This window comes from Pelophylax lessonae (assembly GCF_965119305.1).
Source record: "Pelophylax lessonae genome assembly, chromosome: 8".
In the NCBI taxonomy this organism is placed as follows: Eukaryota; Metazoa; Chordata; class Amphibia; order Anura; family Ranidae; genus Pelophylax; species Pelophylax lessonae.
This window is the reverse complement of record NC_138775.1, coordinates 174,176,934-174,249,022: the sequence shown is the minus strand read 5'-3', so window position 1 is coordinate 174,249,022 and position 72,089 is coordinate 174,176,934. Positions and strand designations below refer to the sequence as shown.

General features: G+C 42.8%; 2 protein-coding genes across 2 annotated transcripts; both read left to right on the top strand.

Annotated features, from left to right (window-relative positions):
* Positions 1–22,584: 22,584 nt before the first annotated feature.
* On the top strand, positions 22,585–39,152 carry LOC309561487 (pancreatic alpha-amylase-like; the record flags this gene model as incomplete). The annotated part of the gene is made up of 10 exons (XM_082265434.1): positions 22,585–22,767; positions 25,152–25,298; positions 27,728–27,925; positions 29,395–29,625; positions 34,405–34,538; positions 34,759–34,881; positions 34,969–35,068; positions 35,235–35,356; positions 37,692–37,817; positions 38,963–39,152. The coding sequence occupies exons 1-10, from the start codon at positions 22,600–22,602 to the stop codon at positions 39,150–39,152; spliced, it is 1,539 nt and encodes a 512-aa protein (XP_082121560.1). The 5' UTR covers positions 22,585–22,599.
* An 18,561-nt stretch (positions 39,153–57,713) lies between these two features.
* LOC309561490 (pancreatic alpha-amylase-like) lies at positions 57,714–70,400 on the top strand (the record flags this gene model as incomplete). Its single annotated transcript, XM_082265437.1, has 10 exons — positions 57,714–57,881; positions 60,175–60,321; positions 61,998–62,195; positions 63,478–63,708; positions 66,329–66,462; positions 66,764–66,886; positions 66,973–67,072; positions 67,219–67,340; positions 68,908–69,033; positions 70,173–70,400. The coding sequence occupies 6 exons, from the start codon at positions 57,714–57,716 to the stop codon at positions 66,879–66,881; spliced, it is 996 nt and encodes a 331-aa protein (XP_082121563.1). The 3' UTR covers positions 66,882–66,886; positions 66,973–67,072; positions 67,219–67,340; positions 68,908–69,033; positions 70,173–70,400.
* Positions 70,401–72,089: the final 1,689 nt, after the last annotated feature.

Genomic DNA, 72,089 nt, shown 5'->3' with positions numbered 1-72,089 from the left:
TCGTGATACCTAAAAACACTAGGCAATTGCAAGGAAGAAAAGTTTTTTCAGGGGCCAGGGGAACCCCAAAATGATTGCAAACCTGTAAAAATGTGTTCAACAAAACACTACATGTGTCAGAGGAAGGAGAACCTATAAAAAGAAAGTCATCAAGATAGTGTACTATGAGGTGCGACCCTGATACCTGACTAACTACCCATTCCAGAAAAGTGGAAAAACTCTCAAAATAAAAACACGATAACGAACAACCCATTGGGAGGCACTTATCAAAATAAAATTGGTCCTGAAAGTGGAATCCCAATGAGTTGAAACTGTTAGGGTGAATGGGTAGTAGGCGGAAGGCCGATTTGATATCAGCCTTAGCCAACAGAGCCCCCTTACCTGCGAACCGGAGTCTCTCCAGGGCATCTTCAAATGTCGCGTATTGCACCGAAACCAACTCCTCACTAATATCATCATTTAGTGAGTCATTTTTTGGATATGACAGATGGTGAATTAACCTATATGAATTCGGTTCTTTTTTTGGAACTATCCCTAACGGAGAGACCCTAAAGTCCAGGAAAGGGGGCTCAGTGAAAGGACCCTCAAACCTGCCTTCCTTCAATTCCATAGCAATTTTATCGGCCACAATGTTTTGCAGGCCGGTCACCGACTTTAGGTTTTTGTGAATTAAACAACCCTTGCCCTTAAATGAAGGTAAAACAAAACCAAATGTGAAACCCTCAATTAACAGATCCGCTTTCTCCCGATCTGGGTAGCTGAGGAGCCAGGGTAGCATTTCTGGCAACCTCACTGGGGAGTTGGCCTTTTTGAACTCCTGGTTGCTGTGCGTTTGCCATCCGTTTAAAACATTTAAAAACTGGATGCGGCCCGGCGCAAAACGCACACTCGTGCTTGAACTTGCAGGAGCCAGGCCACCTGCACTGTGCTTCATTAAAATTGAAGCAGAGGCCTTTTTTAAATGACTGCAGACCTGTCTGTTGGGGGTTGACGGTTGCTTTTTGGGGAAAGGACCGCTGAGGAACAAAAAGGTCCAACCACAGACCCACGTCCTTAACGCCCCATTTCAAGGACGGCTGCACTGACAATTTTTGCCTGAACGCTACATCATAGCTAAACCAGGCAAAACCTCCAAAATTCTTGTAAGCCTCTAAAATTATTTCTATGTGTTGAAATAAGCCTAAACTTCTGTTAGGAAACCTTTCACATAGTACACTTGAAAAAATCAGGAAGGCTTGCAGCCAATTGTTAAAAGACTTTGTAACAGGTCTTTTTCTTTCTTCTTCTTCTTTTTTGCTAGCAAAGAAATCCTTAGCAGATGGCAACAAGGATAACAGGTCAATATAAGCACCTTGCCAAATCTTTTCTTTTACAGATTCGGAAAGGTGAAAACCAAGAGGCGAAATTTCGCAAGTTAGAGGCTCCCTTAAACAAATTTCGGGTAAGTTTTGAATCTGAGCCAACTCAAAAGAAGAAGAAGGCTGACTTGCAGTATTTTCTCCACTAGATGGCGCTAGCCAGACGGCACTAGCATTATTGGGAACCTCCTGACTGCTTTTAAACCTGTCGGTAAAACATTTAAATTCTGACAACAGCTGGGACATCAGAGATGTCATTGATTCAGGGGCAGAGGACTCACCCGAAGCAGGCGGAGCCGACACTCTAGCCTGGGATGAAGGTAGGTCTCCGCTGATGGCCGAAGGGGGGGCTCCCCCTGATGTACCGGTCGCCGCTCCGTCCTCCGACACCCTGCGTCCTGGGGGGTACTGCCTCCGTGATGCGTCGTCCGATGCTGTGCGGGCCTGGCGCTGACCTCTCCTTCCATGCGGGGAGCTTCTCCGAGACGGACCGGGTTCTTCCCTTCCGGTCGGCGGCGAATAGCTCTTCCGGGGCATCCTCCTTCTCTTTGATGGACCGGCTTCCGTCCCGGAATTGACCGCCGAAATACTACTGCGCATGCGCGCAACCCCGGATGCCGTTCTCCCGACCTCCGCTGGACGAGATGTTTCTTCAGTTGCCGCCTCTCCTACCGGAGCTCCGCTACCGCTGGCGATGGGGACCTGGCTGACGGCTGACCCAGAAGGAGCTGACGCTGGCTGCCCTGAAGACAAAGGTAACTCCAAGCAGCGACGAAGCCAGTCCTCACTGCCCGCTTCTCCAGCCTTCTCGATAAGTTGCCGAAGTAAACTCATGCTGTCAGTCAGTCAGATAACCCGATAGCAAGAGCGCAGGAACGCCTTTGTTAATCCTGACAGGGTGAAGTGACCCGGAGCCCCGCGGCCGCCTCTTAAATAGCCCCCTTTGGGAACCAGTTTGAGCTGGAACAGCTGTGTGAGCCTGGGATACCTGAGCGGGAAAACAGCTCCCCACTCAAATCTGCCCAGAGACAGCCACTAAACGGGCGGGAAAGCTGAACTCCAGCTGAAATTCCCCTGGATACTGTCCAGATAGCGGGAAAGACAAAAGACCCTGACCTGACCTGGGTCAAAAGTTCAACCTTCTGTACCACATCTATAGCTGACATGTTACTATTCCCCTGCCACCATCCCACAAAGAAAGGGGGGCTATAAAAGCACCCCTTTCTTTTTATTCTTGCACAATTATAGCATAACGTTCTGCTAGATTTATATTGCCACACTGAAGAGCCTTTCCAAACCGCTTGCTTGAAAGACACCGGATTCCACACTTCAAATCACCAGGTGGTATCATAAAAGCCTTGGGGTCCCCGTTACCGGCAGTCCTCTTGTATTGCACAGTTCAGCTGCCACTGTTCCAGATTTTATCTATAGCAGGACTTAAAATATTATTGTATATCAATTCAAATATAAAATTATTCTCAACATTTGGGTGGACAGACTTGTGTAAACGCCAAGTGGCTGCTTCTTACTTGGGGCACCATGAAAAAAAAAAAAACTATATATTGGTTGGTTTTCATTTCTGAGCACCCCCCACCCTAGCATATTCATGATACAATTCTTGTATATTTTAGAGGGGATTTAAAATAGAAATACTTATTCCATGGTCATGCAACCTCATTTTATTCTTTACTCCACGTTCCAGGGTGGATGAGGATGAGGCCTTAATATCACATACAATTTAGGACCAGGACTCTACAGGCCCTGCTTTGCATGTGACAATATATCACCATTTTTTATTAGAGCCCCCTAGACTAAACAGGCATTGAATCCTCAATTTTCTGGAGGCAACCAGATGTAATATTTTGGGCCAGCCTGGAGTTGGGTTTTAAACGGTAGGTGTACTTTTATCCTGTAATCTGTATCCCACCCATATTCGCCCTTCTGATCAAATTTGGAAATTTAACATCCAGCAAGGCGATGCTTAGAAGTAAAGCAGTTTTGATGCTGTTTGAAATGGTGCATCAGATGCAGCTATACAGGGTTGGACTAGTTCTGTGCTAATCTCTGCAAATAAACCCTGGACATGCTTTTTCTTAGACCAACTTGGTATATACATGTTATTATTTCAGAATGCACATGCAGAGAGTAGCCTTGGACAACATAAGCACTATGGAGGTCTAGGCAGCAGATGGAGTTTTGTAAGTTGGTAACAACTTCTGTTTTCAAATGTGATCAGTTAGGTGCAGGGGTGGTGAAATACAATAAAAGTGTGCTTATTCTATTAAGTTAAATCCCTTGGAGTTAAATTATGTGTTGTGTGTCTCAACTCCTAAACTACAGCACTTGCTATAAATACAGTTAGCTGGTTTTTGTAACTGAATAAATAGGAATGTTGTAATTGTGTTTAAAATGTAAACAAGTTTAATAAAAAATGAATGTAAGAAACTCCTCTTGGGTAAGATGATTGTGGTGTTTTGGCAATGTAAGTATATGGGACTAAGAACCCGTACCATCCATTTCCAGATGCACTTTATTTCTCTACAGCAGCATTTGATCAATTTAGAACACATAGATTTTTGGATAGGAGTACAGTAAATTTCCATCAGCTTCACATTGCTTACCTTTACATAATGCAGACTTGTTTGTTTGATACTTCCCAGCAAACACAGCTAAACTGCATGTCAAAGGCGTAACTATAGGGGCTTGCGATTGCAACCTGGCCCCAAGCTTTAGAGGGCTCATGTGTCTTCCCTGTCATATTTGGTTCTTCTGTTGGATAGGAGGGCTGGAATATATTGGACCCGATGCCCTCTATTCTCTTCCAGCAGCTATAAGCCAGCTTCTCCTCTCCCTTCAGCCTGCATTCAACAACTGCAGGATGAAAATAGTGGTCATGAGTTCCTCTATATGCTGCCCCTTCCGTCCAGGTTTGTTTCCTGCTGCCCCCAAGCCCCCCCAAGTACTCCGGCTGCCGGCTTCCCGTCTCCCCGTCTCCCCCTAGCTTCTGTGGAGGATGCTTTCAGAAACAAGATATGCAAATTTACCAGCCCCTTCCTTTTCTAAATGAACACGGTGAGTGATCTGTACCAGCCACTCCAGTGTCCATTCATACTAGAGTTTGTGAATGAATGGGAAGCTCTGTACAGAGCTATTCCTGTCCATTCATTCTGTGCTGCTGAGGCTGCAGAGATGGAGATTGAGGGCTGTGTCCTCAATCTCCTCTCTCTGAAAGGTGATACATCAGAGATCTGTTTAGACACCTGATATTTCAGCACCCAACAGGGCTCCTAAAAATAAATAATAAATAAATTAAATAAAATAACATGGTGAAAAATAATAAATTACCCCGTCCACTTCTCTGACTGAATTAAGTCCTACTGATACCAGTGGCGGAATTACCACTGTTGCAAAGGTCATATGAGGTGTTCTGCCACCGTGGGGGGGGGGGGGGGGCAAGATAGCAGGAAGGGGGCCTGCTACAGAATATGTGAAAGGTCCCACTGCAAGACCATAATGTAAGGACCCCGGCTGGGGGTCAGGGGGAGCCCTTCGTGGTTTCTTAACACCAGGGCGCTGAAGGTTCTAATTACACCTCTGCTGCATGTGATGTGTGTGGTTGTGTTTTTTTTTTTTTTTTTTTTTTGCAGATACTCAAAAACATTGGCAAAAATAAAAATTTTCACCTTCATTACTGCCTAGAATGTACAGGGACTGGGAATGAAAGCTATTGTAATGGGTATTAGTGAATAATTACATTTAACTAATGGTGAAGGTGTCCATTGAATAAAAACTACAGTACATACCTTGGCAAAATGAAAGTCCTAACATTAGGTTAACCTGAGTTGCATAGAAAAAAAATATAAAGTTTAAATGTGGATCTCTCTCATATCCTGTCTTCATTCACAGAGCCATTCATTTCTAACCGATGAAAGTTTTTATTTGTTACATTGTATTTACATGAGAATAGAAATGCTTTTGACTGGGTCTAATCCATACAAAGTAATATAGGAGAAAGACACTTTCTTTAATCCCTTAGTATATGAGGGACTTGGATATGAAAGAAAAATGGTTTCCAGAGATAGGGCCGTGTCATTTGTTTATGCGGGTTTCACATTAGCATACAACTTTATGAAAATACAAACCCTGTTTTAAGGAGGTCAGGAGGATGGCAAACGCTCCAGTCAGTAAATGCTGAAGGATCTCTAACGCTTCCTAAACTGACATCAGAAGCCCAAAGCCCTTCAACACAGACCCTTAGCTCAATCATCCAGCTGCCACCCCAGGATTTATTAGGAGGTGGTGCAAAAAAAAATCTAAAATTACTGACTGAAGAGACTTTATTAGGCTTTGCGAGGAGAAATTTGTAACCTTAATTTACAGAATTTTTTGGCATCCTGTGTCAATGCTATTCATTGCTGCCAAAAGATCAATCATTCTACATTAGTTGCATTATTTGTACAATTAAATAGCATTGATTTTACAGGCCAAAGATTACTGAAGCCTTCGGATTAAACTGTCATTTGTATTTCAGGTGATATAACATGGAAGGCAGAGAGCCGCTTCAGTACTGGCAGACCCAGAAGCAACTTGTTTGTAGGTCACACTGTACTTGTGGAATGTACATATTGTAATCATTTTTAAGTGAATAAATTGTTTATTTTTCAAAATTGCTACAGTACTTTTTGTAATCTAAAACAATGTCCATTACTCAGCAAGCTAACACTCATGAAATATATTTCAGCGCAAAGCGTGTTTTTGAATACACGTTCTAGGTTTCTCTCACATAAAATATTTATGTAGGTATTCTCTGCGTATGTGTGTCTGCAGTCCCAGTATGCATACAAAACTATAAGGCCCCTTTGACCTGAAGGTTCCCATCCGGTCTGCCTGTCAGTTTTTCAGGCAGACTTGATCGGACCCTCCATTCACTCCTAAGGACCAGTGGGTATAAACAAACTTGTGTCTATTTACACCCTCCTACCTCCAATCCAGTCCATTAAAAAAAAAAAAATGGGGATCCATTTAGGCAGATTGAATCGGAGGGCACTCCGCTGTCAGTTTACACCCACCTGTTCATGTCCGCTCTGCATAAATTGACCTGTCATCTGCCCACTCTGCTCAGATCATCGGGATCTTGCTGATCTAATATGACAGAGCTCGATCTGTGTGAATGGAAACTTAGCCACCAAACATTGCTGAAGTTGATATTTAAACATCTGAAAATGGACTGAAAGTGGACTTGATACTGTGCCAATAACATTGCCACTGGAGGGTATCACCCCTAAATTAAACCAAGAAAAAGGTATGACCAAGCCAAAGTGGGAATTCAAATACCCCTCCAGTGGACAAACGCACACAACCAAGCCCCCTGAAAGAATATACAAAACTTTATAACATCCAATTAAAATCACATACATGGACATCAATACTACCACTTATTTTCCATTTAAGGAAATAGTGTGTGTGTGTAATATGGTAATGTGTTTTGAAGGTCTACATGTTTTGCAGAGAAATCCACTTCCTCAGGACCTAATTATTGATATGTAAACTGTAACTGGACATTGCTGTAATTCTAAAAATAAAACCAACATATAAATCACATACAGTGCCTTTTAAATTTTCCACATTTTGCCATGTTACAACCAAAAACATAAATGTATTTTGTTTCTTCATCATCCAAAAATGGAAAAAGTATGGCACAACTGCATACCTACCAAGACAAGGCCATCCACCTAAACTGACAGGCCGGGCCAGGGGAGCAATAATCAGAGAAGCAGCCAAGAGGCCCATTGTAACTACAGTGGGGATTGAAAGTTTGGGCACCCTAGGTAAAAATTTGTATTAATGTGCATAAAGAAGCCAAGGAAAGATGGAAAAATCTCCAAAAGGCATCACATTACAGTTTAGACATTCTTATAATATGTCAACAAAAGTTAGATTTTATTTCCATCACTGACACTTTCAAAATTACAGAAAACAAAAAAATGGCGTCTGCAAAAGTTTGGGCACCCTGCAGAATTTATAGCATGCAATGCCCCCTTTGCAAGGCTGAGACCTGCCAGTGTCATAGATTGTTCTAAATCATCGTCTGGGAAGACCAGGTGATGTCAATCTCAAAGCTTTTAAATGCCCAGACTCATCTGACCTTGCCCCAACAATCAGCACCATGGGATCTTCTAAGCAGTTGTCTAGAAAATTGAAACTGAAAATAATTGACGCTCACAAAGCTGGAGAAGGCTATAAGAAGATAGCAAAGCATTTTCAGATGTCAATATCCTCTGTTCGGAATGTAATTAAGAAATGGCAGTCATCAGGAACAGTGGAAGTTAAAGCAATATCTGGAAGACCAAGAAAAATATCAGACCGAACAGCTCGCAGGATTGTGAGAAAAACAATTCAAAACCCACATATTCCACTATAAAGAGATACTTGTACAAATATGGTCTTCATGGAAGAGTCCTCAGAAGAAAACCTCTTCTACGTCCTCACCACAAAAATCAGCGTTTGAACTTTGCAAATGAACATATAGACAAGCCTTATGCATTTTGGAAACAAGTTCTGTGGACCGATGAGGTTAAAATTAAACTTTTTGGCCGGAATGAGCAAAGGTACGTTTGGAGAAGAAGGGGCACAGAATTTAATGAAAACAACCTCTGTCCAACTGTTAAGCATATGGGTGGATCAATCATGCTTTGGGGTTGTATTGCAGCCAGTGGCACAGGGAACATCTCACGAGTAGAAGGAAAAAATTGATTCAATAAAATTTCAGCAAATTTTGGATGGTAACTTGATGCCATCTGTGAAAAAGCTGAAGTTAAAAAGAGGGTGGCTTCTACAAATGGATAATGATCCTAAACACACCTCGAAATCCACGGGGGATTACATCTAGAGGCGTAAACTGAAGGTTTTGCCATGGCCTTCACAATCTCCTGACCTCAACATAATTGAAAATCTATGGATAGACCTTAAAAGAGCAGTGCGTGACAGACAGCCCAGAAATCTCAAAGAACTGGAAGACTTTTGTAAGGAAGAATGGGCAAAGATACCTCAAACAAGAATTGAAAGACTCTTGGCTGGCTACAAAAAGCATTTACAAGTTGTGATACTTGCCAAAGGGGGCAGTACAAGATATTAACTCTGCAGGGTGCCAAACGTTTGCAGACGCCATTTTTTTGTTTTCTGTTATTTTGAAAGTGTAAATGATGGAAATAAAATCTAACTTTTGTTGACATAATTTGTTGTAATTTGATGCCTTTTGGAGATTTTTCCATCTTTCCTTGGCTTCTTTATGCACATTAATACAAATTTATACCTGGGGTGCCCAAACTTTCGATCCCCACTGTATGGAAGAGCTGCAGAGATCCACAGCTCAGGTGGGAGAATCTGTCCACAGGACAACTATTAGGTCTACAAATCTGACCTTTATGGAAGAGTGGCATTGTTGCCATTGTTGGAAAAAAAGCCCCATTTGCAGTTTGTGAGAAGCCATGCGAGAGACACAGCAAACGTGAAGGAGGTGCTCTGGTCAGATGAGATCAAAATTGAACTTTCTTTCGTTCATCGACTGACACAGCGCTCCATAAATCATAACTACAGGGTTATATCACCTTCTGCAGAAGTAATACTAGGCAGAACAAAAAAAAAAAAATTGGCTGCGCCCAAGGGCCGTCCTCAGCTGGTATATAACCCCCTCTCTGCTATAGGTATTCAGTTTTTGCCTGTCTAGTCAGGAATAAAGACCTAGGCTTGTCGCTGGGATCTTTTTGGTCCTAGCAAGGTTTGCTTTTTTCTCCTTCCATGCATCTCTTTGATTTTTCTTCTGGGAGATCTAAACTCAATGGCTGGGCGACTGGCTGGATAATTTAGATCCAGTGGTCCCCCTAGTCCATCCAGCGAGCTCATGCAGACCGCAGCTTTGCGCTAGGTCGGCCACGACATAACCTCATATACAGAGGCTGGCCCGCAAGTTAACTGTCTCAAAGGGTCACATACGACCGGACGCTGGTCCAAGTCGTAGCACCCTCTAGGCGGACACCCCCCCCCCCACCTGCTGTGGTGGCGAGGAGTTCCCTCCTCCCCATACAAAAATTTCCTCAGTTGTGCTGGGTTCCCCCCACTACTCTGTAAATGTTCCCTGGACCTAGAGTCTGGTGGGGGTCCTAATGCAGAGTGTGCAGTGTAGACCCCTGGCTGTCTCTTCTTCATCCACCCTCTGTAGAGCTCCGGAGGTATGTCCTGCCTTAAGCAGTATGGCGTTCAGTACCTTGAGTCTGATTGGGGTCCCTGTGCAGAGGGTGCAGCAGAGACACCTGGGTATATGTCCTGCCAAGTGCATTGCAGAGGGCGCAGCGGAGTTCCCTAAATGTATCTATTGCCACGTGCAGCGTAGAGTACAGTACCTTGGGGGGTTCCCAATGCAGAGGGTACAGAGGGCACAGGGAGGATCCTCACAGCCTGTACTGAGCATTCAGTGCAGTCAGCGGCTATGTTTAGGAAGTCCGTGACATCACGGTGGCCATTTTCCCTTGGTTTAACTTGGTCTCCGGCCGGTGGCCATGTTTGTGTAGTCTGGGATGTCACATCGGCCATTTTCCCTTAGTCCGGCGTGATGCTGGAGATGGCCAGAGCTGTGTGGTGATGCCAGGGCCCCTCCTCTTCCTTTTATTATATGGATGGACCCTGATGGCAGTTGCTAGCTCTGAATATTCAGCGCTCTTTGGGGGTCCCTATTCGCTCTCTGCTAATAGGTGCCCTGAGTGTGGGGGTCCATAGTGGTGCCAAAAAACTTTTTAGTGCTGCAAGGTCTCCTTTATTCTGATGGAGCCTCAGGGTCACATCTCTCCCACTGACCCCCTCATGGAGGTGGAAGGTCCCTCCTTCTCCCTCCAATATTGCGCTGACGGCGGTCCTACAGTCCTTGGTATACCGGGTGGAAGTGGCATGTGAGAAAAGGCCCAGGAGGAAGTGTGAGAAAAGGCTCAGTCCTGGGACCAACCTTGTTCAATTTATTCATAAACAGCATTGAGGACGGGATCAGTAGTTCGATATCAGTTTTTGCAGATGACACAAAATTGGGCAGGGCAATAACTGCACAGCACGAAGCAGATATCCTACAGAATGACCTGGGCAAAATAACAGATTGGGCAACGACATGGAAAATGAGGTTTAATGTGGAGAAGTGTAAGGTTTTGCACTTGGGGACTAAAAACATAAAAGCACAATACACGTTAGGGGGGGGGGAACCCTTGGGGGAATCAAAAATGGAGAAAGATCTGGGAGTCTTGGTAGATGATAGACTAGGCAATAGCATGCAATGTCAAGCGGCAGCTGCCAAAGCCAGCAGAATATTAGCATGCATAAAGAAAGGGATGTAATCCAGAGGTAAGACTATAATCCTTCCACTTATTAAAACTCTGGTCCGACCACATCTGGAGTATTCTGTCCAGTTCTGGTTGCCAGTCCTCAGGAGGGATGTGTTTGGAGTTGGAGAGAGTCCAGAGAAGGACAACTAAACTAATTTGGGGATTGGAGGACGTTAGTTATGAAGAGCGTCTGCAATCGCTTGATTTATTCTCCCTGGAGAAGAGAAGCCTGAGAGGGGACATGATAGCAATTTATAAATATCTCAATGGTGATCTCAGCATAGAAAAACAGCTATTCAGTCAAAGAGATTGCATGAGGACTCGAGGGCATACAATGCGATTAGAGGAGAAGCGTTTTAAGCTCAGGCAACGTGGGGGGTTCTTTACTGTTAGGGCTACAAGATTGTGGAATTCCCTACCACAAGAGCTGGTTTCTGCGGGAAGTATGGTGGCTTTCAAAAGACTCTTAGACGTACATCTCAAGGATCAGAACATTCAGGGGTATGTGAGATGATTACGGCCATACACACCTACACAGGTTGAACTGGATGGACTATTGTCTTTATGCAACCTCACCTACTATGTAAGTGCCCCCGTATCCCCCCCCCCCGCCTTCTCTTGCTTAGTCTGTCTCATCATTCTGTGCCTGGTGCCGCCATGGACATTGCCCGTCCAAAGGGACTTGATATCACGCCCCCCTCCCCCGATCCATCTGATAGTGAGGATGACTTCTCCGCGGTCGCAGCAGTAAATGAAAAATCAATGGTGGACACACTTATTACTGCAGTGCGCAAGACTTTAAACATGGAGGATATGGCTGTCCCTTTTTGGTACACACAAGTCCCCCTCATACAGTTAAGGTGTTTACTCATCTTCCTTATTTTGACAGATTTATCTAGAAACAGTGGGGGCAACCAATGCAACCCTTTGTGGTCCCCAAACATTTTTCAGTACCCCTTTGAGGAATCACTTTTAAAAAAGTGGACTAGTCCACCAGTGTTGGACCCCTCCTGTTTCCAGGTTGAACAAAAGCAACCATGATCCCAGTAGCGGAATCCCTATCCTTTAAAGACCCGGCTGACGGGAAAGCGGAGACTGTGGCACGCAGCATGTTTACTATGGCTGGTTTGACATTGCAACCAGTCTTGGTCTCGGCCCTTGTGTCTCAGACCCTAACTGAATGGGCCAATCTTTTGCGTTAGGGTCTGGGTATTGACCAGGTGCTCCAGGGGCTGCAGTTTCTTATGTGATGCATTTTTGGATGCGTCTCCAATACAGTCCAAGCTTTCCATTTTAGTGGTGGTAAATAGGCACATGCTGTGACTTAAGAACTGATCTGTAGACTGAGATAAAAAAAAACGAAGAGATTTCCAGTCACAACTTACCAACCAGCCAGCGACCAACCGAATTGACCTGTCTAACAGTATGCGTTAAAAACGGGTTTGGTTGCACACATTTGCAAATACATGCGTAAGCTGCAGGCCCCCTGTGATCTGCAGTCCTTAACTCTACAATTTAAAGAGTCTCTACAATGAGAGCACATGCATTTAATGGGATAGATGGAGGACAGGTGACTAGAGGGAGCCCACCCCTCCTTAAAGGCACAGGGTCACACTGAACACCCAGCACATCGCAAAATGGCGGCAAAGGTGTCAGTGCGTTGCCTGGCTCAATATAGATATCAATAATGCACAAAGTGGTCACCGCCTCCACCTATAACTGGTCTTAGTGGTAAGGAGTACTGGAAGGGCAGACGCAGATCAAAAAAAGGAAGAGATTTCCAGTCACAACTTACCCATCGAATTGACCTGTCTAACAGTATGCGTTAAAAACAGGGGTTTGGTTGCACACATTTGCAAATACATGCGTAAGCTTCAGGCCCCGACAAGATCTGTAGACTAAGCCTCTACGAAAGGAAAAGAGAAGGAGCCTTGTCAAAAACGTGGGCCGCCCTCCGCTCATAAAAAATTATTTTGTGCTCCTGGGCCTGCAGACAATAGATCTTTAAAGTCTTCCCCGGTAGGTTCCAAGCAACCTTGGTCTGGTAAGCTTAGATCTGGTGTCTCCAGACCTGCAGACAAGACCCCTTCAGCATGAAGATCAAGATCTGACCTCATCCATGACTGGGGGGGGGGGGGGGTGGACATCTTAGTGGGTTTCCAGCCTCGTGGACCTCCTTCTTGAGCGTCAAGGGGGTCCAAGAAATTATCTTCTTTAGGGTACCAAAATAGGGGGCAGAGTTCCTCCATTTCTGGGGTTTTAGGTCCTGAGTCTCCTTGTGCGGATAGAATTCCTGCAAAGGTTTGGGTGAAGTCTGAACTACCTAAGGTTTCTCACTATCCTGTCCAGGAAATTGAATTACCTAGGTCTAGTTATATTTCTTACCAGGGTGGCCCTTCCTTTGGACAAATTTTGTGAACCACAGGCTGTGATTCGCTTGCTGCTGTCACACAGACTTTTTTCTCTCCCGACTTGCATGCAGATTCTGGGTCTGTTTGTATAGTCCTGTATGCAGCGCCTTCAGCAGGTTTGGCTCCACAGGGGGATACCAAGGTTCGTGACGAAATCACGGGTTCCTGGCAGATGTCCTAGGGGCAATGTAAGGCCAGCAGCATCCTTGTCTCAAACCATGGTTCCTGCAAAGAATCAAGACGGAGGGTCTTCCAATCATTCTGGGGGCCATAAATGTCCCTTGGGGGCTACCTTTCAGAGAGGACCAGTTCTCCCAAGGGCTGATTTACCATCCTGTTTTACAGTCGCTGGTTGGACTTCGTCTTCTAGCAAGATATACCATTGTACTTGGAAAGCGTACATTTCTTGGTGTCCAACAGTATGCATTCAAAACAGGGGTCTTTAAGGTCTAAAGGGTGTCTTTAAGAAGGGGTGGACTCCCTTCAGGTATATCTGCCCTACACCTGTCCATATAAATGCATGTGCTTCTATTGCTGGAGACTCACAGAATTTAGAGTAAGGACCACAGATAATGTGGTGCCTTGTCGGGGCTCTGTGGCTTACGCATGTATTTGCAAATGTGTGCAACTAAACACCTGTTTTTAACGCATACAGTTGGACAGGTCAGTTCGGTTGTTTGCAGACTGGTCGGTAAGGAGAGCTTGGAATCCTGTTTGAGGGGCTGTTCCCTCTTGAGGGGTGTTTTTCTTTACATTTGTATTTCAGATAGGGCTCCTGTGACCTGGTTAGGGCTCTTGTGCTTAGCTTGGGTTGTTTTCCCCACTCCTCATTTTACTTTTGGCACTGCTTTTGGATGTCCCTGTAGTTAATATTTATGGAGCGCTGTGTCCATCGATGAGTGAAAGAGAAAATTGAATTTTTTACTCACCTTGAAATCCATTTCTCTGAGTTCATCTGCTGACACAGCACCCACCTCTTTTAGGAGCTTTTGATACTTCTAATACTGCTTGCTACTAAACTGAAAACCTATAGCAGAGAGAGGGTTATATACCAGCTGAGGACGGCCAAACGGCGTAGCTAGTTTTTTTTGCTCTGCCTAGTACTACTCCTGCAGTAGGTGATATAACCCTGTAGTTATGATTTATGGAGCGCTGTGTCTGTCGAACTCAGAGAAATGGATTTCTCTATCGTTCATTGACAGACGCAGCTCCATATTCTTCTTGACCATTGGGTTTTGCTGCCCCCTACAGAAGTAGGACACTAGGCAGGAAAAATGTTTACCATGCCTATGGGGCAGTCCCTGCAGGCATACACCCACTCTGCTATAGGATTCAGTTTGTTTCTGCCTAGTTTAGGAGTAGGACCTAGTTCCCGGCTGGGACTTCGGTTTTAGCTTGTCTTTTATATTTTAACGGAGGGAACTTTTGGTAAAAAAAAATATTTTTTTTAGCTAGTTATGTTCCTGAGAGAACAGCAATCAACAGCCGTACTGGGTTTCGGACTGGATATCCTAGATCCTTAAGGTCTCCTATCCCGGTCAGCGAGCATGTGCAGGTTATAACCCAGCGCTAGGCCTCTCCATGACAGAGCCCCAATGGACGGGGGTGGTCTGTGAATGAAACACCTCGCTGGGACACACACGAGTCGCAGTGTACCCCTTGGCTGCCAGCACCCCCACCCCGAGTGGAGAGGTAGTCTGTCTGGTGTGGCGCCCACCCAATGTCGTTGGTATGGTGAATAGTGCCCCCCCCCATAGCTCTGGTGGTCTCAAGGCAGATGGGGGCCCCTACCTGGGAAGGTCGGACCCTCGGGTACCCCTTATACCCTCTGGCCTCTCGGTATGTACCAGGCTCCCTCAAGGCCTCCCTCCCCACCATTATAGAGGTCCCTACCTCAGTCAGCGACAGGGGTCCGGGGGGGGGGACGCGCCAATGCAGCTATAGGGGATCCTCTGGGGGGGGGCGGTTAATCCTGGTGGGGGTGCCTGCTGGGGACCCCCGATGCCACTAATCGTTTGGACTTCTTAGGGGGTCCTGGAGACCGCATGGCGCCCCGAGGGGGCTGCCATTTTACTGTAGAATCGTTCAGCCTTATTTTGCAGAAGTTCCCATTGAAATGCGTGGGCGGCCATGTTTTTGTGGTTTCCCCATAGGAATGCATTGGGCGGCCATTTTCTCAGAGTCCGGGAACGCTGGACAGCAGGGAGCAGCTAAGCCACGGGTGGCAAACACAAGGCCCGCGGGCTGAATCCGGCCCGACAGGCCTTTTCATGCGGCCCACGTAGCGGCCGCTGCCTGCCACCTCTTTGTCACTGTCTCGCAAGCAAATACATCCTCCGGCGCCGCCTTTGTTTGATCGCATGCGCGGCCGGCCGGTCTCCAAGGAGACATCTAATGCTCCCTCTGTCCTTCTAGCCATGCCAGGTGATTGAGCTGAGCGCATGCCCGGCCAGCCAGTCTCCTGCTCTCTCTCCTCAGTCCCTCTAGCTATTAGTGTCAGTCCCTTTTTTTTTTTTCTGTCAGCGAGCTGCACCCTGAGAGCGGGCTTTTTGCCCAATACACATGCAGGGGTTGTACCAGAGCTGGGACAGATAGGAAGTTAGCGCAAATGTGAGAGAGTTTTTTTTGGGGGGGACTGGGGTGGAGGGGGGGTGGCTGAGGGCTGTGGCGGCAGGTGGGAGGATGGGAACAGAGCGCACTCCGTACCCAGTGCACGCCAAAATTTCGCACGCAACCCCGCACTCCACACGCAACCCCGCACTCCATTCCGTAAGCACTCCTCAACTCCGCACTCTGTACCCAGCGCACTCCTGAACTCCCCACTCTGTACCCAGCGCATTCCTGAACTCTGCACTCTGTACCCAGCGCACTCCTGAACTCCGCACTCCGTACCCAGCGCACTCCTGAACTCCACACTCCGTACCCAGCGCACACCTGAACTCCGCACTCCATACCCAGCGCACTCCTGAACTCCGTGCCCAGCGCACTCCTGAACTCCGCACTCCGTACCCAGCGCACTCCTGAACTCCGCACTCCGTACCCAGCGCACTCCTGAACTCCGCACTCTGTACGAAGCACACTCATGAACCCCGCACTCCGTACAACCGGCCCTTTGAAGGCAACTATATTGCTGATGCGGCCCCTAAAGAATTTGAGTTTGACACCCCTGAGCTAGGCCTTTACTCTAGTGATGACCCAGGTACTTCCTTTTCCTGTGAAGATCGCTTTCTCTGCACAGCAGACCGACCCTGTTCTCCTCCATATCAAATGGTGGTATGTCTATTGGGGTCCCTGTAGGTCTCTCTTTCTTTTACCCTATCTGCAGAGTTAGTGGCTGGGACTTGTAGTACCGCTAGTGCAGCGGTGTGGGTCAGTTTTTCGCTGTTTTCTTAAAGGGACACTGCGCTATTCCAGGGTTCATATGGAGTCCCAGGAACAAATTTAACCTACAGATCCCCCTCCTTGCGGTTGCGGGGACCTCGGGTCGCAACCCCTGTCTGCCTAACGGTGGTTTTGGAAAACCTGGTGTCAAAAATGGATTTGGTTTTAGAAAAATACCACTAGTAAAAAGCTCCCAATGCCCTCCCCTGCCTCTCCTGTATCCTCAGATTCTGAGGTAGATATGGCCACCGCGGATACATGTCAGCCTGAGGGTTCTGCATCATCGCACCCGGATGGTGAGGACAACATATCCTCGTCTGCAGCCGTGTGGGAAAGCGCGCTGGTGGAGGCACTTATAGTGTCAGTGCGGGAAACTCTAAAAGTGGCGGATGATTCTGCAGCATCAGGGACGCAGGTGTCATTTGGCACTCGCAAATTCCTTAAGTCGGGCAAGGTTTCCGCTTGTCCTGAACTTTTTGACAAAATCGTCTGACCAATGGGGACGCCTCAAACAGGTGTTAGTGGTGCCGAAGCGTTTTAAGAGGCACTATCCATTCGCAGACGCGGATATCATGCCAGACTATGAAGCAATTGAGTTAGATAAGAAGAATCTTAAACAGGGGCTTACCTAGTAAAAGTGAGTGTTGATGTAATGTGTAGGTGCTCCAATTTTCATATTCACCAACTAGCATGTCAGGCATGTCAGAGGAATGATACTAGGATTAAACGTATGCATTTTGTAAAGACCTATTGATGTCTATATACACTATATTAAATGCTCCCAAGGTTAAAGCTCATAAATAGGTTCACATATTAGCATAGATATATAAAATGGGTACACTCAAGCCATGGATCAAAAGCGTGTAAAGCTACTATCAGACCAAAGTTCAGTATGTCCCGTCATATCGATCCAACACATTGGCATCCAAACAATGTGTGATACAAACAGCCTCTTGTATATATATATATACCGCTCTCCTATGGGTGGTGGCCTCCAGAGGCCACCCTCTTCTCCTGGACGTGGACCAATAAAAGTCCAGGTGAGGTGGGCTGGTCTGCTTCTTTAACCATTTAGATGCCCTTGGATAGATGGGGCTCCCTGGGTTGTAACCTATCCCAGGGTCTGCTGATGAAACCCGCTCAGCACGTCAATGCTGATCCTCTCTTTGCGCTCCGCACTGGACCGCAAGCTGGAATAAAGGGGCGGGGTTTAAGACATCATATGTAGGCATCATGTCTGCCTCCTATCATTCTCAGTCCATGTGTATTTCACACTGGATTGCAGCTAGGAGGGAAGAGGCTGGAGTTGTTGTGCTCCTCATTACCTCTGCTTCCTGTTAAAGTGCGTTCCAACAGGGAGCACACACGAGGATACATGGGATGACGTATTACGGATTTCTCTGAAACGCGTTGACCTTCACAACACATTTTTAAAGGACTACCATATTATACACCCACTGTTTCCCACTATGGACAATAAGTTGTAGTAATGATGCCCATGTATGTGATTTTAACCTGATTTTAATTGGATGTAATAAAGTTTTGTATATTTATTTGGGAGGATTTGTTGTATGCAGTTGTGTACTGGAGGGTTTAGATCTGGTTGCTTCTTTAAGAATAAGTCTAAAAGCTAAAAATGCCTGTAAAGGAACACTATAATGGTTTGGGGTTGGTTGAGAGGAGCTCCAGCTGTAAATAACCCGGAGTGTCAGAGAGGAGAAGAGCCCTAGCTGCTAGGAGTGTGGGGGATAAGTGAAGTAAAATAGCTTTTCCTGATCGTACAGGACACATGCTCCTTTAAATCCTGAAAACTGGGTTATATGCAGCTACCTTTAGGTGATTCGAGATTGACAAAAAAGAGAGGCTGCAAGGACATATATAACATCTCTGCTCCCATCTAATCTCTGTTTTTTTAGCAAGCAATAGGGAGATCATAAGAATAGAGGGAAATGTCATGTACTGTATATTTTTATTTTATTTTTGCTAGTGTCCATAGGTGATGGACCTCTTATCTGTTCTGAAGAAACTTGCCTTCTAGAGAGGGTTTTCTCTCTGAATCAGGGTTTATCAACTGGGGTTTGAAGTCCCCAGGGGTTTGTGCTGCAATCTACCCATCATTCGAAGGGAAGATTCTGACATTTCTCCTGCATGGAGAGAGGCGCAAATAAGCAACAAGTGTCTTCATTATTGCTACTACTGAGTGACAAGTGCAGGGCAGAAATCCTTTACACCTTCATGCCAGGGTGTCTATTTTAGTCTCCCCTTTGGGCTATGATGACTATTATCCACCCTTTTGTTGGTACGATAATGCCTCCATAATGGCCAGGGTTAATAGTGAAATTGGCACAAAAATTCCCCTCTTCCCCGAGTGGTGCACTAATGCACCAGTGCAGCATTCTGTAGAGGTCACTGGGCTTGTACTCTCTTCCTCACCTGCAGCATACAGGTGCATACACTAAGGCCTTCCCCCCCCCTCCACCCTGCTCCACTCTTGGAGAGGTCATGAGTACCCAACTGGGGATATTATGTTCAAAGCCTTAGCATTTCACAAGTGAAGAGATAAGGGGTCTCAAACGCTCACTAGCTCAGGCTTGGCCTTTAACTCCCTTTTGGAGGGGGTTGTCCATGAGTTCAGGGTCTTAGCACCCTTTTATCTGATGGTTGTCCATATTCCGACCCATTCCTGCAGGTCATTCATCTGGTCCATGACAGACTCATCTTTTCTTTCTAGAGCGGAGTTTTCTGCCATAATGTCAAGAGTTCATAGGCATGAATGTCTGACCTTTTTAAGGGTACTAGACAGAGTAGTAGTATTACACCTACTCATTCATCAAAAAAAAAGTGTTAAAAAGAAATAAAAACACAGTTTTTGACAATTCTTTTATTACAAAAAAAAAAAAATCAGTGTCCCTGAAGTAGATCGATCGTCAATCACGATGCCCACCACCAGACCTCAAAAAAAAAAAAAAAAAAAAAGCATGTACCGATTGATGATGTCACAGGGCCCCAAACCCTTTTTATGTCCAATAACTTGCATATAAGCCTTCAAAATGGGGACTTTTGATTTTGCAAGCTCGGGTCCCATAGTCTTTAGTAGGGTTTGTTGCTCGGGTCTGAACTTATTCCATGTTCGTGAGTTCTGGTGCGAACTGAACTGGGGATCGTTCGGCCCATCACTAATGCCTATGTGCACGTTACCATTTTTCCACCTAATCAGTGCTATCTATATGATCCATTTAGGGGGATATTCTCCAGTCTGACCTTGCTCATGGCTCTCACTTCTCTATTCCAAAACATCCTAAGGAAATTTCTCGCCACTGTCTGGATGTGGTACACTCTGTGAGAGTTTACCTAAGGCTTCCTGGAGTACAATACAGGGCACAGGACCCTACCCTCTATTCTTATGTTCTCCCTATTGCAACAAAATTGCACTGACTCTTAGGACTTGTTCTGCTGATAATACTGGATCAGACCAAGCATCAGCAGATACCTCATTATTTCCGCTGTTGGATGTTCTTTAAATTACACCAGAATGAGTTAATGAGGTACTGAGCATTGATATCAACTGCTAAGTGGGGAGCCATAGACACTCTACTCCAGCTGCCTGAATTTGTTGGTACCTAAGACTTTGACTTATACCTTGAGCCTAGTTTGAACACTGCCACACAATTGTATAAAGTCTGTATGGAGACACAAAGTGGACAGCCGTACTGCTATGGGTAGCACCGGTGTACACTCCCAACAGTTCAGGGGACATTTACTCTGTACTTTCCGAGGGTACTGACATCTGCAATCTGGAATCCATTCACTATGGTTATAGAGTCTACCTAATCAATGTCCCTCTTGGCTTTATTGGGGGAGGATGGGTTCCCAATGCTGTCGTTGGGGCCCCTACTGCAGTCACATAAGAACACCTTATTTTTTGGTTTTGTCCTTTAGCTACATCATCAAAATTACTCTGAGAGTCTCCTCATACCTAACACATCAAAGAAACAATTTTGTTTATAGATTGAACTATTTTATTGGTACATTTGCAATTTGTGGATCAGACTGTTTTTACTTAGAAGAAAAAAAAACTTTTTATTATTTCAGATAAAAATGTACAAAAAGGGTGTCCATGTGATTATCCTTCAAAACCAATAAATCCACATAACATGTCTATACATTGCCATAAAACCAACCATATAACAATATATCATGACATAACTTTCATTTGGGTTAAATCAGGTCTATGCATTTGGTGGCATATAGCCACTTATTCAGGACCCAGTTTACATATGTCAGCATTTTTCAAGCTGTTCTAAGAAGCCATACATCAGTTGTAACTCAATATATCAGTATTTTGGTATGACTTAAAAATAAGATCCTAAATTTAGGGTAACATTTTAGCCCGAGTATTGAATATATCCCTTCGTACTTGCAGGTGGTATTAGCAGGTTGTGCACAAGACATCTGTCACCTGATGTTTCACTTAATAGAAATCCAGCACATCCCTAAAGATATCACTGGTCCAGAGCTGCAATACTTGTTTTTCCTTTTTGAAGAAAGGCACTGTTCATAGGGGAAAAAAAAAAACTGAAGCAAAATTGCCACTTAGAGAGAGACGGGAAGGAACATAGTCCACCTGTTACCTTTGCGTCAGGAGTCCAGGAACATAACCACCACTGATAGCTCCATACAGAGGGCACCTCTTGGCTGCTGTCAACCTCCCCTCTCTTTTTCGTGTGCCCCCATGCTTCCATGTAGGTGGGACAAAGACAGCCCAATATGGGCCGTGTCAAGGTGTGCTCCATTCCGAAGAGCAATGTGACGCAAATTATGTCACCGTGTTCCTTAGTCAGTTCTGCTCCTTTCCCCCAACCATTGGGTAGTGGACTAACCCAGCAGAGTCCCCATAGAGGAGTATCCTATAAGGTTTATCAACGATTTCATACAGGGGTTGATTTACTAAAACTGGAGAGTACAAAATCCGGAGCAGCTTTGCATGGTAGCCAATCAGCGTCTAACTTCAGCTTGTTTGATTACGCTTTCACAAAAAAAACTGGAAGCTGATTCTATGCACAGCTGCACCAGATTTTTGCACTCTCCAGTTTTAGTAAATAACCCCATAGTGACAAAAATCAAGAAGGCCACATTTAACTCTTACAGTATACAAGAAATACTGTATATCTAAACAGGTTAGCAGCCTATCTTTGCTTCAGAATCCAACCACAAAGGACCTCTATGTTCACTGTATGTTCTAAACTTTGATTATACAAAACCGGGACTCACAATATACAGGTCCCTCTCAAAAAATTAGCATATTGTGATAAAGTTCATTATTTTCTGTAATGTACTGATAAACATTAGACTTTCATATATTTTAGATTCATTACACACAACTGAAGTAGTGAAAGCCTTTTATTGTTTTAATATTGATGATTTTGGCATACAGCTCATGAAAACCCAAAATTCCTATCTCAAAACATTAGCATATTTCATCCGACCAATAAAAGAAAAGTGTTTTTAATACAAAAAAAAGTCAACCTTCAAAAAATTATGTTCAGTTATGCTAATTTTTTGAGAGGGACCTGTACAGGTGCATCTCATAAAATTAGAATATCATCAAAAAGTTAATTTATTTCAGTAACTCAGTTTAAAAAGTGAAATTCATATTTTATATAGATGTGATACATACAGAGTTATATATTTCAAGCATTTCTTTCTTTACATTTTGACAATTATGGCTTACAACTAGTGAAAATCCAAAATTCAGTATATATCACTTAATAGAATTTGTGCACCAGGGGGAAGGAATGGCAGCAACATATCTAATGCATGAACCCAGAGACCCCATTATATAAGTGCATCCTTGTTCCTAAAATGAGTGCATGATTTATTGGTACAAAAAACATCTATAAGTAAGCATGTTTAAGATAACAACACTTTTAAACGTTAGAGAATTTTATATAACAGTGAGAAATTTTTGTGTGCACTCACCTGCCACATCTGGGAGTGTATTGACGTGTTCACGCTACGTCAGGTTTTGAAGATAACTCCAGTATTTAAATTGGAAAAAAGAGAAGCCTAGCTACTGTAGAGTCCAAGATGAAGTTCCTACTGCTTTTTGCATTTGTGGGGCTTAGCTGCGCCCAATACAATACAAATTTTCGGGCTGGCAGGACTTCTATGGTCCACTTGTTTGAATGGCGCTGGGTAGATATTGCTGCAGAATGTGAGAGATACTTGGCTCCCAATGGATTTGGTGGTGTACAGGTAAGTGGATCCTGATTGGCTTCTATGGCTAAGTCCTTGTTCATATGAGCATACACTGGTACAGAAGTAGTTTGTACAGTAAGCTTTTCAAAGCTTATGTAGAGATTTCAGAAATCTTCAAGCAGCCTTTTTCAAGCCTATAAAGCAGGGGTGGGCACTTAGTGAAATAGAAAGTTGACTTTAGTAATTCTAGCATAGCTACTACTTTGCTTAGCAGGTTACGTTCAACTTAATCTGCTATGTGTACATTTATGTTCTACTGTTTGTACTAAGCTTTTGCCAATATAATAAGTATGTTTATTTTAAACCGGAAGTCAATCTATTTGCTGGTAATAATCCTCAGCCAGGATAAAAGGATTTTCCACTTGTGTCCTTATACGTGTTTGCGGTGATTTGCATTCAGCCAGGTGTGTCAGAGGGCTAAGGCTGTTTTTGGGGTCAAGGAGCAACAGAGAACCCAAATTTACCAAGCGGCTCCTTCAGGAGTGGCACTGCATATACATATATTATGTCATAAATTATGCCTATCCTATCATGATTTTAATGAATTTTACTAAATAATAAAAAAAAAAAAGGATAAAACATAGTTTTATGTTCTATTGCCTTTTGGCAGAGACTCCCAATTATGCGCTACCTACTTGTAAACATCCTACCATGCCTCCTTCATTTTGTAAGAGCTATTACAGCTAGGCAATATGCAATCATAGAGCTCTGGGTGCGACTCAGCTGCATGTATGATCTTACCCACAGTGAGTACTTAGCTTGTAACGCAGGAAAATTTCCACAACTTTATAGAAAGCACTGTTCTGGGGTATAGAAAGTCTAATTAGCACCTCCAAAGGGCATTTCTAGGATTTTGAAAGAACTGGGGCATCCTTGGGCAGCAAGAGGACGGGAATATGGCAGCACATAAGACAATGCTGAATAGTGGGTTTGGCCGAATTGCATTAACATTAACAATGGGAGGGGCTTAATGGGGCATAGGTAAATACAACCTGTATGCTTGGCACACATATACCACAGTCCTTGTACATACAAAAGAATGCTTTAATCACTGTTTCACAATCTGAGTCTTACAGCCATGGAAAAACCTCAGCCCCATCATTAAAGTGGTAGTAAAGTCGGCTTTGTGATTTTTACCTAAAAGTAAGCTTATAATAAATACGCTTACCTGTAGGTAAAATGAATATCTCCTAAACACGCACTGTTTAGAACATATTCGCTCTTTTGGCAGCTGGTTACGTCACCAGCACATGAGCGCTGAAGGGACGGCATAACCATGCCATTCCTTCAGAGCAATGTTCCTTGGCCTCGACTCCCATGCATGTGTGCAGGATTGACATAATTGCAACTATTTCTGCAGGATGTGAGAGATACTTCGCTCCCAATGGATTTGGTAGTGTACAGGTCAGTGTATCCTAATTGGCTTCTATAGCTTCAAAAGTTTCAAAGTCCTTGTTCAAATGAGCATACGCTTGTGCGGGAGTAGTGTGTGCAGCAACGTTTTGCAAAGATTATGTAGAGCTTTCAGAAGTCTTCAAGCAGCTTTGTTCAAGCCTATAAAGCAGGGGTGGGCAATTCATTTTTCCAAGGGTCCATATAAGAAACCAGGACTGTTGTGGAGGGCCACACCAAAGTTTAGTGTATAGTAAAAAAATATTTTTGATTGAACCAGCACCCTTATGTGAACATCACTGGACAAGGAAGGTCCTTAAGTACTTAAACATATAGAAAACAAACACCTGTCCCTAGGAATAATAGGAAGAACTGCTCATGAAAAAGTGTGCATACTCATAATTATTAGAAGCAGTAGTGAAGAAATGTCCTTTGCTGGTCACAATGTTGGTGTAGGGCAGGCTGGTAATAGCAGTGAGGGAGCTGTCAGGCACAGGAGTTAATTAGCTAATATGCCATTCTGAGTGCCAAGCTGTGACTAGCAGGCTTAAGGAGATAACTGGCAGAGTTACAAGCATTGTGACTGGAAGGAGAGAGCCTGTGATCGGTACAGCAGGGGTCTCTACAGATTCTGGAGTGAAGAACAGGTGCTCGTCTCCTTGGGTTTGCAGCTTGCAGGCCCTAACACAGGAAGAACTTGGTCAGGTAGCAGAGTGGTGGAAGAGGATCGATACATCTCAACCCTCTCCCTTCGCAATCAAGTTGTACCAGTCAGCTCCTTTGGCTCTCTCCTTCCAGTTCTTGCAGCTCTACACATGGGTATCTGTCAGCATGCCTCTTTGAGCCTGTCAGCTTAATACTAAGGCTCAGAAAGCCATGCTTATCTAAAAAGAATTTAGAAAAAAAGGCGTACATGGATGCATTTTTTGTTTATTATTAAAATTCTAAAGCCATCACATTTACTGACTGTAATTACTTTTTTACTTCAGATCTCCCCACCAAACGAGAATATAATTGTTAGCAATCCCTGGAGACCCTGGTATGAGAGATACCAGCCAGTCAGCTACAAACTGTGCTCCAGATCCGGTAATGAGGCCCAGTTCAGAGACATGGTGACCAGATGTAACAACGTTGGGGTATGACTCTTATCATTTCCTTCTATGTATTATACACACATTTTATACTGCGTGCTATGTTTTTACTGTATGAATGCCAGTATAGCAATAGTCGTTTACTTACATGCATAGGTTTCTATGAATTGTCTATCAAGTGTATTCTTTTTAAGAACTCTTTTTGATCCCTCTATCTTCAAAGTTTCTTTTAGTGGACAGCAAAATACTCAGTGGGCCACAGCCCATTTTTCGGCTTGAAGGTAATGCATCCTTCCTAACCCACAGCTCGCTAAGGCTCCATTTACACTTGCACGATCTTTAGTGCAACTTTGAAACGTTACTTTTATACAACTTTGAGTGCGACTTTGATTCGACTTTACATTCTCGGGCACTAAGTTGCATCCAAAGTGGCCTCAAACTAATGCAGGCACCTGCACCTGCACTGACCGCAATCAGTCACACCGATCTGAATGGGTGCTAATAAAAACAATGGGCTGCAACTTGTCATGCAACTTTATGTATAACAAATATAATATACTTATCCAATCTGTGAAATGGTTTACACAGAACTGCTCTGAACCTCCCCTTCTAGGGTCCCCCCGCTGGTACTCTTGGCTCCTCCTCTTCTCTGAGTGCCCCTATTGCAAGCCACTTGCTGTGGGGACACTCATGCAGGCTCGATCCTGAGCTGGGCTGTGTGTGTCTACAGACACACACAGGTTGGCTCAGCCCCATCTCCCACTCTCTCCTCACAGGCTTTGACTGACAGCAGCAAGAGCCAATGGTTCTCACTGCTGCCGATTCTCCTGTAAGAAGAGAGAGAGCAGAGGAGAGCTGCGTCAGACAGGCACAGCGCTGGATTAAGATCAGGCTCAGCTAAGTGTTTAAGGGGCGCTGGGGGGGGGGTTAGCACATTGTGAAAGGTTTTTTTACCCTTCGCCTAAATACGTTTTGGTGAGGGTTGTCTATATTTTGCATCTTAGAAGATTTGGAGCTATGCACTTAGAAATTTTTATAAGTGCCTTCCTTTATTTATCCTATCTATGTTCTAGCTTTAGGGTCCTGTGTTTGACTCTCATTGATGCCTATATGCCTATACTGTAGTTTGTATGATTTCCCAGTTTAGGTTTTTTCCCCACAGTCCCAAATCACAGTGTTTTGGTCAAATTGACCCTAGGGTGACTTTGGTAGGAATGTTGTAAATTCTACTTGGCCATGTAATTATTTGAATGGCTTGGTATAATATAACGAGCCCCATACAGTGCTGTGTACATTGATCGTACTGCTCTTGGAACATGTTCATAATGATGCCAAGCTTCAATACCTTGGATCTGGGGTGTGGCCGCACGAGCATGTTAGCAGTCGCATCTCACGGAGCTCCCGCCGCTACTCCGGTAGTTCACTTCTTGCTCCGGCTGGCTATCTTCTCCTGAACACCAGAATCATCTTCCTGAGTCTCCCCTGCACGCAGCGGTACAATGTATGCTGCGATCCGTAGTCGCCATGACCAGGGGGAGAAAACAAAAAAAAGGCAGTGGAGCTGTCCCTGCCAGCCAAGATGGCGCCGGCCCTGGGATGCCGCAGCCTGCCTCCCGCGGGCAGGAGAAGAATAAAGACACTGGCACCAAACCTAAATCGGCCCGAACTGGGGGTAAGCACAATGCAGGGGACATACTACTCTATGCCAAGCGGCTCTGTGACATTCAAGCTTCAACACCTTTGTTTTTGTGATACGTTATATGATTACGTTAAATCTAAAATCAAAATGCATTATTAGCAGCAGCAGACTTAACAAAGAGCTACTGTAGAAATATTGAGACCTCTAACAGGACAGCAGGAGAACAAGAGATGGTCAAATACTAGTTGAGCACCAGAGTCTTCTAACTCCCTCTTAAAGCAGGGTAATAAGTCATATGTATTGTGATGTTCAACTTACAGTATAAGTAAAGGCAAAACTTTTTTTTGTTTTTTTTTTTTGTTTTAGATGGAGTGGAGAGGGATTAGAACACCTGTCAGTTTTCATTGCCATTCTGTGCCCCCCTTAGGTCATCCCCAGACAAGTAATAGAGGGGAAATCTTCCAATGGGGACACAAGTTCTGGATACCTGGGGGTCTCCAAGGAATTTTCTTAATTTGTCAGGATTTTCTCTCACTTCCTGTTTGGCTATGGGACAGCAAGTCAAGAGAAATCTCCACAATGGAACACAGATGGCAAAAAAAAAAAAAATCGGACAGGCTATAACCTTCCCTTGCTCTATCCAAAATGAAGAAAAAAAAAATTGCCTATAGTTTTACTTTAATTTATAAGATGTAATCTTATATAATATAGAATATTTTGAGTTTGGCATATTCCTTTTAATTCAAATATGTTCATATTTAATATAGGAAAAATACAGATTTATAAAAAAAACAAGGTATATCAGGGTAATAACTGGACATGTGTTGCAATTTAGGTTTATATCTATGTTGATGCCGTCATTAACCACATGTGTGGATCAGGTGGTGGTGCGGGAACACATTCAACTTGTGGAAGCTATTTCAATGCTGGAACCGAAGAATTCTCTGGAGTACCCTATTCTAACCTGGATTTCAATGATGGCAAATGTTATACTAATAATAAAGAAATCCAGAACTATGGAGATGTTAATCAGGTACAATGTTGTGTTTTCTCTGATTTTGTAAAGAATATAAGCTGTTTATATTTGTAATTTAAAACACTTTTCCACACCTTGAAATCTTTTAAATTAGCATTTTTTTTGCCTTAGAAAAAGGGAATGGTATTTCGTAGAAGAATGGCTTAAAGTGGAGTTCCACCCATTTTAGTAACTTTAGATATATGTAATCCCCTTTAAAACGACTTTTACCAATGGAAACTTTTTTTTTTTGCTAGTAAATACCTTATTTTCTGCTTTATTCATCCTCTCCTCACTTCCGGGTCCGGTCAGCGATTACGTCATTCGGCGATTCGCAGGGCGTGCTGGGATGTATCTCAGGGCATGAAATCTCGCATTATTACACAGGAGATGAGCTGTACTGCTCTGCCCTGCCTCCGCCCCGCCTCCTCTCAGTGAGCTCAGTGAGGATATAATGCTTTCAGTCCTCGCTCACTGAGAGGAAGCGGGGCGGAGCACGGCCTCAATACAATACATACAGCACAGCTCACTGAGAGAAGGCAATTTAAAACACCTTTCCACACCTTGAAATCTTTGAATGGTATTCTGTAGAAGAATGGCTTAGCAATTGTTGGAGATTCCAATAATTTGTTGCTTGGTAAGAAAGTTGTTCACTCTTGGCAGCATTTTGAACTGACTACAATTTTCTTTAAGCTGCTTGCTTATCCAATGTAGATTATGATGCCCAGGTCACAGCATTGATTTGTAGTATACAAATATGTTCTTTATCCAGCACCAGCAGCAACCCAGCAGGCATCTGCAAAACTTTGTAGAAATGGATTAAGGATAATCCTGGGGAAACTGCAAGTCAGTCTTCCCCTTTTACTATATTACCCTGGAACTCCTCACCCTAAATAGGTGAGAATCCCTGAGTCCTTCATCCTGTAATATGTCATCCCTTTAATGGACCACAACCCCAACAAATAAGACCCATAAAACCCAGCCAAGACCCCATCCCTGGCATCCTGTATGATATATATATATATATATATATATATATATATATATATATATATAGCAATGTTTGGAGAATCAGCTGGATCGCAGGACACAGGCATTGCAACCAAATAAATGTTTATTAACTTAAACAGGCTTCGTAGCAGCAAAAAAAAAAAAAAAAAAACACAAGGAAAAAACAGTCTCACCGACATGAAGAGTTCATAGCTGCTTTTGTAGTCAAACAGTCCCCACTTTTGGAGTGGGTAGGTTTCCCTGGCAACAGGTTCCCCTGGCAACTGACATGCACCCTCTCGGCTGTACAAAAGTCCACCATCCACAGTCTCCTCTATACTCCACCCCACCAATCTACAACTTCCTGTCCTTCTTAAACCCACTTCCTCTGATCAATGAGTTAACTCCTTTTGTTCCCTTAAAAAAAAAAATATATTTATATTTTTTTATAGACTTGATGACATTTATTTAACTTCACATGTATACCACAACTACAGGTGAGAAACTGCAGACTTGTGGGCCTCTTGGACTTGGCACTGGAGAAGGAATATGTCCGTGGAAAAATTGCTGCCTTCCTAAATAACCTTATCAGCATTGGTGTAGCTGGCTTCAGACTGGATGCTTCCAAACATATGTGGCCTGGAGACGTTTCTAACATTATCAGCAGATTGAGCAACCTGAACACTAAGTGGTTCCCAAGTGGCAGCCGTCCTTTAATCTTCCAGGAGGTATGAATTTATCTGTTGTTTAACAATATACTAATATATGCTTCTTAGGGTAATGGCTTAGGTGTTTTTTTTATTATTTTTAATACATTGTGGAAAAATTTGCACAGGTAACTATATGAGAGAATTGATGTTTGTGTATAAATTATGATTATCTCAGGATTCAAGCAAAGCAAGGTGCTAAAATTGTTTAAGAAACTATTAACACATGTAATTTTAATAACAAGGATGTTATTCATTATTATCATTTAACAAACATATCTAGTTTGCAATTAACATATAACAAAAAGAGCTTATACTTGGGGGTCTTTTTAAAAAAACATTTGTTGGCCATATGACAGAAGAATTTATGCAATCTGAACAAAATGTTCCCCTTACTTTTTCCAAAATAATAATTCCTGTATCATCATCTCTATCTAGTGGCCAAAATGCAGTATATTTTCTCATTGAAGGAATTCAGAAAACTATATTGCATTTTAGCCATTAGTTGGAGCTGATGACACAGGAATGAATCTATTAGAAAACATGCGGTGAAGTTTCATTCTGATTGCACAAATGTTTCTGACATTCGTGCAGCAAATTTTTTTTTTAAATAGACCCCTTGGTATATTCACTTGTTAATATTAGTCACAGACACACATATCTTCAAATTTTGAATAATTTAATTCTTCTTCATTTAAATAGAATGAGAAATAAATTCTAGCAGAATAAAAAAATATCCTTACATTAAAGTGTATGTTACATTTAAACATTTCTTTGTATCTACAAGTTCTTGTCTATATATGTATTTTTCATAGTAGTCTATTACTGTTTTATAGATTCTATTTCAAAGAAATACCTGATTGATTTCTTCCCTTTTGCAAACTGACCATGCAAAGCACAGAAGCAGATCCATGCTTGCATGGCCAGTTTGCATCCCAGGTCTTGCTTTTGGGAGGAACAGGATGCCAAGCCAACAAACAGCATACCTGTATCTTCCATGGTCAGATAAGCTTGCCATGCCCCTTGCCAATCACACCCTGTTTTCTGTAACACAGTTTCACTCTTACGTAGCGCAGTGAACTTTGAGTTACGTAGAAAACTGCCCACAAGCTTTCAAAACGAACCTGCCCCTGATAGCTGGAAGAGGATAAGAGGGAAAGCTGTGTGGTAACATAACAGCACATTAAAAGCTGAAAAACATTAAAAAAATATTATTTAAAAAAAAAAAAAAAGGAGTTGCTAGTCAATAATAAAGTTCATTTTGTGTGTCAATGCATCAATTATATCAATAAGTAACAAAAGCATATAACACATCAAAGTAATACACCTATAGTGAACTCAGTGCAATATTCCAAATCTCAGTGTTATAAAGTGCCAGTGCTCTATTAAAGGGATCTCCAAACTACGGCCCTTCAGCTGTTGTGAAACTACACATCCCATGTAAAACTCTGGCATTCACAGACATTACTAGGCATGATGGGAATTGTAGTTCCTGAACAACTGGAGGGCCATAGTTGAAGACCCCCTGCTCTATCATAATCAGAAAAGAATCCAGCAAATAAGACACTCCACCACTGATCACAATACTGTCAACAGTACTATTCCAATGTTTACAGTGCTGTAAAAGTGTCCAGTCCTCCAAATCAGCAGGCTATAGGAAACAATTATTAACTCCACCACTGAGAACAATATTGTACAAAATGTTTCTTTTTTTTTTTTTTTTATATTTCTTTATTAAATATTTTTCTCATATAAAATCTATAACATACATTTCAAAGGAAAACATTACTTGTTACATCTTGTTTATCAATATTTCCCTTCTATATATTTTCCTTCTCAAAGCTAACGTTGTACTATTTACCCCCCCCCCCCCTCCCTCATCCTGCCTCTACTATGTCTCACCTTCTCCCTGAATAATTTTATAATCACATGTTTGTTTAAAATCTTGCCACTCTACCCATATTTCTGCCCAATTTCCTTGTTCCTCTTCCCCCCAGCTCCTTAGTAGTTCTAATTTTCTCGTTGTTTCCACCTTCTTTATAAGAAAACATTAATTCCTCACTTGTTAAACTCGGCAAAAAGCTTGATACCCCTAAAATGGCAAAAAGAAGACCCTCCCTCAAAGTGTTTCTCAATACTTCCACTGTGCTTCTCCAGTGCTTCTCTCTTCCCAATGTGTTGCACACAACCCACATCTGTGAGCATCTCCTAATTAGCGAGAACTCACCAGATGTTGTGACCCCTTATTTTAAAAGTGGGTTAGAATGTGTTCTATGATTTGCTTAAGACTCCTTTCACACATGGGAGTCTGTCGGCGGACTCCGTTTTTCTCAGCGGGGGATCAATCCGCCGATCCCCCGCTGAGCAGGCGGATGGCAGCTCTGTCTCTGTGCTGTGTGTGGAGACGGAGCTGTCAGGTCCCTGCTGTTCTCTATGGGGGAACCGTTCTCATCCGATCCGATCCGCCAGATGGATGGAAAATAGGGTTTCCATCCATCCAGATTTGACGGACCGGATCGGATCAGATGTCAGCGGACATGTCTCCGCTGACATCTGATGCTCAAAGAGATGCATGGGGCATCTGTTCAGATCTGCCTGAAAAACTGACAGGCGGATCTGAACGGTCCGCTAGTGTAAAAGGGGTCTAAGGCAATCTGGGCACTAGTTTCTCAGCTGTATCCCATCTATATTACCTCTCGTCATCATATAGACTAAAGGGGAGAACAAGAGGGGCACCATAGTATAAACCCTTTTATTTAATATTTATTTTATTTTATATTCAGTATAAAAGTAATCCACTCACATGTCAAAGTGCCTGTCCCGGCAATATTAAACAAAGCCTGCTCTAGTGTGTGTATGTATGAATGTGAGCTAGGGGCCTATGATTTTAAGCTCCTTGAGGGCAGGGACTGATGTGAATGCACAATGTGTGTGTAAAATGCTGCATCAGTTTTCGATGCTATAACAGAAAAAAAAATTATTCGGCAAAAATGTAGACGGCTCCTGTTCTGCTTCAGCAATCTAAGCACGAAAAATGTGATCTATATAACTGAGCCAGTTGTGATGAAATAACTTAACTTACAGCCTAGTAGCTTGGCAAACAGTGACTCGATCCAAATGACATGCTGCACATCATAGAAAGCTTTAATAAGAAAACTGTGCAGATCTTTACAGATGAACAGCAGATAGGTCACAAAAATCATAGCGTGTCTAGCTCCACCATAATTCAGCATGTGTGATGAATGGAGACTAAAGCATGAAGAAGAAAGGTGGAACTAACTACATAGAGCATCCTTTAGCTACGTAATGAGGAAAGGACAAAAGTATTTCACCACTTGTCCTCTGGAAGATTTACCCCCCTTAATGACCAGGCCGTTTTTTGTGATACAGCACTGTATTATTTTACCTGACGAATGCGTGGTCGTACGACGCTATTCCTAAACAAAATTTATTTCCTTTTTGTCCCCACAAATAGAGCTTTCTTTTGGTGGTATTTAATCACTGCTGTGGTTTTTATTTTTTGCGCTTTAAACAAAAAAATACTGACAATTTTGAAAAAAAAAACAATATTTTTTACTTTTTGCTATAAAACATATGCAATCAACAAAAAAAAAAAAATCAAGTTTCTTCATCAATTTAGGCCACTAAGTATTCTGCTACCTATTTTTGGTGAAAAAAACTATGGGATATTTTTGTTTATTTTTTTTTTTTTTACTAGTAATGTTAGTGATAAGCAACTTATAGTGGGAATACGTTATTGCGGCAGACAAACAAAACACTAACTGACACTTTTGTCATTTTTAGACTTTTTCGGGACCAGTGACACTAATACAGTGATTAGTGCTAAAAATATGCACTGTCACTGTACTAATGACACTGGCTGGGAAGTGGTTAAACATCAGGGGCGATCAAAGGGTTATGCCTAGCCAGTGTTTGTGCACTGTGTGGGAGGTGTTTTTACTAGGGGAAGGCTTGGATCCATGTTCCTGCTTTACAGGAACAGCGATCTGCCTTGTTTACATAGGCAGATCGCCGTTCTGGCTCTTTGCCTAATGATCGGCTATTGCTGGCGAATATAGAGTCCGCGGTACCTGCAGATTAGCTCCCGCTGTGTCTAATCACAGCGGGAGAAGGTCATCGGCAGCGCGCATGTGCAACCCAGACTCTGAAGTGTCGGATCATGAACTAGGTACGTGATCCAGCCCAGCCGTGCCACTTTGCCACAGTATAACTGCAATATACAGTCGGCAATTGGTTAAAGGCAAGCAAACATCAATGCATGTGTAACATGATAGCTCATAACTCCCATTGTGGGCTGACAACGCACAGCATTTTCGAGGACTGAGTGATGTCAGCCATGCTCAGTTTTCTTTTTCTAAGCTACTCAGACTCACCTACTCCCTGATCTCCACAACATAAAGACTGATCATTCTGTAGCCCAACATAACAACTGGGAGGGCTCAATGGTATCTTTAAAATAACACAGGCACAAGTCACAGGACAGCTGAACAGATATAACAACCTGGTTTGAGTGGTATAATTACGGACTAAAAAGTGGCAAGTAGGAAAGTTTCATTGTTAGCATTTACTTACGCTTTAAGCCCAACAATATCACCTAGATATAGAGTGTGACACTTCATTTAATATCTTCAAAAAATATCTACTTAAAACCGTCTACTTTTTGTCTGTCACTGTGTTCTAACACTAACAGAATTTTTGGTCTTTTATTTTAATTTTGACCTGACATGACATGAATATGGAAACAACGTGATATATATTATGTTTTTGTGTTTCTGATAGGTTATTGATCTGGGTGGGGAAGCAATTTCAGCTAGCGAATACTATGGAATTGGCCGTGTGACTGAGTTCAAATATGGAGCCAAGCTTGGCAATGTGGTTCGCAAATGGAACGGAGAAAAGCTGTCATACCTAAAGTGAGTACAGACACATCTTCATGGGCTGCACAGCAGCCTAGTGGTTAGCACTCCTGCCTTGAAGCATTGAAGTTCCCAGTTTGTGTCCAGGCCAGGACATTAATTGGCTCATGTCTAAAATTGTCCCTAGTATGATATTCCACTCAGTGCAGTAAAAGATTCTTGTGTGGTGAACATTAACTGTATAAAAGGATTTACCTATCACTATTTTGCCCTATAGGAACTGGGGTGAAGGATGGGGTTTCATGCCTTCCAACCGAGCCCTGGTGTTTGTTGACAACCATGATAACCAGAGAGGACACGGTGCTGGAGGTGCTTCCATCCTTACCTTCTGGGAATCCCGGTAAGTATTTACTGTAAACACAAATACGAAAAATTAATAATACATTGTTTCATATGCACAAACCTCTTTTATTTCTAATTTTTACAGCCTGTACAAAATTGGCGTTGCCTTTATGTTGGCACATCCCTATGGTGTCACACGTGTCATGTCCAGTTTTCGTTGGACAAGAAACTTTGTCAACGGAAAGGTAATGAACATTTTCAAAAACACAAATTATTGTGATCCTTTTTTCCCTGCTTCAAACTATCCTATCATTTTTTGTCATTTGTTATCATTTTTTGTCCTTAACTAGTGTGAAACAAAAAATAGAGACACATCTATACTACACCTGACTGGTTCTTTTTACTCTCCAGGATGTCAATGACTGGATTGGACCTCCAAGCAACTCTGATGGATCAACTAAGGCAGTTACTATTAATGCTGACACAACTTGTGGCAATGATTGGGTCTGTGAGCACAGATGGCGCCAGATTAAGTGAGTTAAGAGAGAAGCATGGGATGTAAAAAATTAAACATTCATACTCACCTGGATGGCTGCTGCATCAACCGGTCTGATGGGGCAGCTATCCTTCGTGGGTTCTACACCTAGAAGTGAGTGATCAAAGACTGTTAGTGACCAGCTCTGTGCTGAAGCGCCGGGCTGTGGAGGGGGTGGGAATGGCTGGCTCAGGCTTTCAGCGGCATGCTGAGAGGCTGAGCCAGCTGCTGTTCAGGCATCTGGGCAGATCCCGACATTATTGTTCGGATCTCTGCAGAGCCTGGATTGGCTCTGTGGCATCAGCCGACAGCAGACTTTAGTGTGAGTGAGTGTGAGTTTTTGAGTGCAGAACTAAGGGCAATGACCCACAGGAGAAGTATGGCCAAAAAAAGCTTTGGCCATACTTCTCCTTTAAAGTCAATGTGGTGACTTGTGATCACTGTAGGATCGTACAACCCCACAAACAAGCACCCTGATTCCACCTACACTGTAACCATCTGATCACTTATGATAAATGAGAAAGCCAGGAAACTAAAATGTGAAAAATTGTGACAGCAGCCCCGTTATTTGGGTTTAAAACAGAATCCCTTTACCTTTTTTTTATACTAGACCTGTAACATTAAATACACAAACCAATACCTCCATTAAAACTTTACCCAAACCACCTGCTCAGTCTTTCAGGACTCGAGCACCAAGTAATTGTACCAATCACCAGGTACCACCATAAACAATGTCCACCCACACCTGTTGGGCAGCAATAGCCCAATAAAGCTGGAGCTGTGACAAAGGGAAGGAGGGGAGGTGACAGCTTGATTGAAGATTTAAACTGTTGAAACAGACCACAGATGTTGGAACCTATAAAGGAAAACACTTCACCCCCATTGTTTGCTTAATTTAAGTTTGATTTCAGCTTCTAATACAATTTTAACTGCCCAGGATCAAAGCAGTGAGAACCTTCTGTCAATAGCTGTTTTCTGTGACAACTTATCAGTAACCAGGATGTGAGGTGGCGGGAAGGAGCCATGCACCTGAAAACCTGAAAAGATAAAAAGAGAAAACCAGCACAAAATTTTTGTATTTTTTATCGTACTAATTCAATTAACATTGTTAACCCTGAAGCCTTCCCCGCTGGGAGAAGACATTGATTACTGCAAGCAGCTATAGCAGCTGCTAGCGATAATCGTAAGTGAATCCAGCAAGCTGGTTGTACCCAAGTTTATCGATCTATCAACTTGGTACATTAAGCCTGCTCACACATGGTTCGAATCTTGGTCGGTTCTAGCTGAAACAGACGAGATTCGAACCATCTATGGTCAGCCTTAGCCCTGTGTCCCCAGCATTACATATAGTTTACATTCAGAACTAGGGATGTAACGATATCAAAATCTCACGGTACGATACAATTTCGATATTGACCTCACGGTACGATATTTATTGCGATATTGTGGAAAAGCTCACGGTATTGTTAAATAGCTCATGATAGTGTTTGTGATGATAATAGCGAAAAAATACCGACATTTATTCTGCTTTTGCCAGTCAACAGGCAATTTATTGTTGTATTTATGGATCCATGACAACATAAAACACTGATCACATAGTGCTTTTAAAGTGCAAGTTGTAGTCAGGAACATCAATATTCTGTATAGTAATATTTGGTTGCATAATTGATTCTTCTGTGCAATGTTCAAGTTAAGAAGCAGCTAGAACAATTGTAAACAAACAATAGGCAATTCCCTTTAAGTGCAAACAAAGATCAAGTTAAGTCAGGTTTAAATGTGCAAGGCAAATAAAGGCAACCTTTTAAAACTGGTATTTAGGAACATAACTTAAACTTAAATAAAATAGTCAGTCAAAAAGCCTTTAAAAAAAACACTGACCTATCATTTAGCTTATGTTCACGTTTTTCATCAGAAAGATCAAAATATCTACATTGCAAGAAAAAAAAAAAAAACAGTAAAAAAAATCCTTAAACTCTGGTCTATGTAGTTAACAATGATTTGTTCCGCGGGACTGTGTTTATTCCTCTTGCTTTTTGACGGATACCTGTCCTTTTAATATTGTAACCCAACCACGACGATATCGAGACACGACCACGACGATATCGAGACGACCACGACGATACGATATCGCGATATCTTCGATATCGTTACATCCCTATTCAGAACTCCAAGCTACCAGATTATAAATGTAAATTAACATATAAGTTGGAAAATAATCAGCATCTGACAGGTTATTATGATATATACACCTTTATTTCCGAGAGATTTATCCATGAAGTACATTTCTATGTATAGGACCTTTTTTTTTATACATTTTTTTCTTTTGCTTTTAGGAACATGGTAATCTTCCGTAACACAGTTGATGGCCAAGCATTTACTAACTGGTGGGACAATGCAGGAAATCAAATTGCTTTTGGCCGTGGCAATAGGGGATTCATTGTTTTTAATAATGAGACCTGGTAAGTGATTTTAATATTGGTTTCAAACAGCAGTTACCCAACGAGTCCTTTTGAAGACCCAAGAAAACAATTTAAACCTCTTAACCATCATCAAACATAGTTTTGAGAGTCACTTTGAGAATACTGAAAAATGCTGATAGAAATGACATGCAGGCACGCAGCTGTGCCAGCAAGTACCTGAAGCAGGTTTAGTATCCTCAGCCTGGTTCTAAGCTGGAAAGGTTTCAAAACCTGCATGTACTGTGGGTGCTTGCCACCCCCACACATTTCTAGAGGCGCATCACTATTTTGGGCTGACTTACTGCAGGTAGGCAGTAAAGCTGGTCATAGATGCAGGGCCGTCTTTATTCTTGATTGGACCCTGGGAAAAAATTTCTTGGGCCCTCTTGAATCCACTTATTAACTATTTGGGGGCTCAAGGGGCAGCTGCTTTGGGCCCCACAACAATGACTAGACCCGGGGCAGCTGCCCATTTTGCCCTGTGTTAAAGACAGCCCTGCATAGATGGATTGAAATTCAGCCGGTTCAGCAGGGACCGACTTTGCTTTATCTTCAGAGCTCTGCCTTGCCCCATGCCACCATTGTAACATTGGCTACAATGGTGTCCTAATGGATAATAACAGGCTTGTGTGCTGTTTAATTTCTCTTGAGTGCCAACATAAACATAAACTACAGGTTCAAGTTGATCTATTGCAAGAATACAGTCAAATAGCAGATCTATTTGCAAACAACTATGTCTGCCTTCAGATTTTATCATTATTATTCATAATCTTAAGGTTATATTTTGGTGGACACTGGAGAGGTAAACTACCTACATTTTATCTCGTATCTCTATGGGACCAGTTAGAGAAATCTCTACTCTTGAGTTCCTATATATGTATAAATGCCATGGCCAATAGGAGGCAAAAGCATTCTACTTCTTGGATTTTTTTTAATTGAATTTAGATGGAAGTAGAGAACTACTAACCAGTATGGGAATTCGGTGATAGCTTGCAAAATTCCAAAGTGAAACAAAGTGAAACTGAAAACACCAAGGACCTATGGCAGTGAGATCTCACTAAGGAGATAAACAAAAACCTAGTGGGTGACAATACCTGAGAGTTACCCATTCCTTATATCATTTAATCATTGCCTTATTCCTGCAGGAACATGGATGTTACTCTGAACACTGGACTTCCTGCTGGCACATACTGTGATGTAATCTCTGGACAGAAAGAAGGCACCCGCTGTACTGGTGTACAGATCACTGTGAGCAGCAATGGCTCTGCCCGTTTCACAATCAGCGGCTCAGCTGCAGATCCATTTATTGCCATTCATGTGAATGCTAAGCTGTAATTGTTACCACTTCACCTAGCACCAATAAAGATATTCAGACAGTGATTGACATCCTTGGCGTTTTTTACTTGTGAAACAAGATTGTTTGGTTAGGCAACAGCAAAAAACAAAAAAAAACAAAAAAAAAAAAAATAAATGTATTCTGTATTTAAAACCAAGATAATTTTGGCTATAAATACATTTTTCGTTTCAAATGCATAGTGAGAATATGAAACAAAAAAAGCTGCTCCAGGTGAGTGAGTCTCTAGTTAATTCCCATACATACTAGTCAGGTGCTAGCCCAGTTCGCATGCTGTATATTATAAGGAAATAATTGCGGATGGCTGCACTTCCAAAAATCCTTTAATTAAAGCTTCATATGACAAGTGGTTGACAGATGGAGCAGGGGACAAAGAGGTAGATGGGTTTTGCGCAAATATTAGCGCTTAGTCATTACCCATTGGAACTAGTCACCACAATCACCTATATACAGCTTCAATGTGTCATCATTAGGTTACAGATGAACTAACCAATTAAAAAAGTTCTCAGCTGGTATCACAAAGAAAACTCGACTGCAGTACACAATACATACACTCAAATCTTATGTGAAGAGTTTGGTCCAGATCCACTACCAGAAAGAATCTCAATCACTAATTGAACTCGGAGCAAAATCATCATTGTATAATAGCAACAACATATGCGAAATAATATTTTTTTTAATGAATTGGTTAGCTGACCTGTAACCTAATGACACATTAGAGCTGTATATAGATGATTGTGGTGATTAGTTCCAATAGGTAATGACTAAGCACTAACATTTGCGTGAAACGCGTCAACCTCTTTATCCCCTGCTCCATCTGTCAACCACTTGTTATATGAAGCTTTAATAAAAGGATTTTTGGAAGTGCACTCTCAATGCTGTTGGTGTTATCTGCAAACACTGAAATAGTACTTTTAATCCCAGACCCAGTGGCATATCATCCCTGTGTGCAGGGTGTTTACTGCACGCAGGCCCGAGAGGGGCGCGAGGGACAGTTGCAAGCATCGATCTCCCTGTATGGCTTTTCAGCTGACAGTCGCTTCTCCTCCTCTCCCTCCTGTGGCTGTCAGCTGAAAATCCATATAGGGAGATCAGGGATTGCAACTGTCCCTCCCACAGCATCGATCACAGCAACTGTCTCCCTCTTCAGCCCCCCTGTGTGCTCCTCATCCAGCCCACCCCCTCACCCCCCGTGTCCTCCTCCGGTCCCCTGTGTGCTCCTCCTTTGGCCCCTCTCATCCCCTGCAGCTGGCTTCCCTCTTCTCCTCTCCCGCCGGCTCCTGTGGGGGATCTGTCAGGATGGAGAGCGGAGGAAGGGGCAAGCAAATATTTCATTTAGCAGCCCCTTCCTTTTCTGAATTGGACACAGGGAGTGATCACTATCGATCGCTCCTGTGTCCTTTGACAACTGAGCATAGTAAACTGTGTTTATTCTCCTTTAGTTTAGGAATGAACAGGAGCCACTGTGTTTTCAATACTGAGGCTGCAGAGAAAGGGTTTGGGGAATCTCTGTCCTCAGTCCCTTGTCTCAAAGGGGAAATGTTAGGGGTCTGTTTAGACCACTGATATCTCACCAAAGCCCACCAACAGGGCTGATAAAAAATGCAATAAATACTAAAAAATGTAATTGTAAAACAAACTACTGACACCATCCTCCTGTCCACACTGTCCACTGCCCCAAACCCCTTCCCCACAAAAAGCATTGTGAAAAAAATAAAAAATAAACTAAATTGTAAAAAAAAAGATAAAAAAAAAACTACTGACACCATCCACTGCCCTACTGACAGCCCCACTCCCTTTCCCAGAAGCATTGTGAAAAAACCTATTTAAAAAAAAATAATAAAATACATAATTGTAAAAATAGAAGATAGTAAAATAAAAAAACTACTGACACTGTCCACAAACACACACACACACTCGTGAAAACAAATAATACAAAAATAAACTGTAAAAAAAATAAAATAAAAAATAAAATGTTAAAAAATAGTACAAATAAAAGTTATGCCACTGCCGTACTGGCACCATCTACTGGCCCCCAAAAAGCACTTTGAAAAAAATGAAAAAAAAAAAAATACAAAAAAATATAAAATGATAAAAATAAGGAACTACTGACACCATCCTGCACACACTACCCATCACCGTATACTCTGCACTCCTTACTTGCAAATTCTGCCCACCTCCATACACTCCACACTCCTCTCCTGCACATACTACCCACCTCCATACACTCCATACTCCTCTTCTGCACATACTACTTACCTCCATACACTTCGCACCCCTCTCCTGCACATACTACCCCCTGCCATACACTCCACACTCCTCTCCTGCATGCTACATCTCTTCTCTATACTACAGCAAATTAGACCACGCCCACATTTCACAGCGACGCGCTATTTCTCAATCAATCAATGCCTAGGGCCCACTTTTTATTTTGCACACAGGCCCACTGATTTCATGATATGCCCCTGCCCAGACCCTATATCATTTATAAATTTTGTGAGGAATTAACTCATTAGAGGGTTGTGCATGACCCCCTGGATGAGTCACAGCATGGTGAAAAAGGCACAGATAGACAGCAGAATCTAGGTGAAACTCAACTGTGGTTTATTTACAAAGTCCATGTGTATTTGTACATTGATATCATATCCCCCCTCAATCGTCTCTTCTCCAGAGAGAATAGGTTCAGTGCTTGTAGTCCTTCCTCATAGCTGATGTCCTCCATTCCCCTAATTATTTTTGTTGCCCTTCTCTGGACTTTCTCCATTTCCAGCACATCCTTCCTGAGGACCGGTGCCCAGAACTGGACAGCATACTCCAGATGTGGGCGGACCAGAGTCTTGTAGAGTGGGAGAATAATCTCTTTATTTCTGGAGTGAATACCCTTTTTTATACATCCCAGTATTCTGTTGGCTTTGCTTGCAGCGGCTTGGCATTGCATGCCACTGCCAAGCCTGTTGTCTACCAGTACCCCCAGGTCCTTTCCCATCCTAGACTCACCCAGAGGTTCCCCCCCTAATGAGTAGCTTGCTTTCTGGTTTCTGGCACCCACGTGCATTACTTTACATTTTTCAACATTAAACCTCATCTGCCATGTAGTTACCCAACCCATTATTTTGTTCAGGTCCGCTTGTAAGGTTTCCACATCCTGCCCAGAAGATATTGGCATGCTTAGTTTAGTATCATCCGCAAATACTGAGATTTTACTCGATATCCCCTCCTCTAGATCATTTATGAATAAATTAAACAGGATTAGCTCCAGGATAGAACCCTGGGGGACCCCGCTTTCCACACCCGCCCAATCTGAGTACTCCCCATTAATCACCACCCTTTTAAACCTCCCCTGGAGCCAGTTCTCTATCCAGGTACTCACCTTATGGTCCATACCTACCTTCCTTAGTTTGAACAGTAAGCATTTGTGGGGAACGGTGTCAAGGCCTTTGCAAAGTCCAGGTACACCACATCCACAGGCTTACCTTTATCTAGGTGGCAGCTCACTTCATCATAGAAGGTTAATAGATTGGTTTGGCAAGAACGATTTTTCATGAATCCATGCTGATTACTACTAATAATACCATTTCCATTACTAAAGTCTTGTATGTGGTCCCTTGACATCCCCTCCAAAATCTTGCAGACTACTGATGTTAGGCTGACCGGCCTATAGTTACCCGGAATATATCTCGGCCCCTTTTTAAATATTGGTACCACGTTGGCTTTTTTCCAATCAGCTGGCACCATACCCGTCTAAACTATCCCTAAAGATCAAGAATAATGGTCTGGCAATCACCTGGCTGAGCATTTTAAGAACCCTTGGGTGCAAGCCATCCAGTCCCGTTGATTTATTTATGTTAAATTTCTCTAGTTTAGTTCTAAGTCTATCATCCGTTAGCCATGGCGGTATTTTCTGAGGTGTGTTGTTTAGTTTGGCCTTACAAGCTGGGTTAATGTAGCCTCCCAATTCTTTTGTGAAGACTGAAGAAAAGAAATGATTTCACACTTCCGCCTTTTCCCTGTCCTCTGTGGCCAAAACTCCCTTATCGTCTTTTATGGGGCCAATGTGTTCTGGCCTCGCTTTCTTACTGTTTATATACTTAAAGAATTTTTTGGGGTTCTTTTTACTCTCTTCCGCTATATGTCTGTCATGTTCTATTTTAGCCGCCCTGATTTCGTCTTTACATTTCTTATTAAACTGTTTGTAATGCTTGAATGCTGCCAATGACCCCTCAGCCTTGTATTTTTTTAAGGTCTTTCCTTTAGCATTAATATGCATTTTTATGTTGGAGTTTAGCCACCCAGGGTTTAGTTTTGCTCTCTTAAATTTATTTCCCTTTGGAATGCACTGGTCAATCCCTTTGTTAAGTATGCTCTTGAAGCACTCCCATTTTTCCTCCGTGTTCTTTGTTCCCAGGGTTCTATCCCATTTGATATTTTTTAGCAGAGAGTGCAGTTTTGGGAAATTGGCTCTTTTGAAATTCAGTGTTCTTATATTGCCCTTGTGTTTCCTATTACTATAATTAATACTGAAACTAATTGACCTATGGTCACTGTTTCCTAAGTTGCCCGTATTTCCATATCCGTGAGCAGGTCTGTATTGTTGGTAATCAGTAGGTCAAGTACCGCATTGTTTCTTGTCGGTGCATTCACCATCTGACCCATGACCACAGAGGAAAAATGGGAATGCTTTAGGAACATATTAAGCAAATGCATCTTGCAGTGCATTCCTATGGTAAATAAATTTAGAAGAGACAAAGCCAAACCTAGCTGGCTAAACCGTAGTGTTAAAAAACGTATTAGGGGAAAAAAATATGCCTTCAAGAAATATAAATCAGAGGGCACATTATCGGCTTTCGAGCAATACAAGGAGGCAAATAAGAAAAGTAAACAAGAAATCAAGATGGCTAAAATCAACTTTGAGAGACAAATAGCGGAGGATAGTAAAAAAAAAAAAACCCAAAGAAATTCTTTAAATATATCAACAGCAAAAAAACTAGGGCAGAGCATATTGCACACATAATTAACAATGATGGGAGGATGGTTACAGAGGACACTGAAAAAGCAACCGTGCTGAATGCTTTTTTCTCGTCAGTCTTTACACAGGAAAAGAAGGGGTACACTGACCATGACTGTATGGTTAGTAGTAATACACAGGACTTGCCACTATGGCTAACAGAGGGTGAAATCAGGGAAAGGCTGGATAAACTTAACACAAACAAATCACCAGGCCCGGATGGCGTACATCCGAGAGTACTCAAGGAACTCAGTAAGGTTATATCTAGACCACTGTTCCTGATCTTTGCTGACAGTATTAGGACAGGAGATGTACCAGGGGATTGGAGGAAGGCTAACCTGATTCCGATATTCAAAAAGGGCCAGAGGCATATCCCGGGAAATTATAGGCCTGTCAGTTTGACATCAATAGTATGTAAACTTCTGGAGGGGATGATAAGGGACTATATCGTAGAGTATGCTAAAGACAACAACATCATCAACAATAATCAGCACGGGTTTACAAATGGACGTTCTTGTCAAACCAATCTCTTAACATTCTACGAGGAGATGAGCTGTGAGCTCGATAGGGGCAGACCAGTGGATGTGGTACACTTGGATTTCGCGAAGGCGTTTGATACAGTTCCCCACAAGCGCTTAATTTATAAAATAAGGTCTGCAGGTATCGACAGCAGGGTTTGCTCTTGGATACGGAACTGGCTAAAAAGGCGTGTCCAAGGGGTGGTAATAAACAGCGCATACTCAGACTGGTCTGAGGTAGTAAGCGGGGTGCCCCAGGGCTCAGTCCTGGGACCAACCTTGTTCAATTTATTCATAAACAGCATTGAGGACGGGATCAGTAGTTCGTTATCAGTTTTTGCAGATGACACAAAATTGGCCAGGGCAATAACTGCACAGCATGTAGCAGATATCCTACAGAATGACCTGGACAAAATAACGGAGTGGGCAACGACATGGCAAATGAGGTTTCTCTGTCGCTCATTGACAGACGTAGTCCTCCTTGATTAATATCAACTCGGGTTATACTGCCCTCTACAGGAGTAGGACTAGACAGGAAAGAAAACGTTCTGGCCACACCTTAGGGGCAGTCCCAGAGGGTATATCCTCTCCCTCTCTGCTACAGCAAATCAGTTTTTTTCTGTCAAGTTAGGAGTAAGGACCTAAGTTCCTTGCTGGGATCTCTGGTCCTGGCAAGATTTTTTAGAAATTGTTACGCCATGACCTAAAGGGGAGAAGCATCCCCCAGGCAGCATCTGATTTGATGGAACAAATTATGCAAGGACTACAGTTCATCTGTGACGCAGCCCTGGATGCCACTCCCTTGTTAGCGCATGCATCTATGTCAGCAGTAGTCCTCAGACGTGTGCTGTGGTTAAAGTGTTGGTCGGCGGATCAAGGTTCCAAGAAAGCTTTGGCAAATCTCCCTTTTCAGGGGGATCGCCTATTCGGGGCCACCCTAGATGAGATCATAAAGGATGTCACTGGGGGCAAGAGCACTTTTTTGCCGCAGGCTGCTAAAGCTAAAGGACCTCGTAACAGGCGTGGACCTTTCTTTTCCGCTCATAATAAGTTTGTTCGCTCCTCTGTTCAGATCCAGAGCTTTCCTGAATCCCGGACTAAAGGGTTCAGGAGATCATACGATCAGGATACAAGATCGAGTGTCGATCACTGCTACCGGTGCGATTCTTCCCTTCCAACATTTAGATGCTACAGGGAGCGGTAATTCCCGTTCCCTGAGCAGATCATATTCTTTACCTTTTCCAAAGATCATTCCCAGTCCCCTCCAGGAATCGGATCCGGTTGAGCGAGCGGACCAAGGAGTGTCTGGTCCAGTGACTTCGGTCTCTAATGCTCAACCAAGAGAAGTCACCACTTCTGATAGGAATCAAGTTTCTGATAAATGTGTGGGAACCGAGAACGATCAGACTTTGTCGGATTGCCTGGACCAAGCAGCTCTAGGGCAGGCCGGTTCGGATCCAGTCAGACAATATCATGGTGATGACTTAGGTCGATCACCAAGGATTTCACCATCTGTGTCTTCATTAGAGCATCCCGGAGGTGGATCTGTTGGCATATCGACTCAACAGGAAGGCGCGGAGGTTGGCAACGCGCGCCCGCGATCCTCTAGCGGATGCAGCAGACGCGCTGAACGGCCCGTAGGGGCAGTATCAGCCACCATATGTCTTCCCCCCTCTCAAGTTGCTGCTGAGATTTTTCCAGTTATCCTGGAAATTCCGGGCTGGCCTCGTCAAGCCAGATACGCCGACTTGGACAGGCTAGTCGCGGACGCTCCTTGGAGACTTCCTCTCAGGGAGGATCGGCGGTCTCAAGGACCGATCTTCCATCGTGCTTTACAGTCGCTGGTTTTAATGGCCTGGCCATTGAGACCCAGGTACTGAAGGACAGAGGGTTGTCAGCTTCAGTTATTCCTACTCTAATCAAAGCAAGGAAAGCGACTTCCAGCAAAGTCTATTATCGCACATGGAAGACTTATATTGCGTGGTGTGAATCTTTGGGATTTCCCCCACGTACCTATTTGGTGACCCGAATTTTGGCTTTTCTGCAAAAGGGGGTTGAGCAGAAACTATCCTTGAGCACTATCAAGGGTCAGGTTTCAGCGTTAGCAATCTTCTTTCAGAAGCCTCTGGCTACCCATTCCTTGGTGCGCAATTTCATCCAGGGGGTGCGGCACTTGGCTCCGCCAGTGCGCGCGCCCTTACCGCCCTGGGATCTTAATTTGGTTTTGTCGGTTCTGCAGAAACCTTCCTTTGAAAATATCAAGGAGATTCCCTTGCTTACATTATCCCAGAAGGTGGCCTTCTTGGTGGCTATCACTTCTGCACGCAGGGTGTCAGAACTGGCGGCATTATCATGCCATTCCCCATATCTAGTGGTTCATAGGGATAAGGTAGTTCTTCATCCGAAGCCATCCTTTCTTCCTAAGGTGGTTTCAGATTTTCATCTGAATGAAGATATTGTGCTACCTTCCTTGTGTCCGAAGTCCAATCATCCTCGGGAATGTGCGTTGCATTCCTTGGATGTAGTTCGGGCTATCAGGGTATACCTGAAGACTACGGAATCGTTCCGTAAAACGGATTCACTTTTTGTGATCACGGATGGCCCCAGAAAGGGGTTGCCTGCATCTGCCGCGACTATCTCCAAATGGATTAGACAGACAGTGGTACAGGCTTATTCTATTAAGGGTCGGAATCCTCCGTTCCCTGTTAAGGCGCACTCCACTCGATCGCTCAGTACTTCCTGGGCCTACCGCCATCAGGCGTCAGTGGTCCAGGTTTGCAAGGCGGCTACCTGGTCGTCGGTGCATACCTTTACAAAATTTTATAAAGTTGACGTGATAGCATCGTCAGATGCCTCTTTTGGCCGCAAGGATTTGCAGGCCGCAATTTGAGGAGACCGGTGGTCTACCTCGAGGGTTTTTTCCGTTGGAATTTCAGTTGAGTCTCATCGTTTGATTGATGAGCCTTTAAAACTTCTAGTTGGCACTGGTTGGGCCTTCTAGATTGGATTTTGATTTCCATTTTCCCACCCCTCATTTGTGGCACTGCTTTGGGACGTCCCGAGTTGATATTAATCAAGGAGGACTACGTCTGTCAATGAGCGACAGAGAAAATGGATTTTTGTAAGATCTTACCGTAAAATCCTTTTCTCTTAAGCTCATTGACAGACGTAGTACCCGCCCCTCTGTTTTTGAGTTGGGTTGGGTAAAATTCTCTAAACACTGCTTTGTGACATAACTGATTTGCTGTAGCAGAGAGGGAGAGGATATACCCTCTGGGACTGCCCCTAAGGTGTGGCCAGAACGTTTTCTTTCCTGTCTAGTCCTACTCCTGTAGAGGGCAGTATAACCCGAGTTGATATTAATCAAGGAGGACTACGTCTGTCAATGAGCTTAAGAGAAAAGGATTTTACAGTAAGATCTTACAAAAATCCATTTTTAATGTGGAGAAGTGTAAGGTTTTGCACTTGGGGACTAAAAACACAATACACGTTAGGAGGGGAACCCTTGGGGGAATGAAAAATGGAGAAGGATCTGGGAGTCTTGGTTGATGATAGATTAGGCAACAGCATGCAATGTCAAGCGGCAGCTGCCAAAGCCAGCAGAATATTAGCATGCATAAAGAACAGGATGTATTCCAGAGATAAGACTATAATCCTTCCACTTTATAAAACTCTGGTCCGACCGCATCTGGAGTATTCAGTCCAGTTCTGGTCGCCAGTCCTCAGGAGGGATGTGTTGGAGCTGGAGAGAGTCCAGAGAAGGGCAACTAAACTGATTAGGAGATTGGAGGACCTTAACTATGAAGAGCGGCTGCAATCGCTCGATTTATTCTCCCTGGAGAAGAGACGCCTGAGGGGGGGACATGATAGCAATTTATAAATATCTCAATGGGGATCTCAGCTTAGAAAAAAAGCTGTTCATTCGAAGGGATTGCATGAGGACAAGAGGGCATACAATGCGATTAGAGGAGAAGCGTTTTAACCTCAGGCAATGAGGGGGGTTCTTTACTGTTAGGGCTACAAGATTGTGGAATTCTCTACCACAAGAGGTGGTTTCTGCGGGTAGTATGGTGGCTTTCAAAAGACTATTAGACTTACATCTCAAGGATCGGGACATTAAGGGCTATGTGAGATGATTACAGCCACACACACCCACACAGGTTGAACTGGATGGACTATTGTCTTTATTCAACCTCATCTACTATGTAACTATGTAACTATGTAACTATGAAATTGTCCTGCAAAACATTTAGGAACTGCTGAGCCTTGGCTGAATGCGCGGTTCCTTCTGCCCAGTCTATATCTGGATAATTAAAGTCCCCCATTATAATGACATTTCCCATCCTTGCTGCCAATCCTATCTGTAAAAGAAGGTCTGCCTCCCCCTCCTCCCTCTGGTTGGGGGGCCTATAGCATACGCCCAATATTACCTTCCCCACAGTGCCTTCCCTTTGAAGTTCTACCCATAGGGATTCTGCCTCGTCCATAGCTACATTATTATTATCATCCCTCATATTTACCTGTACACTGTTCTTAATATACAGACATACCCCTCCCCCTTTTTTACCTTCTCTATCTCTGCGATAAAGGGAATACCCCTGAATGGTCGCCATCCAGTCATAAGAGCTGTCAAACCAAGTCTTTGTTATCCCCACAAAATCTATGTCCTCCTCAAACATCAGTAGCTCCAGCTCTCCCATCTTGTTAGCCAGGCTTCTGACATTGGTATACAAGCCTCGTAATTTTGGCCGGTTACATATATCCTCATTTGATGTTTTTAGGCTGCTCTCTTGATTTTTCCCCATACCCACCCTGGGTTTAGGAGCTCCGAACACCCTACCGCTAATGCCCCCTTTTCTGCCCTCTGAATCTTGCTTTCCACTGGCTAATTCTACATCTGTACCCTCCCCCCATCACCTAGTTTAAAAGCCTCTTTAACTTTGTGGCCATCCTCTCACCCAGTATGGCTGCACCCTCCCCATTCAGGTGCAATCCCTCCCTACCAATGAGCCGGTGGCCGACTGAGAAGTCGGCCCAGTTCTCCAGGAACCCGAAACCCTCCTTACTACACCAGCTCCTCAGCCACTTGTTAACTTCCCTAATCTCCCGCTGCCTCTCTGGTGTGGCTTGAGGTACAGGTAGTATTTCCTAGTCCTCAACTTAGCTCCTAAGTCCCTGAAATCATTTAGGACTCTCCATCTTCATCTGCCTATGTCATTGGTACCCACGTGTACCATGACAGCTGGGTCTTCCCCAGCCCCACCCAGTAATCTGTCCACCCGATCCACGATGTGCCGAACCCGAGCGCCTGGTAAACAACAGACTGTTCGGCGCTCACGGTCTTTGAGACAGATTGCCCTCTCTGTCCTTCTAATGATTGAGTCCCCTCCCACCAGCACCTGTCTTTCCTTTACCTTTCTCCCGGCCTCACTGGAGGAGTTCTTCCCCTGGCAGCTAGGGGCGTCGCTCTACTCCAGCAATGCTGGTCCCTGACTGGTTTTCCCAACATCACGCAATGGGGCGTATCTATTGGGGTGCTCCAGCCCATCACCGGCCTCCTTGCCTTGTCCCCTTCTACTCCTCCTAACTGTCACCCCTCTACTCTGATGCCTGCACCTCCAATACTCCGCCCACCTCTGTGCAGGCCCCTGCCTGCGCCTGACGGGTACGATCCCAGCTCTCCTTCGGTATGGACATTCGGCTCAGTGTTGCCAGCTGCCTCCCTAGATTAAGGACCTGAGCTTCCAGGGAAGCAATGTGCTTACATTTTGTGCATTTTTATTCGTCCTCGATCGCATGATCTAGGAACGCATACATATCACAAGATGTACACCGAGTCGAATCTCCACACCTGCCGGGCATTTTACCTACTAATCTAATCTAATGGGAATTTTTCTGTCCTGTGTGGCTGTTTCCTAGCTTCCTAACTCTACATTCTCACCCTCTGGTACTCTGCTACACTCACTTGACACTCAGTCGCACAACACTCACAATCGCACAGCCTGGTCAGTCGCACAACACTCACAGCTGCCCAATGCTCACAGTCGCACAGCACTCACAGTCGCACAACACTCACAGTCGCACAACACTCTCAGTCGCACAACACTCTCAGCCGCACAGCCCGGTCAGACGCACAACACTCTCAGTCACACAACACTCTCAGTCGCACAGTCCGGTCAGACGCACAGCCCGGTCAGACGCACAACACTCTCAGTCGCACAACACTCTCAGTCGCACAGCCCGGTCAGATGCACAACACTCTGTCGCACAACACTCTCAGTCGTACAACACTCCGTCGCACAGCCCGATCAGACGCACAACACGCTCAGTCGCACAACACTCTCGGTCGCACAACACTCACTGTCGCACAGCACACACAGTCGCACAGACCGGTCAGTCGCACAACACTCACAGTCGCACAGCCCGGTCAGTCGCGCACAATACTCACAGTCGCACAGCTAGATCAGTCGCACAGCCTGGTCAGTCGCACTCGTAGAGCACAGTCGCACAACACTCAGTTGCACAGCCCGGTCAGTCGCCGAGCCCGGTCAGTCGCAGAGCCCGGTCAGTCACAGAGCAGTTAGTCGCAGAGTAGTCGGTCGCAGAGCAGTCGGTCGCAGAGCAGTCAGTCGCAGAGCACAGACAGCTGCCTACAGTCCCTAGCTATTCCCCTCTGGTTCCCCCCACCAGCTGCCAAACAGCTGATCGGTCACCTAATCTCGTGCTGCTGTTCCGGGTCACCAGATCACTCCCAGTCCTTCAGCCCCCCTGGCCGTCCTCCGACGCCTCCGCCGTTCGGTGGTCACAGGTGGTCCCCCGCACGTCTCCCCCCCCACCCGCAGCTCCTAATCACTCACCCACACTCACAGCGCTACACATGCTGCACACGCTGCCACACACACAGCTTCCAGCTTCTGGTCCTTCTCTCAGCGCCTCCCCCGCACGTCCGGCTCACAGCGCGCCTCCTCGCTTCTCTGTTCCAAAACATCCTAAGGAAATTTCTCGCCACTGTCTGGATGTGATACACTCTGTGAGAGTTTACCTAAGGCTTCCTGGAGTACAATACAGGGCACAGGACCCTACCCTCTATTCTTATGTTCTCCCTATTGCAACAAAATTGCACTGACTCTTAGGACTTGTTCTGCTGATAATACTGGATCAGACCAAGCATCAGCAGATACCTCATTATTTCTGCTGTTGGATGTTCTTTAAATTACAGCAGAATGAGTTAATGAGGTACTGTGCGTTGATATCAACTGCTTAGTGGGGAGCCATAGACACTCTACTCCAGCTGCCTGAATTTGTTGGTACCAAAGACCTTGACTTATACCTTGAGCCTAGTTTGAACACTGCCACACAATTGTATTATGTCTGTATCGAGACACAAAGGGGACAGCCGTACTGCTATGGGTAGCACCGATGTAAACTCCCAACAGTTCAGGGAACATTTACTCTGTACTTTCAGAGGGTACTGACATCTGCAATCTGGAATCCATTGACTATAGTTATAGAGTCTACCTAATCAATGTCCCTCTTGGCTGTATTGGGGGAGAATGGGTTCCCAATGCTGTCGTTGGGGCCCCTACTGCAGTCACATAAGAACACCACATTTTTTGGTTTTGTCCTTTAGTTACATCATCAAAATTACTCTGAGAGTCTCCTAATACCTAACACATCAAAGAAACAATTTTGTTTAAAGATTGAACAATTTTATTGGTACATTTGCAATTTGTGGATCAGACTGTTTTTACTTAGAAGAAAAAAAAACTTTTTATTATTTCAGATAAAAATGTACAAAAATGATGTCCATGTGATTATCCTTCAAAACCAATAAATCCACATAACATGTCTATACATTGTCGTAAACATAACTTTCATTTGGGGTAAATCAGGTCTATGCATTTGGTGGCTATAGCCACTTATTCAGGACCCAGTTTACATATGTCAGCATTTTTCAAGCTGTTCTAAGAAGCCATACATCAGTTGTAACTCAATATATCAATATTTTGGTATGACTTAAAAATAAGATCCTAAATTTAGGGTAACATTTTAGCCCGAGTATTGAATACATCCCTTCGTACTTGCAGGTGGGATTAGCAGGTTGTGCACAAGACATCTGTCACCTGATGTTTCACTTAATAGAAATCCAGCACATCCCTAAAGATATCACTGGTCCAGAGCTGCAATACTTTTTATTTCCTTTTTGAAGAAAGGCACTGTTCATAGGGGAAAAAAAAAAACTGAAGCAAAATTGCCACTAAGAGAGAGACCGGAACTAACATAGTCCACCTGTTACCTTTGTGTCAGGAGTCCAGGAACATGGCCGCCACTGATAGCTCCATACAGAGGGCACCTCTTGGCTGCTGTCAACCTCCCCTCTCTTTTTCGTGTGCCCCCACGCTTCCATTTAGGTGGGACAAAGATAGCCCAATATGGGCCGGGTCAAGGTGTGCTCCATTCCAAAGCGCAATGTGATGCAAATTTTGTCACCGTGTGCCTTAGTCAGTTCTGCTCCTTTCACCTAACCATTGGGTAGTGGACTAACCCAGCAGAGTCCCCATAGAGGAGAATCCTATAAGGTTTATTAACGATGTCATACAGGGGTTGATTTACTAAAACTGGAGAGTACAAAATCCGAAGCAGCTTTGCATGGTAGCCAATGAGCTTCTAACTTCAGCTTGTTCGATTACGCTTTCACAAACAAAACTGGAAGCTGATTGGATTCTATGCACAGCTGCACCAGGTTTTTGCACTCTCCAGTTTTAGTAAATAACCCCATAGTGACAAAAATCAAGAAGGCCACATTTAACTCTTACAGTATACAAGAAATACTATATATCTAAACAGGTTAGCAGCCTATCTTTGCTTCAGAATCCAACCACAAAGGACCTCTATGTTCACTGTATGTTCTAAACTTTGATTAGACAAAACCGGGACTCACAATATACAGGTGCATCTCATAAAATTAGAATATCATCAAAAAGTTCATTTATTTCAGTAACTCAGTTTAAAAAGTGAAATTCATATTTTATATAGATGTGATACACACAGAGTTATATATTTCAAGCATTTCTTTCTTTACATTTTGACAATGATGGCTTACAGCTAGTGAAAATACAAAATTCAGTATCTCACAAAATTAGAATATTACATAATACCAATAAAAAAAAAGATTTTTAATACAGAAATGTTGGCATACTAAAAATTATGGCCATGTACAGTATAGTAGGCACCCAATACTTGGCCGGGGCTCCTTTTGCATGAATTACTGCATCAACATGGAGTGGCATGGAGGCGATCAGCCTGTTGCACTGCTGAGGTGTTATGGAAACCCAGATTGCTTTGATAGTGGCCTTCAGCTCGTCTGCATTGTTGGGTCTGGTGTCTCTCATCTTCCTCTTGACAATACCCCACAGGTTCTTTATGGGGTTTAGGTCAGGGGAGTTTGCTGGCCAATCAAACACAGTGATACCATGAACATGAAACTGTGCTTTTGACAGTGTTGGCAGGTGCCAGGTCCTGATGGAAAATGAAATCAGCTTCTCCATAAAGCTGGTCAGCAGAGGAAAGTATGAAGTGCTGTAGAATTTCTTGGTAGAGGGCTGCGCTGACTTGACTTCATAAAACACAGTGGACCAACACCAGCCGATTACACTGCTCCCCAAATCTTTATGGACTGTGGAAAATTGTAGATTTCATTTGGATATCAAGGTCCCACAGTCTGCAGGAAGAGTGAAAGAGTGGCACATAATCCAAGTTGCATGAGGTCCAGTGTGAAGTTTCCACAGTCAGTGATGATTTGGGGAGCCATGTGTATATTAACCACTTGCCGACCGCTAGCAGTATATATACTGCGGCAAGTCGGCTCTGTCCCGCGAAACGGCGTAACTGTACGTCATTTCACTGGACTGCTAGTGGGGGCGCGTGCACGCACCGAATGGCTACAGGGGAGACAGAGCAGCAATCACGGCAGACCGCTGTTCTGTCATTAATGAACACAGGGATCCTGTGTTCCTCTTATTTAGGAACACAGGTCTCTGTGCTCATTCAGCAAGCCCACCCCCACACAGTTAGAAAGCATCCCTTAGGGACACATTTAACCCTTTGATTGCCCCTGATGTTAACCCCTTCCCTGCCAGTGTCATTACAGTAACAAGGCATATTTTTAGCAATGATTACTGTAGTAATGTCACTGGTCCCCCAAAAGTGTTACAAATGTCGGTTAGGTGTCCGACCCGTAGTAAAAAAATAAAAATAAAATAATATAAATCTTTCCCCTAGTTTGTAGATGGGATAACATTTGCGCAAACCAAAGGGCGTTTCTAGGATTGTAATAGACCTGGGGCATTCTTGGACAGAAAGTGGAAAGAAATATGGCAGCAAATAAGACAGTGCAGTGTTTGGCCAAATTTTCAAGAACAGTGGGAGGGGCTTAATGGGTCATGGGTAAATAAAACCTCTATGTTTGGCACATGTATGCCACAGTCCTTGTATATACAAAAAGTATGCTTTAATCACTGTTCCACAAGCGAGAGTCTAACAGGCATGGACAAACCTCAGCATAAGTCCTCCCCTTGCCTGTATTATGTGACACTGCACATCAAAGCCAAGAAGGAGCTTAGGGGGAAGCCTCCTTGGCTATAAACTGCAATGGTATGTGAGGTTTTTAGAGGTGGAGCAAGCTGGTGGCAGCAGTGCAAGTGGCACTGCAGTGCGAAAACCTGTGAAAAATTCAGGCGCTTACGACATCAGAATTTGGGGCACCAAGCAAGAGAAACGAGGCTAGCAATGCCCATAATGTTCGCCTACCATGCTTAGCATTTAAAAGGCTTTTAATGGGAATTCCAATAGAGTTTGGAAAACATTGGTATATAAAGTATCATCTAAATCCTTCCGGCAATGTCTTTAAGGTAAACGCCTCAACTTTTTGTCACCATGTACAGGTCCCTCTCAAAAAATTAGCATATTGTGATAAAGTTCATTATTTTCTGTAATGTACTGATAAACATTAGACTTTCATATATTTTAGATTCATTACACACAACTGAAGTAGTGCAAGCCTTTTATTGTTTTAATATTGATGATTTTGGCATACAGCTCATGAAAACCCAAAATTCCTATCTCAAAAAATTAGCATATCATGAAAAGGTTCTCTAAACGAGCTATTAACCTAATCATCTGAATCAACTAATCAACTCTAAACGCCTGCAAAAGATTCCTGAGGCTTTTAAAAACTCCCAGCCTGGTTCATTACTCAAAACCGCAATCATGGGTAAGACTGCCGACCTGACTGCTGTCCAGAAGGCCATCATTGACACTCTCAAGCAAGAGGGTAAGACACAGAAATACATTTCTGAACGACTAGGCTGTTCCCAGAGTGCTGTATCAAGGCACCTCAGTGGGAAGTCTGTGGGAAGGAAAAAGTGTGGCAGAAAACGCTGCACAACGAGAAGAGGTGACCGGACCCTGAGGAAGATTGTGGAGAAGGACCGATTCCAGACCTTGGGGGGACCTGCGGAAGCAGTGGACTGAGTCTGGAGTAGAAACATCTAGAGCCACCGTGTACAGGCGTGTGCAGGAAATGGGCTACAGGTGCCGCATTCCCCAGGTCAAGCCACTTTTGAACCACAAACAGCGGCAGAAGCCCTAGACCTGGGCTACAGAGAAGCAGCACTGGACTGTTGCTCAGTGGTCCAAAGTACTTTTTTCGGATGAAAGCAAATTTTGCATGTCATTCGGAAATCAAGGTGCCAGAGTCTGGAGGAAGACTGGGGAGAGGGAAATGCCAAAATGCCTGAAGTCCAGTGTCAAGTACCCACAGTCAGTGATGGTCTGGGGTGCCATGTCAGCTGCTGGTGTTGGTCCACTGTGTTTTATCAAGGGCAGGGTCAATGCAGCTAGCTATCAGGAGATTTTGGAGCACTTCATGCTTCCATCTGCTGAAAAGCTTTATGGAGATGAAGATTTCATTTTTCAGCACGACCTGGCACCTGCTCACAGTGCCAAAACCACTAGTAAATGGTTTACTGACCATGGTATTACTGTGCTCAATTGGCCTGCCAACTCTCCTGACCTGAACCCCATAGAGAATCTGTGGGATGTTGTGAAGAGAAAGTTGAGAGACGCAAGACCCAACACTCTGGATGAGCTCAAGGCCGCTATCGAAGCATCCTGGGCCTCCATAACACCTCAGCAGTGCCACAGGCTGATTGCCTCCATGCCACGCCGCATTGAAGCAGTAATTTCTGCAAAAGGATTCCCGACCAAGTATTGAGTGCATAACTGAACATAATTATTTGAAGGATGACTTTTTTTGTATTAAAAACACTTTTTTTTTATTGGTCGGATGAAATATGCTAATTTTTTGAGATAGGAATTTTGGGTTTTCATGAGCTGTATGCCAAAATCATCAATATTAAAACAATAAAAGGCTTGCACTACTTCAGTTGTGTGTAATGAATCTAAAATATATGAAAGTCTAATGTTTATCAGTACATTACAGAAAATAATGAACTTTATCACAATATGTTAATTTTTTGAGAGGGACCTGTACAACTGAGTTTATTGCTACACTCCCCACAGTGATAAAAACAGGAGAACATTTTTGAAAAGGGTTCTTACAGCTTAGCCAGTGCTCAGAAATGCCTCTTCCTGACAATAAAGTAAAATGGCCCATAATAAAATATATCACTTAATAGAATTTGTGCACCAAGGGGAGGGAATGGCAGCAACATATCTAATGCATGAACCCAGACAGCCCATTATATAAGTGCATCCTTGTTCCTAAAATGTAGAGTGCATGATTTATTGGTACAAAAAACATCTATAATAAGTAAGCATGTTTAAGATAACAACACTTTTAAACATTAGAGAATTTTATATAACAGTGAGAAATTTTTGTATGCACTCACCTGCCACATCTGGGAGTGTATTGACGTGTTCACGCTACGTCAGGTTTTGAAGATAACTCCAGTATTTAAATTGAAAAAAAGAGAAGCCTAGCTACCGTAGAGTCCAAGATGAAGTTCCTACTGCTTTTTGCATTTGTGGGGCTTAGCTGCGCCCAATACAATACAAATTTTCGGGCTGGCAGGACTTCTATGGTCCACTTGTTTGAATGGCGCTGGGTAGATATTGCTGCAGAATGTGAGAGATACTTGGCTCCCAATGGATTTGGTGGTGTACAGGTAAGTGGATCCTGATTGGCTTCTATGGCTAAGTCCTTGTTCAAATGAGCATACACTGGTACAGGAGTAGTTTGTACAGTAAGCTTTTCAAAGCTTATGTAGAGTTTTCAGAAATCTTCAAGCAGCATTTTTCAAGCCTATAAAGCAGGGGTGGGCAGTTAGTGGAATAGAAAGTCGAATTTAGTAATTCTAGCATAGCTACTACTTTACTTAGCAGGTTATGTTCAACTTAATCTGCTATGTGTACATTTATGTTCTACTGTTTGTACTAAGCTTTTGCCAATATAATAAGTATGTTTATTTTAAACCGGAAGTGAGTCTATTTACTGGTAATAATCCTCAGCCAGGATAAAAGGATTTTCCACTTGTGTACTTATATGTGTTTGCAGTGATTTGCATTCAGCCAGGTGTGTCAGAGGGGCTAAGGCTGTTTTTGGAGTCAAGGAGCAACAGAGAACCCAAATTTACTAAGCGGCTCCTTCAGGAGTGGCACTGCATATACATATATTATGTCATAAATTATGCCTATCCTATCATGATTTTAATGAATTTTAGTAAAAATTTTTAAACAAAAAGAATAAAACATAGTCTTATGTTCTATTGCCTTTTGGCAGAGACTCCCAATTATGCACTACCTACTTGTAAACATCCTACCATTCTTTTTGTAAGAGCTATTACAGCTAGGCAATATGCAATCATAGAGCTCTGGGTGTGACTCAGCTGCATGTATGATCTTACCCACAGTGAGTACTTAGCTTGTAACGCTGGAAAATTTCCACAACTTCATAGAAAGCACTGTTCTGGGGTATAGAAAGTCTAATTAGCACCTCCAAAGGGCATTTCTAGGATTTTGAAAGACCTGGGGCATCCTTGGGCAGCAAGAGGACGGGAATATGGCAGCACATAAGACAGTGCTGACTGCTGAATAGTGGGTTTGGCCGAATTGCATTAACATTAACAATGGGAGGGGCTTAATGGGGCATAGGTAAATACAACCTGTATGCTTGGCACACATATACCACAGTCCTTGTACATACAAAAGTATTCTTTAATCACTGTTTCACAAGTTTTACAGCCATGGAAAAACCTCAGCCCCATCATTAAAGTGGTAGTAAAGTCGGCTTTGTGATTTTTACCTAAAAGTAAGCTTATAATAAATACGCTTACCTGTAGGTAAAATTAATATCTCCTAAACATGTACTTCAGAGCACTGTTCCTTGGCCTCGACTCCCATGCATGTGCGCAGGAGTGACATCATTGCAAATATTTCTGAAGGATGTGAGAGATACTTCGCTCCCATTGTATTTGGTAGTGTACAGGTCAGTGTATCCTAATTGGCTTCTATAGCTTCAAAAGTTTCTAAGTCCTTGTTCAAATGAGCATACGCTTGTGCAGGAGTAGTGTATGCAGCAACCTTTTGCAAAGCTTATGTAGTGCTTTCAGAAGTCTTCAAGCAGCTTTGTTCAAGCCTATAAAGCAGGGGTGGGCAATTCATTTTTCCAAGGGGCTGCATGAAAAACCGGGACTGTTGTGGAGGGCCAAACCAAAGTTTAATGTTGTATAGTAAAAAAATATTTTTGATTGAACCAGCACCCTTATGTGAACATCGCTGGACAAGGAAGGTCCTTAAGTACTTAAACATATAGAAAACAAACACCTGTCCCTAGGAATAATAGGAAGAACTGCTCATGAAAAAGTGTGCATACTCATAATTATTAGAAGCAGTAGTGAAGAAATGTCCTCTGCTGGTCACAATGTTGGTGTAGGGCAGGCTGGTAATAGCAGTGAGGGAGCTGTCAGGCACAGAAGTTAATTAGCTGATATGCCATTCTGAGTGCCAAGATGCGATTAGCAGGCTTAAGGCGATAACTGGCAGAGCTACAAGCACTGTGACTGGAAGGAGAGAGACTGTGATCAGTACAACAGGGATTTCTACAGATCCTGGAGTGAAGGACAGGTGCTCAGCTCCTTGGGTTTGCAGCATGCAGGCACTAACACAGGAAGAACTTGGTCAGGTAGCAGAGTGGCGGAGGAGCATCGATACGTCTCACCTCTCTCCCTCCGCAATCAAGTTGTACCAGTCAGCTCCTTTGGCTCTCTCCTTCCAGTTCTTGCAGCTCTACACATGGATATCGGTCAGCATGCCTCTCTGAGCTTAATACTAAGGCTCAGAAAGCCATGCTTGTCTCAATAGAATTTAGAAAAAAAAAGGGGTACATGGATGCATTGTTTGTTTAATATTAAAATTCTAAAGGCATCACATTTACTGACTGTAATAACTTTTTTACTTCAGATCTCCCCACCAAACGAGAATATCATTGTTAGCAATCCCTGGAGACCCTGGTATGAGAGATACCAGCCAGTCAGCTACAAACTCTGCTCCAGATCCGGTTCTGAGGCCCAGTTCAGAGACATGGTGACCAGATGTAACAACGTTGGGGTACGACTCTTATCATTTCCTTCAATGTATTATACACACATTTTATACTGTAATGTTTTTACTGTATGAATGCCAGTATAGCAATAGTCGTTTACATGCATGCATAGCTTTATATGACTTGTCTTTTAAGTGTATTCTTTTTCTTAAGAACTCTTTTCGATCCCTCTATCTTCAAAGTTTGCTTTAGTGGACAGCAAAATACTCATTTTTCGGCTTGAAGGAAATGCATCCTTCCTAACCCACAGCTCTCTAAGGCTCCATTCACACTTACCCGACTTCACAATCGCACAATTTTTAGTGCATCTTTGAAACGTAACTTCTATGCAACTTTGAGTGCGACTTTGATCCGTCTTTCACTCTGTGCCACTAAGTTGCATTAAAAGAGCGCTGGATTGAGATCGGACTCAGCTAAGTGTTTAAGGGGGCGCTGGGTGGGCACACTATGAAAGGTTTTATACCCTTTTACATTTTACCTTACAACCACTTTAATTCTCCATATAATGGGAGAGTGGTAACAGTGTGTCCTTCGCCTAAATCATTTTTGATGCGGGGTGTCTATATTTTGCATCTCAGAAGGTTAGGAGGTATGCACTTAGAAATTTTTATATGTGAATTACTTTATTTATCCTATCTATGTTCCAGCTTTAGGGTCCTCTGTTTGACTCTCATTGATGCTTACATGCATATAATGTAGTTTGTATGATTTCCCAATTTAGGTTTTTTCCTCACAGTCCCAAATCACAGTGTTCTGGTCAAATTGACCCTAGGGTGACTTTGGTAGTAATGTTGTAAATTCTACTTGGCCAGATTATTATTTGAATGGCTTGGTATAATATAACCAGCCCCATACAGTGCTGTGTATATTGATCGTACTGCTCTCGGCACATGTTCATAATGATGCCAAGCTTCAACACCTTTGTTTTTGTGCTACATTATATGATTACGTGAAATCTAAAATCAAAATGCATTATTAGTGGCAGCAGGCTTAACAAAGAGCTACCGTATAAATATTGAGACCTCTAACAAGACGGCAGGGGAACAAGAGATGGTAAATTACTAGTTGAGCACCAGTCTTCTAACTCCCTCTTAAAGTGGAGTAATAAGTCATATGTATTGTGATGTTCAACTTACAGTATAACTAAAGGCAAAACTTTTTTTTTATTTTTTTTTGTTTTAGATGGAGTGGAGAGGGATTAGAACACCTGTGTTTTTTTGCCATTCTTTACCCCCTTAGGGAGAATCACCCTTTCTATTTTTCCTAATTTTGGATCGTCCTCAGAAAAGTAATAGAGGGGGAAGCTTCCCCTCTATTTCCTTGGGTCTATATCTACCTGGGGTCTCCAAGTAATTTTCTTAATTTGCCAAGATTTCCTCTCACTTCCTGTTTGGCTATGGGACAGGAAGTCAAGAGAAATCTCCACAATGGAACACAGATGGCAAAAAAAAAAAAAAAAAAACGACAGGTTATAACCTTCCCTTGCTCTATCCAAAATGAAAAAAAAAAATGCCTATAGTTTTACTTTCATTTATAAGAAATAATCTTATATAAGATACAATATTTCAAGTTTGGCACATTCCTCTTTATTCAAATACCTTCATATTTAATATTGAAAAATACCTATTTTTAAAAAAATAAGATATATCAGGATAATAACTGGACATGTGTTACAATTTAGGTTTATATCTATGTTGACGCCGTCATTAACCACATGTGTGGATCAGGTGGTGGTGCGGGAACACATTCAACTTGTGGAAGCTATTTCAATGCTGGAACCAAAGAATTCTCTGGAGTACCTTATTCTTCCCTTGATTTCAATGATGGCAAGTGTTATACTAATAATGGAGAAATCCAGAACTATGGAGATGTCAATCAGGTACAATGTTTTGTTTTCCCTGATATTGTAAAGGCTATAAGCTGCTTTATTTTGCATTTTAAAACACATTTCCACACCTTGAAATCTTTGAATTTCTGTAGGAGAATGGCTTAGTAAATGTCAGAGATTCCAACAATTTGTTGCTTGGTAAGAAAGCTATTCACTCTTAGCAGCATTTTGAACTGAATACATTTTTTTTCAGCTGCTTGCTTATCCAATGTCGCTAAGGATGCTCAAGTCACAGCAGTTGGTTTTTAGTATATAAATATGTTCTTTATCCAGCACCAGCGGCAACCTGGCAGGCATCGGAAAAACTTTGTAGAAATGGTTTAAGGAGATTTGTAAAAGCTCAATAAAAATCTAACCACAACATCTCTTATATGACTGCACCCCATTGAGAGAAGATATTTGTTGCTCTAGATATGCCCTATGCCAATAATAATTAACCGATCACTGTTTAAACTACAGTATATGAGCTGTGATACAGTGACAAATGTTTTATTTACATGTTTTTTGCAGACTTGATAACATATGTACATACAGTATACTGTTATATGTTGGGGGTCCGGATGAATAGCTGTCCGTTTTGGTAAAAACAAGACAGAGTTTATTTTCCAAAAGGCAAACAAAACCAGCTTTCTTCCTCATAAAACAAACAAAACAGTTCAGAAACTTCTCATATACAAAACAAAACTTTGGCTCACCACCAGCATACAATTGTCCCAAAGCAGGGTTTAGAGTCCCTGGTTACTCCACGGTTTCAGAAAGGTCACAAAGCACAGAAAGCATATCGGCCAATCAACAGCCCTCTCACAACTTTGTCCTGTTCCATACCACACCTTATGGACACCTGCTGAACACTTCCTGCCCTTTGCAGCCCTCTCGCACAGGTGGGTTTACCCTTTCAGGGATTCAGTACCTGTAGTCAGGGTTGGAGGCTCTTTCCAACCCAAAATCTCTCCAAGCCTCAACATACCAGGTCCTATTCAAGGACCTAATAATCCTGGGGAAACTGCAAATCAGTCTTTCCCTTCTACTATAATACCCTGGAACTCCTCACCCTGAATAGGTGAGAATCCCTGAGAACTTCATCCAGTAATATGTCATCCCGAACAAATGAGACACATACATCCCCGCCAAGACCCATCCCTGGTATCCTGTACGAGATATATATATATATATATATATATATATATATATATATATATATATATATCATTTTTGTTATTGATTTGATGTCAATTATTGTTTATTTATTATGTCATGTATACCACTACTACAGGTAAGAAACTGCAGACTTGTGGGCCTGTTGGACTTGGCACTGGAGAAGGAATATGTCCGTGGAAAAATTGCTGCCTTCCTTAATAACCTTATCAGCATTGGTGTAGCTGGCTTCAGACTGGATGCTTCCAAACATATGTGGCCTGGAGACATTTCTAACATTATCAGCAGATTGAACAACCTGAACACTCAGTGGTTCCCAAGTGGCAGCCGTCCTTTAATCTTCCAGGAGGTATGAATTTATCTGTTGTTTAACAATATAATGATATATGCTCCTTAGGGTAATGGCTTAGGTGTTTTTTTTTTTTATTATTTTTACTACATTGTGAATAATTTGTACAGGTGAGAATGATGAGAGAACTGATGTTTGTGTATAAATTATGATTATATCAGGATTCAAGGAGAACAAAGTGCTAAAATTGTTTAAGAGACCATTAACACATGTAATTACAATAACAAGGATGTTATTCATTATTATCAATTAACAAATATAACTGCCCACTTTTCAATTAACATATAACAAAAAAGAGCTTATACTTGGGGGTCATTTTATAAAACATTTGTTGGCCATATGACAGAAGCATTTGTAAAAGCTGAACGAAATGTTCCCTTACTTTTTCTAAAAGATTAATTGCTGTATCATCAACTCTATCTAGTGTATATTTTCTCATTGAGGAATTTCAGAAAACTACATTGCATTTTAGCCATTAGTTGGAGCTGATGGCACAGGAATGAATCTATTAGAAAAAATACGGTGGAGTTTCGTTCAGATTGCACAAATGTTTCGGACATTCGTGCAGCGAATGTTTTATAAATAGACCCCTTGGTGTATTCGCTTGTTAATATTTGTCACAGACACACATATCTTCAAATTTTGAATAATTTAATTCTTCTTCATTTAAATAGAATGGGAAATATATTCTAGCAGAATAAAAAAATAGGAATGAGATATATACTATGAGATATATATCCTCGCGCCTCTGGAAGGTATAGGATATAAGGTGATAATAAATAAATAGATTAATTTTAATGTTAATTCTAGTGTAAAAGTGATAAACGTTAAAAAGCAGCTGCTATAGTTTTAAAATTAGACAGAGAGTATACCCCCTAAGGGGTTAATATAGCGCTTGCTGATTTTAGTAACCAAGGGTGAGCAATTTCTTGTTCACACACCTGTATAGTGAGTAATTCTGTAAGGGAATATTTCTATTCCTTAAAGGTGATGGCAGGTGTAATAAAGTGCAAATGCTAAATGAACAAATTAGCTCAATAAATGTGCAAACGAAAAAAATTATTAAATTAGTTATGTGTACCACAAAAAGGGCAATGTGATATCAAAATATATGTGCAATAACTTAAATAAAAAATGGGTATAAGAATTTAATTAAATTACATAAGTGTGCAAACCGGGATAATACCAAGTAAAAGTGCAACACTAAGATTAGCTGAAGTGATAACAAATGAATAAGTGCAACACTATAAGTAAGGTAAACAAAAGTCCGTGCAGTGAAAGTCCAAATAAAGTGTTCTTGTGCAGAAATGTTCTTATTTATATGACTCCAATAGTTGAGATTGCTGGCAAAAACGGCAACTTCTTAAGTAAGGGGTGCAAACTCACCGGGTTTGGTGGGTCCTGACTGCCATACGGCAACAAGACCTTCCGAGCTTGTGGCTTTACAAAGCCGCAGGTAAATCGCCGTTCCTCATTCCCAGGCAATCACCCAGAGCGGACGTGTTGTTTATTTTACTTGTGTTTTATTCGATTTGGCAATAAAAATATAATTTTTTAACGGTACTGCACCATTGGAGCATTTTTATTCTCCCCTGTATTTGGACTCTGAGGATCGGTTTCCCAATCATAGGATTTGAGGATCATAGTGAGCCAGCAGTTACACTGGCTGGGAAGTGGTTAAACATCAGGAGCGATCAAATGGTTAACTGTGTGCCTAGCCAGTGTTTGTGCACTGTGTGGGAGGTGTTTTTACTAGGAGAAGGCATGGATCCATGTTCCTGCTTTACAGGAACACAGGATCCATGCTTTCTGTACTAACAGAACAGTGATCTGCCTTGTTTACATAGGCAGATCCCCGTTCTGGCTCTCTGCCTAATGATCGGCTATTGACGGCAAACATTGCGTCCGTGGTACCCGCAGAGTAGCTCTCGCTGTGTCTAATCACAGCAGGAGCAGGTTGGCGGCAGCGCGCATGTGCGCATCAGACTCAGAAGTGTCGGATCACGTACTAGGTACATGATCCAGTGCAGCCACGCCACTTTGCCGCAGTATAACTACATTATACAGTCGGCAAGTGGTTAAAGCCAGGCAAACATCAATGCATGTTTAACATGATCGCTCCTAATTCCTATTGTGAGCTGACAACACATAGTAATTTCGAGGACTGAGTGATGTCAGCCATGCTCAGTTTTCTTTTTCTAAGCTACTCAGACCCACCTACTCCCTGATCTCCACAACATAAAGACTGATCATTCTGTAGCCCAATATAACAACTGGGAGGGCTCAATCATATCTTTAAAATAACACAGGCACAAGTCACAGGACAGCTGAACAGATATAACAAACTGGTTTGAGTGGTATAATTACAGACTGAAAAGTGGCAAGTAGGAAAGTTTCATTGTTAGCATTTACATACGCTTTAAGCCCAACAATATCACCTAGATATAGAGTGTGACACTTCATTTAATATCTTCAAAAAATATCTACTTTAAACCGTCTACTTTTTCTAACACTAACAGAATTTTTGGTCTTTTATTTTTATTTTGACCTGACATGACATGAATATGGAAACAACGTGATCTTTAACATGACATATGTTATGTTTTTGTGTTTCTGATAGGTTATTGATCTGGGTGGGGAAGCAATTTCAGCTAGTGAATACTATGGAACTGGCCGTGTGACTGAGTTCAAATATGGAGCCAAGCTTGGCAATGTGGTTCGCAAATGGAACGGAGAAAAGATGGCATACCTGAAGTGAGTACAGACACATCTTCATGGGCTGCACAACAGCCTAGTGGTTAGCACTCCTGCCTTGAAGCATTGAAGTCCCCAGTTTGTGTCCAGGTCAGGACATTATATGCATGCAGTTTGCATGTTCTCACTGTGCTTGTTTGGGTTTCCTCTCACACTTCAAAGACACCCTGGTAGGTTAATTGGCTCATTTCTAAAATTGTCCCTAATATGATATTCCACTCAGTAAAGTGCAGTAAAAGGTTCTTGTGTGGTGAACATTAACTGTATAAAAGAATTTACCTATCACTATTTTGCCCTATAGGAACTGGGGTGAAGGATGGGGTTTCATGCCTTCCAACAGAGCTCTGGTGTTTGTTGACAACCATGATAACCAGAGAGGACACGGTGCTGGAGGTGCTTCCATCCTTACCTTCTGGTAATCCCGGTAAGGATTTACTGTAAACACATATATGAAAGTGATTAAAACATTGTTTCATATGCACAAACCTCTTTTATTTCTAATTTTTACAGCCTGTACAAAATTGGTGTTGCCTTTATGTTGGCACACCCCTATGGTGTCACACGTGTTATGTCCAGTTTTCGTTGGACAAGAAACTTTGTCAACGGAAAGGTAATGAACATTTTCAAAAACACAAATTATTGTGGTCCTTTTTTCCCTGCTTCAAACTATCCTATCATTTTTTGTTCTTAACTAGTGTGAAACAGAAAATAGAGACAACTATATACTATACCTGACTGGTTATTTTTACTCTCCAGGATGTCAATGACTGGATTGGACCTCCAAGCAACTCTGATGGATCAACAAAGGCAGTTACTATTAATGCTGACACAACTTGTGGCAATGATTGGGTCTGTGAGCACAGATGGCGCCAGATTAAGTGAGTTAAAAGAGAAGAATGACATGTAAAAAATCAAACATACATACTCACCTGGATGGCTGCAGCATCAACCGGTCTAAAGGGGCAGCTATTGTTCGTGGGTTCTACACCTAGAAGTGAGTGATGAAAGACTGTTAGTCATTAGCCCTGTGCTCTGCCCCTCCAGCGCTCACTGAAGTGCTGGGCTGTGGAGGGGGTGGGAATGGCTGGCTCAGGCTTTCAGCGGCATGCTGAGAGGCTGAGCCAGCTGCTTTTCAGGCATCTGGGCAGATCCCGACATTATTGTTCAGATCCCTGAAGAGCCTGGATTGGCTCTGTGACATCAGCCGACAGCAGACTTTAGTGTGAGTGAGTGTGAGTTTTTGAGTGCAGAACTAAGGGAAATCCTGTGACCCACAGGAGAAGTATGGCCAAAAAAAGCTTTGGCCATACTTCTCCTTTAAAGTCAATGTGGTGATATATTTTAGCCATTCACTGTAGGATCATACAACCCCACAAACAAGCACCCTGATTCCACCTACACTGTAACCATCTGATCACTTATGATAAATGAGAAAGCCAGGAAACTAAAATGTGAAAAATTGTGACAGCAGCCCCGTTATTTGGGTTTAAAACAGAATACCTTTACCTTTTTTTATACTAGACCTGTAACATTAAATACACAAACCAATACCTCCATTAAAACTTTACCCAAACCACCTGCTCAGTCTTTCAGGACTCGAGCACCAAGTAATTGTACCAATCACCAGGTACCACCATAAACAATGTCCACCCACACCTGTCGGGCAGCAATAGCCCAATAAAGCTGGAGCTGTGGCAAAGGGAAGGAGGGGAGATGACAGCTTGATTGAAGATTTAAACTGTTGAAACAGACCACAGATATTGGAACCTATAAAGGAAAACACTTCACCCCCATTGTTTGCTTAATTTAAATTTGATTTCAGCTTCTAATACAATTTTAACTGCCCAGGATTAAAACAGTGAGAACCTTCTGGCAATAGCTATTTTCTGTGACAACTTATCAGTAACCAGGATGTGAGGTGGCGGGAAGGAGCCATGCACCTGAAAACCTGAGAAGAAAAAAGAGAAAACCAGCATAAAGTTTTTGTATTTTTTTATCGTACTAATTCAATTAACATTGTTAACCCTGAAGCCACCCCCCCTGCTGGGAGAAGACATTGATTACTGCTAGCAGCTATAGCAGCTGCTAGCGATAATTGCAAGTGAATCCAGCAAGCTGGTTGTACCCAAGTTTATCGATCTATCAACTTGGTACATTAAACCTGCTCACACATGGTTCGAATCTTGGTCGGTTCTAGCTGAAACAGACGAGATTCGAACCATCTATGGTCAGCCTTAGCCCTGTGTCCCCAGCATTACATTTAGTTTACATTCAGAACTCCAAGCTACCAGATTATAAATGTAAATTAACATATAAATTGGAAAATAATCAGCATCTGACAGGTTATTATGATATATACACCTTTATTTCCGAGAGATTTATCCATGAAGTATATTTCTATGTATAGGACCTTTTTTTTTATACATTTTTTTCTTTTGCTTTTAGGAACATGGTAATCTTCCGTAACACAGTTGATGGCCAAGCATTTACTAACTGGTGGGACAATGCAGGAAATCAAATTGCTTTTGGCCGTGGCAATAGGGGATTCATTGTTTTTAATAATGAGACCTGGTAAGTGATTTTAATATTGGTTTCAAACAGCAGTTATCCAATGAGTCGTTTTGAAGACCCAAGAAAACAATTTAAACTTCTTAAGCGTCATCAAACATAGTTTTGAGAGTCACTTTGAGAATACTGAAAAATGCTGATAGAAATGACATGCAGGCACACAGCTGTGCCAGCAAGTACCTGAAGCAGGTTTAGTATCCTTAGCCTGGTTCTAAGCTGGAAAAGTTTCAAAACCTCCATGTACTGTGGGTGCTTGCCACCCCCACACATTTCTAGAGGCGCATCACTATTTTGGGCTGACTTACTGCAGGTAGGCAGTAAAGCTGGTCATAGATGCAGGGCCGTCTTTATTCTTGATTGGACCCTGGGGAAAAATTTGCTTTGGTCCTCTTGAATCCACTTATCAACTATTTGGGGGCTCAAGGGGCAGCTGCTTTGGGCCCCACAACAATGACTAGACCCGGGGCAGCTGCCCCTTTTGCCCTGTGTTAAAGACAGCCCTGCATAGATGGATTGAAATTCAGCCGGTTCAGCAGGGACCGACTTTGTTTTATCTTCAGAGCTCTGCCTTGCCCCTTGCCACCATTGTAGCATTGGCTACAATGGTGTCCTAATGGATAATAACAGGCTTGTGTGCTGTTTAATTTCTCTTGAGTGCAAACATAAACTACAGGTTCAAGTTGATCTATTGCTAGAAAACAGTCAAATAGCAGATCTATTTGCAAACAACTATGTCTGCCTTCAGATTTTATCATTATTATTCATAATCTTGAGGTTATATTTTGGTGGACACTGGAGAGGTAAACTACCTACATTTTATCTCGTATCTCTATGGGACCAGTTAGAGAAATCTCTACTCTTGAGTTCCTATATATGTATAAATTCCATGGCCAATAGGAGGCAAAAGCATTCTACTTCTTGGATTTTTTAAATAAAATTTAGATGGAAGTAGAGAACTACTAACCAGTATGGGAATTCAGTGATAACTTGCAAAATTCCAAAGTGAAACAAAGGGAAACTGAAAACACCAAGGACCTATGGCAGTGAGATCTCACTAAGGAGATAAACAAAAACCTAGTGGGTGACAATACCTGAGAGTTACCCATTCCTTATATCATTTAATCATTGCCTTATTCTTGCAGGAACATGGATGTTACTCTGAACACTGGACTTCCTGCTGGCACATACTGTGATGTAATCTCTGGACAGAAAGAAGGCACCCGCTGTACTGGTGTACAGATCACCGTGAGCAGCAATGGCTCTGCCCGTTTCACAATCAGCGGCTCAGCTGCAGATCCATTTATTGCCATTCATGTGAATGCTAAGCTGTAATTGTTACCACTTCACCTAGCACCAATAAAGATATTCAGACAGTGATTGACATCCTTGGCGTTTTTTACTTGTGAAACATGATTGTTTGGTTAGGCAACAGAAAAAAATAAAAAAACAAAACAAAACAAAAATGTATTCTGTATTTAAAACCAAAATAATTTTGGCTATAAATACATTTTTGTTTCAAATGCATAGTGAGAATATGAAACAAAAAAAGCCGCTCCAGGTGAGTGAGTCTCTAGTTAATTCCCATACATACTAGTCAGGTGCTAGCCCAGTTCGCATGCTGTATATTATAAGGAAATAATTCCGGATGGCTGCACTTCCAAAAAATCCTTTTTTTAAAGCTTCATATGACAAGTGGTTGACAGATGGAGCAGGGGACAAAGAGGTAGATGGGTTTTGCGCAAATATTAGCACTTAGTCATTACCCATTGGAACTAATCACCATAATCACCTATATACAGCTTCAATGTGTCATCATTAGGTTACAGGTGAACTAACCAATTAAAAAAAGTTCTCAGCTGGTATCACAAAGAAAACTCGACTGCAGTACACAATACATACACTCAAATCTTATGTGAAGAGTTTGGTCCAGATCCACTACCAGAAAGAATCTCAATCACTAATTGAACTCGGAGCAAACTCATCATTGTATAATAGCAACAACATATGTAAAATAATATTTTTTTTTTAATGAATTGGTTAATTGACCTGTAACCTAATGACACATTAGAGCTGTATATAGATGATTGTGGTGATTAGTTCCAATAGGTAATGACTAAGCACTAACATTTGCGTGAAACGCGTCAACCACTTTATCCCCTGCTCCATCTGTCAACCACTTGTTATATGAAGCTTTAATAAAAGGATTTTTGGAAGTGCACTCTCAATGCTGTTGGTGTTATCTGCAAACATTGAAATAGTACTTTTAATCCCAGACCCAGTGGCATATCATCCCTGTGTGCAGGGTGTTCACAGCACACAGGCCCGAGAGGGGCGGGAGGGACAGTTGCAAGCATCGATCTTCCTGTATGGCTTTTCAGCTGACAGTTGCTTCTCCTCCCTCCTGTGGCTGTCAGCTGAAAATCCATATAGGGAGATCAGGGATTGCAACTGTCCCTCCCGCAGCACAGATCACCCCAACTGTCTCCCGTGTCCCTCTCCAGCCCCCCTGTGTGCTCCTCATCCGGCCCACCCCCTCACCCCCGTGTCCTCCTCCGGTCCCCTGTGTGCTCCTCCTTTGGCCCCTCTCATCCCCTGCAGCTGGCTTCCCTCTTCTCCTCTCCCGCCGGCTGCTGTGGGGGATCTGTCAGGATGGAGAGCGGAGGAAGGGGTAAGCAAATATTTCATTTAGCAGCCCATTCCTTTTCTGAATTGGACACAGGGAGTGATCACTATCGATCGCTCCTGTGTCCTTTGATAACTGAGCATAGTAAACTGTGTTTATTCTCCTTTAGTTTAGGAATGAACAGGAGCCACTGTGTTTTCAATACTGAGGCTGCAGAGAAAGGGTTTGGGGAATCTCTGTCCTCAGTCCCTTGTCTCAAAGGGGAAATGTTAGGGGTCTGTTTAGACCCCTGATATCTCATCAAAGCCCACCAACAGGGCTGATAAAAAATGCAATAAATACTAAAAAATGTAATTGTAAAAAAACTACTGATACCATCCTCCTGTCCACACTGTCCACTGCCCCAAACCCCTTCCCCACAAAAAGCATTGTGAAA